Source organism: Cnephaeus nilssonii, assembly GCF_951640355.1.
Source record: "Cnephaeus nilssonii genome assembly, chromosome: X".
NCBI classification, from domain to species: domain Eukaryota; kingdom Metazoa; phylum Chordata; class Mammalia; order Chiroptera; family Vespertilionidae; genus Cnephaeus; species Cnephaeus nilssonii.
In genome coordinates, this window is record NC_137071.1 from 68,474,022 (window position 1) to 68,546,110 (window position 72,089).

Below are 72,089 nucleotides of genomic sequence, written 5' to 3' on the forward strand. Positions count from 1 at the left end.
AAGATCATACACCATGACCAAGTAGGATTTATCCTAGGAATGCAAGGATGGTACAATATCCGCAAATCAATAAATGTGATACATCACATAAACAAATTGAGAGATAAAAATCACATAGTCATATCAATTGATGCAGAAAAAGCATTTGACAAAATCCAACACCCTTTCTGGATAAAAACTCTCAACAAGGTGGGAAGAGAAAGATCATACCTCAACATAATAAAAGCTATATATGATAAACCCACAGCCAACAACATACTCAGTGGGCAAAAACTAAAACCATTTCCCCTAAGAACAGGAACAAATAGGGATGCCCACTCTCAGTACTCCTGTTTGACATGGTATTGGAAGTATTAGCCATTGCAATCAGACAAGAAGAAGAAATAAAAGGCATCCAAATTGGAAAAGAAGAAGTAAAGCTGTCCTTATTTGCAGATGACATGATATTGTACATAAAACCCCAAAGACTCCATCAAAAAACTAATAGACTCAATAAATGAATTTGGCAATGTAGCAGGATACAATATTAACGGGAAGAAATCTATGGCATTTCTATACACCTATAGTGAACTTACAGAAAGAGAGACTAAAAAAGCAATCCCATTTACCATCGCAACAAAAAAATTAGGATACCTAGGAATAAACTTAACTAAGGTGGTAAAAGACATATATGTGGAAAACTACAGGACACTGTAAAAAGAGAGGAAGATGTAAACAGATGGAAGAACATACCGTGTTCATGGATTGGTAGAATCAATATCATTAAAATGTCCATACTACCCAAAGCAATCTATAGATTCAATGCACTCCCCATTAAAATACCAACGGCATATTTCACAGACCTAGAAAGAACTCTCCAAAAATTCATCTGGAATTAAAAAAGACCCCAAATAGCCACATTTATCCTGAGAAAGAAGAATAAAGTAAGAGGGATCTCAATACCAGATTTCAAGCTGTATTACAAAGCCACTGTCCTCAAAACATCCTGGTATTAGCACAAAAACAGACATATAGATCAATGGAATAAAATAGAGAATCCAGATATCGACCCAAACCACTATTCTCAATTAATATTTGACAAAGAAGGCATGAACATACAATGGAGTCAAGACAGTCTCTTCAATAAATGGTGTTGGGATAATTGGACAGATACATGCAAAAAAAATGAAACTAGACCACCAACTTACACTATACACAAAAATAAACTCAAAATGGATACAGGACTTAAACATAAGACGGGAAACCATAAAAGTACTAGAGGAATCTACAGGCAGCAAAATCTCAGACATATGCCGAAAGAACTTCTTCACTGATACTGCTCCTAGGGCAATGGAAGCTAAAGAGAAAATAAACAAATGGGACTACATCAAAATAAAAAGCTTTTTCACAGCAAAAGAAACCATCAACAAAACAACAAGAAATCCCACTGTATGGGAGAACATATTTGCAAATGTTATCACTGATAAAGTTTTAATCTCCAACATCTACAGGCAGCTTATACAACTTAATTAAAGGAAGATGAATGATCCAATTAAAAAAAAATGGGCAATGGACCTAAATAGAATCTTTTCAAAAGAAGACAGAAGGAAGGCCAAGAGACACATGAAAACATGCTCCAAGTCACTAATTATCCGAGAGATGAAAATCAAAACGACAATTCGGTACCATCTCACACCTGTCAGAATAGCTATCATCAACAAATCAACAAACAACAAGTGTTGGCGAGGATGCAGAGAAAAAGGAACCCTAGTGCACTGCTGGTGGGAATGCAGACTGGTGCAGCCACTGTGGAGAACAGTATGGAGTTTCCTCAAAAAACTGAAAATGGAACTCCCATTTGACCCAGTAATCCCACTCCTGGGAATATATCCCAAGAAACTAGAAACACCAATCAGAAAGGATATATGCACCCCTATGTTCATAGCAGCACAATTTACAATAGCTAAGATTTGGAAACAGCCTAGGTGCCCGTCAGCAGATGACTGGATCAGAAAACTATGGTACATCTACACAATGGAATACTATGCTGCCATAAAAAAGAAGGACTTCTTACCATTTGTAGCAACCTGTATGGAATTGGAGAACATTATGCTAAGTGAAATAAGCCAGTCAATGAAAGAAAAATACCACATGATCTCATTCATTTGTGGATAATAAAGAACATTATAATCTGATGAACAAAAAGATAGATACAGAGGCAGGAAAGCATCAAACAGACTGTCAAATTACAGCGGGAAGGTTAGGGAGAGGTGGGGGAGATAAGAGATCAACCAAAGGACTTGAATGCATGCATATAAGAATAACCAATGGATGTAAAACATTGGGGGGTGAGGTCATGCATGGGAGTCGGGGGGCAATGGTAAAATATGTACACATATAATACCTTAATAAAAAAATAAATGATATATGTAAATTCCATTTATTTGGCAAATAATAGCTAAAATTCATGTCATTGAATTTCAGAAACGTGGACTGCCTCACGCTCACATATTATTGATATTAGTGAATCCAAATTACAAACAGAAGATGACATTGACCGTATAGTTAAGGCAGAAATTCCAGATGAAGACCAGTGTCCTCAACTTTTTCAAATTGTAAAATCAAATATGGTACATGGACCATGTGGAATAGAAAATCCAAATAGTCCATGTAGTCGGACATCCCCAAGGGGTCCCAGATTGGAGAGGGTGCAGTCTGGGCTGAGGGATACCCTCCCCATGCTTGAATTTCGTGCACCGGGCCATTAGTTGTATATATGTACCATCTTTTTATCTATTCCTCTTTTAATTGGAGCACTTAATTCATTTAAATTTAAAGTAGTTATTAATAAGTATGTACTTATTGCCATTTTACTGTTTTCTGATTGTTTTTATAGTTCTTCCCTGTTCCTTTAGTATTCTCTTGTTCTCTTCTCTTGTATGTTGATGACTTTCTGTAGTGTTGTTTTTAGATTCCTTTCTCTTTATTTCTTCTCTTTCTCGTAGATTTTTGGTTTGTGGTTACCATGTGCTTCATATATGCCAAGCAAACTATGTTTATAGCAGTCTATTTTAAGTTGATGGTCACTCAAGTTTGAACACATTTTAAAATCACTACCATTTTTACTCACTCTTCCATGTTTATGTTTTGTCATTATTTTTAACTTCTTTTGTGTGTGTTTGTGTGTACCATGTAATTTACTGTTGTAATTACAGTCTTCCTACTTTTGCCTTTTAAACTTTGTACTAGCTTTATACTTGTTTGATCCACTGTTTTTATTATCTGTTGGCCTTTGTAAGTGAGAATTCCTTTTCTTTGCAATATTTTCTTATTTTTTATCTTCTTAAAAATCTCTTTAACATTCCTTGTAATACTGATTTGGTGGTGATGAAATCCTTCAGCTTTTTCTTTTTTGGGAAACTCTGTACCTCTTCTTCAATTCTAAATGATAGCTTTGCTAGGTAGAGTAATCTCGGTTGTAGGTCCTTGCTTTTCATCACTTTGAATATTTTTTGCCACTCCCTTCTGGCCTGCAAAGTTTCTATTGAGAAATCAGCTGACAGTCTTATGAGAGTTCCTTTGTATGTAACTAACTGCTTTTCTCTTGCTGCTTTTAAGATTCACCTTTTGCATTTTAATTATGATGTGTCTTGGTGTGGGCCTCTTTGAGTTCATCTTATTTGGGACTCTCTGCATTTCCTGGACTTGTATTCTATTTCCTTCACAGGTTAGGAAAGTTTTCAGTAATTTCTTTAAATATGTTTTCAATTTCTTGCTCTCTCTCTTCTTGTTCTGGTATCCCAATGATGTGAATGTTGTTATGCTTGATAATTTTCCGAGGTGCCTTAAACTATCCTCATTTTTTAAATTATTTTTCTTTTTTGCTGATGTGATTGGGTGTTTTCCACTACCTTGTCTTCCAAATCAGATTCAATCCTCTGCTTCATCTAATCTGTTGTTGATCCCATTTTATGTATTCTTCATTTCAGTTATAGTAATATTCATTTCTGACTGCTTTATGTTCCCTATCTCCTTTTTCACTTTTTTTAAATCTCTTTGTTGAAGTGCTCACTCAGATCATCTATGCTTCCCCTAAGTTCATTGATCAGACTTATAACCAGTGTTTTGAACTCTATATCTGGTAGATTGCTGGCCTCCATTTGCTTAGTTCTTTTCGTGGAATATTGTTCTGTTCTCCCATTTGGGACAGGTTTCTTTGTCTTATTTGGCTGCCTTCCTGTGTTTGTGTCTATATATTAAGTAGATCTGCTACATCTCTTCCAGTCTTGGCAGGGTGGCCTTATGTAACACGTGTCTTGTGGGGTCTAGTATGCAGCCTCCCTTGTCACCTGAACTGTGTACATAGAGTGGGTTGTGTGTGCCCTCCTGTTATAGTTGAGCATGTTGGTGGGTGAGATTGATCCTCAGACTGACTGTCTGTGAGAACTGGCCATGACTACAGTGGACAAGCTGTTGTGCAGGGGCTGATCCCATGGAATGGGATTCACTTTCACTAGGCTATAGTGCCTGCTGAGTCTGCACTTTGAGTGTGTATGGCACTAATTGAGTGGTGCTCTGGTGTGGTCTGAAACTAGACACCAGGTGTGTTGGTTCTGGGGCCTCTTGGGAGGTGCTCCAGTGTAGGAGCAGGTCAGCCACTGCCTGTGCCCAGCCCAGGGACACCTGGTAGGAGCTACAAATTGATCTGTGGTTGGTAGCTGCCTGTGCTGGGCTTGGAGGTACCTGGGGGTGGTTATGCTGTGAACCAAGGTTGGCTGCCACTAGTGCCTGGCTTGAGGCTGCTTAGCAAGAGGTATAGAGCATGCCAAGGCCAGCTGCTGCTTTATTGGGGTTTGTGAACTTTTGAGAGATTTTAGGAAAGTCAGCAGTGTAGGCCTACGTCAGCAGCTTATATAGATTACCCTCTATTATTGTGATGTACTATTTCAATTCATCTTGTTATTGTCCCTAAATAAGTCATTACTATTGTTATTTTATATTGTCAATGTTTCTACATATATTTACTTTTTAAATTTTTATTAAATTTGTAGCTTATTGTGGTGGCATTGGTTAATAAATGATATAGGTTTCAAGTGTACAATTATATAATACATCATCTGTATATTGTATTGTGTATTCACCACCCAAACTCAAGTCTCCTTTCGTCACCATTTATCCACCCTTTACCCACTCCTACTTCTTCCCACCCCCCTTTCCCTCTGGTAATCATCATACTGTTGCCCGTGTGTGTGTGTGTGTGTGTGTGTGTGTGTGTGTGTTTGCTTAATCCTTTCACCTTTTTCACCCAGACTCCCCAAACCCCTCCACTCTGACAATTGTCAGTCTGTTCTTTTTATCTATGAGTCTGTTTATATTTTGTTCATTAGATTCCACATATGAGTGCAAGCATATGGTATTTGTCCTCTAACAGGCTTATTTCACTTGCATATATTTACTTTTTGAAGTAATATATTTTTCTGATTACAAATATTATGTAACATTACACCAAATTTAAATATTGTAAAATACTTAACACTGAAGATATCCCTAATAATCTCCCCTACCTCCCCAACTAGAGAACTGCTATAACGAGTTTGGAGCATTCTTTGCCAGCTCCCCTCACTATCATATTGTTGTTTTTATAAATGTGGGTCATTGTTAAAGTATGATTCTCTAAATGGTTGTTGTTTTTTCATTTCATACAAATAGAGTGAGCACGTGTCAAAGTTTAATTTTAACTCATGAAGGAGGAAACCAGCAGGGTGGCAAAATTAACTCAAAAGAGAATATGAGAACTGGTATTTTATAGTCAGTTAAAAAAAACAATGCTAAAATAATATTGCTAAGTTAAAATCAAAGCTGATTAATGTTGCATAAGGTAACAAGAACCGAAATTGTGGTGTCTTCTTTAGGTGAAAGAAAATAATATCGTTGCATCTTACAGTTTTACAGAATTGTAAAATGACTGGACCTTAAAGAATTGTGTTAAATTATAATTCTCTAAACCTAGAGAATCAGATGACACTTGTACAGGCCTGTTAGAAAATGTTCTTAATGGGACATTAAAGCATTAGGTAATCATCTATTCCCTTTGTATTAATTTCCCAGCACTGCTATAATAAATTTCCATATACTAGTTGGTTTTTAAAAAACATTTTCTTACAGTTCTGGAGGTCAGAAGTCCAAAATCAGTTTCACTGAGCCAAAAATCAAGGTATCAGTACTGTTTTGCTTATTTTGGAGGTTCTATGGGAGAATCTATTTCCTTGCTTTTTACGGCTTTCTAGAGCTGCATTTCTAGTTTGTGACCCCTTTCTCCATCTTTAAAGCCAACAGTGTAATATTTTAAAATATTTTCCGTCTATCTTTATATCACCTTCTCTCATATAAGGACCTTTATGGTTACATCTAGCACACCTGGATAATCCAGGGTAACTCCCCATTTCAAGGTCAACTAATTAGCAATCTCAATCCCTCCCTCAACTCTCCCTTAACATGTAACATATCCATAGGTTCTGAGGATCAGGGTGTGGGAGATATTTGGGAGAGTACATTATTCTTCCTGTCAAACCCTTGTTTCCAAATTTTGAGTAATTCTTCCTGACCTCACCCTAAATATTTTTTCTCTTGCTTTTTCCACCTCTCCTTTCACTTAGTAATGATGTACACATATACATCATTCTTCTTTTTTAAATATATAGTTTTATTGATTTCAGAGAGGGAGAGGGGGAGAGAGAACATCAATGATGACAGAGAATCATTGATCAGCCGCCTCCTGCACACCCCACACACTGGGGATTGAGCCCACAACCCGGGCATGTATCCAGACCAGGAATTTAACCATGACCTCCTGGTACATAGGTTGACCCTCAACTACTGACCACACTGTCTGGGCTACCCCATTCTTCTTAATGACTAAACAGCATTCTAATTTTAGAGTTGCCAGAATTGAATTATTTCCCTATAGTTGGAAATTTAAGTTGTTACCATCACAAAATGCTGCAATGAACATATATATATATATATATATATATATATATATATATATATATATATATATATATATCTTTGCACAGTGGTAGCTATGTTTCCAGAAGAAAAATTCTTAGAGGTTAAAATTCTAAGACAAAAAGTATACCCATTTTTTAAAATTGTGACAAATACTGACAAATTGCCTTCCAAAAATGTGTGTCAATACTTTACTCTTATACCAGTAATGAGAGTGCCTGTTTATCTCCAATGTCACTTATGCTCAATACTTGGTATTTCTTTTAAGTCTTTGAGTCTCTATAAAGCACTTTGAGATATTCACATAGGTTTTCCTGGCATAAAATAAGAATTTAATAATTGTTTGATGAATTGAAGGTTAGAACAATGCAAATCCACTTGTACAACTCAGAAGACTTATCCTAACAATGATATATCAGTAACAGAGCTAATATATGTAAATGTGCCCTTTAATATTATGCAGTGCTATTCAGCTATTACTTCCATACACAGAAATGTGTTTTCACCCTTAGTGCTCATCTCTCACTCAGGTGGGCCGTGCTACTTGCCAGTTTCACATGCTATATGTTTTGTTGCCAGGGCTCATGAAGTAACTTTCACTAGGAACCCCAGAGGCTCTAAGGTCCAAAATTTGTGACTGATGGTGCCAGTCCTTCAGGAGGAAAAGTGTAAGATAATGGGCATATGTTTCCCCCGAAGGTAGTAATAAAGCCCAATAGCAAAGACTTCAGAGAACGAGGATTCCCACTTTGAGGTAGGTAATATTTTGGAGGGTCCACTGATTTTGTAATAAAGGCTTTCTCAGAGACAAAGCCAATGGGTTCAGATGGAATGTCCTGGTGAGTACCTTACCCTATAGCTCCCCACTCAACCTTCACACTATGAAATAGCAATCAACTCTGTAATGCTAAGGATCATGACATTGTGAGGTGCAGGCTTGAGGGAGCTAGCTTAAAGAGCACTGAAGTTTGACCTAGGCTCTCAGGACTGTAATAGCTCAGGGGAAGGGTACTATTCTCTACCACTCACATTCTATGGTCTGCTCTAAGGACTAGAAGTCAGCTTCTCAGTGAGAGTAAGGGCAGTGTTGGCAAGAGGAAGTATAAAAGAATGGGTTTCAGCCTGGCTGGTGTTTGTTCAGTGGTTGAGCATTGACCCATGAACCAATAGGCCACTGGTTCCATTCCATGTCAGGGCACATGCCCGGGTTGTGGGCTTGATCCCTGGTGAGGGGGCATGCAGGAGACAGCGGATCAACGTTTCTTTCTCATCAATGTTTCTATCTCTTTACCCCTCCCTTTCTTCCCTCTAAAATAAATAAAGACATATTTTTTAATATTTTTATTGATTTCAGAGAAGAAGGGAGAGGGAGAGAGAGATAGAAACATCAATGATGAGAGAGAATCATTGATCGGTTGCTTCCTGCATGCCCCCCACTGGGGATCGAGCCTGCAACCCCAGCATGTGCCCCTGATTGGAATTGAACCTGGGACCCCACAGTCTGCAGGCTGATGCTCTATCCACTGAGCCAAATCAGCTAGAGCAAGACATATTTTTAAAATAAAAAATAAAAAATAAAAAAGAATGGGCTTCAGCACTGCCTGAGCTGATAGGTTGTTTCTGGAGGAAGAATTCATACAAACCTGAGTGAAAATTGCTCCCTCCATTTTTATTCCCACAACCAAGGTCTGGAAAATGTGTTTAAGAACATACAGGAGGCAAAATCTTGAAACTAGAAAGGAAATAGGTCCCTTTACCATACTCCTCCGAGCCATCCCCATTCCTGTACCAACCTACAAGTACATGTGAACACACACTCGGTTTTCATCCCAGGCCTTTTAAGTTTTGACTCCTCTCCCTAGAGTGAATTGAGTAGTGCCCCTTGATAAGGAGTGTTTGTGAGAAAGAATGTTTGATATGAATTCAGCCATAGCCCAGAAAATATTCCTGAAATCACTAACCTATTAAAATAATCTCACAAAGGACCTAGGAGGATTTAGAGGCCTGTATCATGATTAAGAACGTAAGCTCTGGAGCCTTAGTGTCTAAGACTGAATCCTGGCTCTGACACTAGCTGTGACCTTGGGCAGTTCACTTCACTGTTCTATGCCTTCGAATCTTCATCTGCAAAATGTGCGATAATATCAGTACTTACCACATAAGGGTTTTCTGAGGATTGAGTGAAATAATTAATGTATAGCACAATGCTAGACATATAGTAAGTGCTCATTAATATTAGCTATTATTTAATTCTCCTACAGTGCCTCACAGTTCTATGCCCATAGTATTTAAAGCATTTATGGAGCAAATAAAATTGACAACAATTAGTATTTATCAGTGATTTTCAACCTTTTTTTATCTCATGACACATATAAACTAATTACTAAAATTTTGTGGCACAACGATCTAATAAAAAATAGGTATAATTTTGATTCATTCACAATGGATAGCTATTTTTGTGTTGGCTGTTGTCATTTTTTCATTTGACAATCTAAGAGAAAAGAGGTCAGTGCCCCTGACTAAATAGTCAGGCATTGCATGTTTTAAAAATTATTGCAGCACAATGGTTGAAAAATCTATGGTTTATATAATACATTTCTTTACTATATTCATTTGCCCACACTTGGCCCACCAAATTTCCAATATGAGAAAAGCTGCTGTTATAAAAGCCTATCTCCTTTTTCCCAACTTCATGGTTCTGCCTTCCTCTTCCAAGACCAATTTTCTGGCCCAATCTCTGCCTCCTCTCCCACTCAGTTAGACTTGCCCCTACACTAGTACCCTGTGTTGCTTTATGATTTCAGAGGTAAAAAGAGAATAGTCCATTAAAGAAGTGTTTGCAGGTGAAAGGTGGCATTTCCCCTGCCCCACTATCATATTCCACAATTCCATCTTCTCTGTATCTAGAAGACTGCTGTAGAACAGAAAGGCTACCACCTATAGGAGATACTGAATATTCATTTACATAATGTATCACTAGAGTCTCTTCTCCTTGGGTAAAGGCAGCAGGTTTTTCAGGTCAGAAGTTGCTCCACACCCTTCACCCTAAACTTCCTGCATTCCCGGGATATTAAGTCACTGAGGCTAGGGAGGATACCTTGGGAAAATATTCTTGGTTCAGTGCCAAGACATGCTTTTCCACCCTGTGTATCGCCTCTCTAGCTCTAATTGGCCTGCCTAGCCCATTGTCTCTCTCTATGTTCCCATAGCACACACCCTTTAAGTAGTTGATTCACATGGCTTTTATGGACCAAATTATAGTTCCACAGTGCTTCTGCTTTTAATATAGGACATATTAACCACTGGGTAGAAATTCTTGTTAGAATTCCAAAAAGGCAGTATGTTCTTCTGTAGGGCTGATAGATTATTTCTTTCAAATTCACCTTGAATCACATAGAAGACAGCAGTGCGAGCTTTTTATGACCATCTAAGTCTCTTCTTCATCATGAAAGATGGACTGAGGGAGTTGGGTTGGAAAAGGAAATCTCCACTGCTCCAAAGCAAGTCACTTCAGCCCCCCCAAATTAAGTATTTTCCAATCCTTTTAGCTACCAACAGTGGTTGAAGATGTGAAAACCACACTAGATATTCCAGAAAATAGGACAATTCTGGCTAACAGCTCTGCTACTTACTTAGAAGAGGGAGCTCCTACAACATGTCCTGACTGAATAAGAGGAAGGGAAATGGTTAAAGATAAATTCTTAGCACAATTCCAAGAGTAAAATTGGATGGGAATGAGAAGTCTTAGGTTGGAATATTCATAGCTCCTCACAGCAATTGTGGTACTAGTACATGCTACTAGTGAGTTCTCACCTTCCTGATCTGTGAGGGGCAAGCATTAGTTAGGTAATTGCTGGGATTCTTGGTCCCAATAGGCAGTGGATATAGTAACCTCAATTCCTTCATTACCTTAGAGGCATCCAGGTGACATCCTCATAAAAATATCCAAATGATTTGAGATGTAAACATTGAGATACATGGGAAAGGGAGACCTGCATTAATCCATTAGGGGTATGGGAATGATAAACATATGCTCCAAATTAGAAAATAAAATCCCATGTCACATGATTTACTGTGATCTTATTTCCCTCCTCTGCCTTCACTCTACCTTAGAGTGTCAGCCACCATCTCAATCCCGAACAACATGAAGGTGATATCCAAGCTATTCTCTTTCCCTTAAAAAAACAAATCAACAAAATACTCAAGACAGTAGAAGACACAATGAAATATTCATTTCTTACACACATTAGAAACGTTTTTAATTACAGTTCACCTTCTCTGAAGTTCATATCAAGTAGTAAAATGCCAGAAGCACAGAAAAGACGGGTTGGAGGGAATCCCTGATAATGAGCTACAAAGTGAGAGATTTTACTCAACCACTCCACTTTACATACAAGCTGCAGGCCCATGCAGGTCCCTGAGAAAAAGAGTCATTCTGGCATATTCCCTGAAGGATTCCTACTCTCCACTCCCTCCTCAGAGTGTGCCTACAATAGGCCGCTGAAAAGAGAGGTCCTTGATGAATGATCATTAGTAAAATTCTAATGGAAAGCTAACTCATTAGGCGGGCAGCTCTTTGAATAGTAGAATTTTTTTCTTCTTAACCAGAGTTTCTCGTTGGAATTAAAGACCCCAGCCACACTTACATGTTCCACATTAGTCAGAATGTTTCCTGAAGGGTAAACATAGTAAGCAGTCACATCCTCTGATCAGTCAGGGTATATTCTAGTAGGATTCTGGGCTTTCAGCTTAGCCTCGGGAAAGCTTAGTAATGCACCTCAAACAAATGAGCAGATCTAGAAGGTCACAGAGAGCCTAAGGTGCATGGAGGTAAGTTATCCCATAGGGAGACGAGACAGCTGACCTGAGTGGGAGGAGTGTAAATGCTATCTCTGACCCTTATGAATATATGGTGGCTATCTTGGTGTCCAAACATAACAGTCGATCTTAAAGAAATAAAACCTATTTTACCATAACACTCAAGAAAACATTCTGGTGGGTATTCAGCTATGAGCCTCATCCTCTCCTTAAATTTCACAGTTGTTCTTGACCACCTTAAACCCGTCCCCAAATACCCAGGAGATAGAATTAGACAACACTTTGCCTTGCTTCAGCATCAAATGATGGCTCCAAGTTCTCAACCCTGCCCTGAGGGTGCCGGTGGCAACAGACACAGTGGAGGTAGTCCACTATGTTGTGGGTGAAGAGTGAGCGCAATGGATGCAAGTACTGAAAGAAAAGGAGCATGAAACCAATGGAAATCAGGTAAGCAATAATGAGCTGCAAGGCAATCAAGGAATGGCAGTAATTCAATAGCACTTTCACTCCAAAGAACTTAAAAACCAGGACCATGATCACATTCTCTACCAATCTCACACTATAGTGCAGGCCCATATGTCCCCAGTTCTGACCTTTTTCAACAAGGTCCCTGTCTGCCAACTTCAACTGCAACGCTGACCAGCAAGAGAAGTTGATGCCAGCATAGAGTACGGTAATGGAAATCAGTACCACAAGGGTGCCAACCTGGCTGAAATTTTTTTCAATGTTATTGGGCATCTGGGCACCACTCCTCCAGAATTTAACCCAAGGCTCAAAGAGGATAATCAGGAAGTTGAGCAATAAGAATGGTACAGCCTTCAATTTCAAAGTGGCTGAGAAGAGCACCAAAATCAGGAGGCGGGAAGTAATTTCCAATGTTCTCCAGATGGTGATGCAGAGAACTTCTAGTGGCCCGAGGCGAATCTTGTATTCATCGTACTTGATCTGGATAGCCAACATATTGCAGAGGGTAGCCCCATAGGTGACAGATATCAGGGAAAAGACCATTAGCACAACTGTAAGGAGAAAAAAAGAAACAAAAAATAGGCATTAAGTCAATGTTGATGAAGCTTATATTCTGACCAGAGGTCCAGAAAGATGATAAGGAGACTTGAAGGCCCCAGTTAAGAGCAAACTCATGTATGAGCATAGCTATGTAAACAAATAGCAAACCCAGAAAGAAAATGGAAAGAAATAAACTAATATATGTATTTTCATAATAAGGGTTACATCAGTTTTTATACTTTTTCTATGTTTCTCTACTTTCTAAATTTCCCATGATGAACATATGCTGTAATATTTTGATAAACATACAAAATGAACTTTTTAAAAACAATGGATCTCAAAACTAGCATTGAGAGGTCACTAACACAAGAGGAGCACATCTTACCTTATAATAGAGAAACAGGCAAATTGACCGCACCTCCGCTATGCCCACGATTGGGCCGGCAGGAGGCTGGGGGCGGGACTCCAGGTGGCATATCCGCCCTTGAGAAGATCAAGATGGCGGTGCCCAGTGGCTGGGCCCATGCCGCCGCTCCCCGGGGTGCCTGGGGCGATCGGCACCCTGGGGGGGCGTGGCTGGGCCCATCGGCACCCCGGGGGGGCGTGGCCGGACCCATGCCGCCGCTCCCGGGGGTGCCTGGGGTGATCGGCCACCTAGGGGGGCGTGTCCGGGCCCCTCCCACCCCTCCCGCCCCTCCCGGGAGGCGATGGGCCACCCGGGGGGGCGTGGCTGGCCCCTCCCGCCCCTCCCGGGGGTCCGGGGGGGGGGGGCGATCGGCCACCTTGGGGGGCGTGGCCCGGCCCCTCCTGCCGCTCCCAGGGGTCCCAGGGGCCGAGGCTTTCCGGGCCTTGGGCACCAGCGGGGAGCCTGCACCGATCGATCGCAGGAAACCACTGGGGGTTGGCTCCTGTGATCGGTAGCAGGGACGCTGGGTGCGGCGAGCCCAAGGCCAGGAAAGCCTGGGGCGGAGGCTTTCCCGGCCTTGGGCACCAGTGGGCAGCCTGCACGGATCGCAGGAAACCACTGGGGGTCGGCTCCTGCGATCCTTAGCAAGGATGTTGAGTGCCCCCGAGCCCAAGGCCACCGCCTGAGGCCAAGCCCTGACCCTGAAAAAGGCAGAAGGCGGTGGCCACAGCCAAGGCCTGGGTCCCTGGTGCTGGCAGAAAACTGGTGCAGGCAGCCAGGTGAATGAAGGTCTATTGCACGAATCTTCGTGCAAATGGGCTACTAGTATAAAGATAAAAGACAGCATCTACCTGATGAAACAGGCTTCTGAGCAAACAATGAAGGAGGCAGAAAGAGCTCTTATCTAAAAAATAATCCAGTCTTAAGAGATTTACAGAGAATGCCTTTGGTTATAGAAATTCTTTCCTTGGTGTGGTTCTGCTTCAAGGAATTAATCTTGTTTGTGAGTACTTCAAGAATGTGTCAAAATGTATACTGGAAATTCCATGAGGGAAGAAGGGACCATGTTTATTTTATTTACTGCGATATCCCCAGAGCCTAACACACTGCCCAGAATATAGTATGTGCTCAATAAATGTTTGTGGAACTAATGAAGAATTCTGAGTTTAGAGAGGCAGCTTAAAATACTTATGTTTAGAAGTCCTTGGTTCAGCTGTGGGGAAGCTTGTGAAAGTGACTGAGTAACTATGTACCTCAGTTCCACCAATTCACTGAGATACTCTAGAGTTACTTGTATTAATTACTATCAATGGCAATTTGCCACCCCAATGTTTTGGTATACCTTAGGAATTGCCAAACTTCCAGCAGAGTGGTTTAAAATATAAAAACTCCATTTCCTAGCCTATAACATCCATACCACTGTATGTTAGAGGGGCCTGAAGGATTAGAATACTTCCTAACCTGCTATACTAAATCTTAACTATAGACAACGCCATGGCCACCTTTCTTTTGTTCCTTTATAGCAAAGAATACTGATAACTAAGAAATATCTAGTTCTCACAAGGAGAATGAGAGGGTCTGAGGGGTACTTATCCAAAAACCAAAACTACTTGAGCTTTATGTTCCCATGAAAACACTGCATCCAGGGAACTAGAGCAGTGAGATAATCTGCAGGAAAAGTGACAACATCCCCATGGACATCCTAAAGGATTTGTTTTCTACATCTTTTTCAGCTCTAAGTAGAGTGTTGGAATCTCAAAGACTGGAATGAGAGACTTTCTTAAAAGCTCTATTCTTAGCTTTATTATTTTTATTTTTTCAATTTTTATTAAGATATAATTGATATATAACATTGTATTAGTTTAAGGTGTGCAACATAATTATGTGATATAGTCTTAGCTTTCTAAACCACTCTCAGTCCCATCCTTGAGACTTAATGCTCAAGAGTTGGGAATGTCAGAGTGTACATACATCTATCCAAGTGTGGTGATGCTTTCCCTTTCATTAGAATTCACTTATTCATAGTAGTGTAATAAAAGAAGGAAAGGCTGATGCTTCCAAATAAATGTAAAAACAGCTTCCATCTGCCTTCCTACAAATAGACTCATGCCTAAAGAGATCATAATACTGTGAATGAATTTGATCACCTATGCTAATGCAGATGCCTCCAAGAGAAAAGGGGATTAGAAAAGGGGTAGCAAGAAGAAGATAGGAGGAAAACTAAACCAAAAAGTTGTTTACAAAACTTTAAAAGAGATTGTATTGTCAGAAAGTTTTTTAAAAAGCTTCCTTTATATCCTTTGAATAGTAATATGTTAGAAACACAGGATCTAAAGGCAGACATCCTGAATTCCAATCCAGTCTTTGCTACCTTTTACTTATGGAACCTTGGGGAATTTGCTTAACCTCTCAGTGCTTCTATTTCCTCATTTAGAAGATGGGGATAATAACAATAATTATCTCATAGGATTGTTGTGAGGATTAAATGAAATAATTACATGTAAAGGGCTTAGAGAAATGCCTGGAACATAGTAAATGCTATCTGCTAGCTACTATCATCATCATCATCATCCCCTATTTCCAAAAGTGTAGTGGGTGCATTTACTTTGGCACTACCAGGACACTTTGGAAATCAAGCAGTTTTAAAACTGATAGAACGCCTAGAAATAAGCCTTATAAAATTTGAATGACCTGTAACAAGAAAACTATTCTTGCTATAGGACCTGCATACTTACAGCATAGATTGTAGTGAGATTTCATGGAGGTATACTTGTCTCCAAACTTATCAAGTTGTATACATTAAATAGATAGAGGTTTTCATTTATTAGTTGTACCTCAAACAGTGTTTTAAAAATATTTAATGAAATGGAGAAATATATCATCTTCTAATATGAAATTGATTGATCCTGTAAAAATATAAATTACTTCCAAAATAGCATAAATAATTTAATGTAATTCCAATAACAGAGTCAATGAACTGTTATTTCATTTACCATTGTTATTGTTTGCTTTGTTTTGTTTTTTGGTGGGGGAGTTGACAAATTGATGGAAAATCATCTATTTGGAAGATCAGGATAAATTGCTCTATCAGATATGAGTTGTGAAAAGCCTTTGTAAAAAAGCCACAATATCTAAAAGCAATAAAAAATTTAAATACATAAACATTTAACCCTTCAGAATTTCAGAAGATACAAGTATAGTGTTGATCTTACACTTGTGTTGCACATATGTGCTGCATGTTACATGTATGACCTGTATAATGCACATTTAAAATATATGTATATACACAAAAGACATATACATGTATACACATATACTTATCAACAGCAGATAAAAGATTAATAGCCAGAATATATAAATAGCTCTTATCTATATATATAAAAGGCTAATATCCAAAGTGTCCCCTTGGGAGTTTGACCGGGAGACCAGGAGTTCGATCACTTGCTATGACGTGTGCTGACCACCAGGGGGTGGCACAGAATGAAGGACGGCCCCAGCTGGCAGCTGGAAGGAAGGCCCTGGCTAGCAGCCAGAAGACCCCGATCGGCCCTGAGTGCCAGCCAGGTCTAGGGACCCTACCCATGCACAAATTTCATGCACCAGGCCTCTAGTAAATTAATAAAAAGACAAACCACTAGATAAAGTGACTAAAATATGTAAACAAGCAATTTAAAGAACATAATGACCAAACATGAAAAGATGTAGAGCTTCATTCATAACAAATAATGCAAATTATATCTTAAAATAAGTTATTTTATAATTATACAAGTAAATAATATTTAGTTTAAGATATGAAGAAACAGGCACATTCATATATTGTTGGTGAGAATATAAATGCATACAATCTTTTTTGGGGGGTGGTATTTGGCAATACTGATAAAATTCTAAACACGCATATCTTTTTACGCAGAAGTTCTACTGCTCAGGATTTATCATACAAAGTCTCATTCCAGTACACATATGTTCAGTGGAGCATAGTTTATAATTAGAAAAATATTTGGTATGAAAAATTAGAAACAAACTTCAATCCTACCAAAAGAAGACTGGGGAAATAAGAAAGAATGGTCCAATTCATATAAGAAAAATATATATTACATATTTATCATTATTATTATTATATGTGTATGTATAAATAATTGAAAAGAAAAACATACTGGCTCAATTTCAAAAAAGACGCTGCTTAACAGAATGTTTAATATAGTTCTTTTTGGCAAAAACATACATACATGTATATGTTGTATGTATGTTTATATTTACACTAGAGGCCCAATGCACGAAATTTGTGTAAGAGTAGGCCTTCCTTTCCCCAGCTGCCGGCACTGGCTTCCCTCTGGCACCCAGGACCCGGGATTCCCTCGCAGCCTCTGCTTCGTCCGGGAGGTCATCCAGAAGGACATCCAGTCTAATTAGCATATTATGCTTTTATTTTTATAGATAGTAAAATTAAGTCTGGAAGGATATATACTGAATGATTAACAGAGAGTACCTTTTGGAAGTGAGATTACATCTCCTCTATTATATATACTAGAGGCCTGGTGCACGAAATTCGTGCACGGCGGGGAAGGTGGGTAGTGGGAGGTGTTGTCCCTCAGCCCAGCCTGCAGTCTCTCCAATCTGGGACCCCTCAAGGGACCTTCATTTTTTCCTTCAAGAGTGTGGTGGAAAAACCCTAGATTACCTTCTTGGATTCTTATAACCCAAATTACCAAGAACACTGCAATTGGTGGCCTACAGGGAACTTAGCCAATGAGTTGTCAGAAAAGGTATTTACTCTCAAAATGGTTTGGCTCAGTGGATAGACCGTGGGCCTGCAGACTGAAGGGTCCCAGGTTTGATTCCTGTTAAGGGCATGTACCTTGGTTGGAGGCATATCCCCAGTGGGGAGTGTGCAGGAGGCAGCTAATGGATGTTTCTCTCTCATTGATATTTCTGACTGTCTATCCCTCTCCCCTCTTCTCTGTTAAAAAAAAAAAAATCAATAAAATTTTTTTTAAAAAAGGTGTATCCTCTGCAGCTCATGCAGCCCCTGGGTTGTGTCCACTGGGCTAGGGACGTGTCCCTGCCACCCAGTGGTGGCTGCCGGGGGTCTCCACACACCCCAGAGGCCAGCAGCCATCCCCCTGTGGAGGGCGCTAGGCTGGGGGCGTGGACACAATCTGCCACTTGGTGCTGGAGCTTGGAAAGCCTCTGGGGCGGGGTGGGAACATCCCCGTCTCCAAACGCCCCAAGGCCAGCAGCCAGCCCCACCATGGGCCCCAGGCTCGAGGCTTGCAGGGACCCTGGGCAGCACACAGCGGTGGCTGCTAGGGTCTCGGCAAACCCAGGAGGCCAGCAGCAGCCGCTGGTCCTGGGTGCCTGGCTGGGGGCGTGGCCCCAAACTGCCGCTTTGTGCAGGAGCCTTTGCAAGTGGCTTGGGGAGGCCAGCAGCCAGCCTGACCATGGGCCTCAAGCTCGGGGCTTGCAAGGACCCCGGGCAGCACACAGCAGTGGCCACCAGGGTCTCGGCACACCCCCGAGGCCAGCGGCAGCCCCCGGTCCTGGGCGCCTGGCTGGGGGCGTGGCCCCAAACCGCCGCTTTGTACAGGAGCCTTTGCAAGCCGCTGGGGGCGGGGAGGCACATCCCCGCATCGCTATAGCGACGCGGGGATGTTCCCGCCCGCCAGGTTGCTTGGCGCCTACACCCATAGGCTCTGAGTGGCCAGGGGGCGTTCTGGGACCCCTGACGCTCAGGACCTAAGCGCGGGCCTACAGGCTAGGAGCTGCCTGGGTCCGGAGGATGTTTCCTGGACCCAGGCCGCTCAGCGCCCACATATGCAAATTAACTGCCATCTTGTTCACTCTGATTGGCTGTGGGCATAGCAGAGGTGCGGTCAATTTGCATGTTTCTCTATTATAAGGTAGGATTCTGTATGGTTTTGAGTCTTTACCTTATCAGATTTTTATAATTAAAAAATAAGGATAAAAATAATATTACCTTTAAAAGTTTTTAAATAAGGACCCAAAATAATAAAACAAGATCATGATAACAATTTCAAACCATATAGAAGGGTATAAAGTAAAAAGTAAAAGTTGGCTGACTCATTTCCACTCCCCAGAGGTAAATTGTTTCTTGCATATCTTTCCATAAATTTTTCTTTGCATATACAATTACCTGTAGGTCAATTGATTTGTGTGTGTATTACTTCTGTAACATATACATATTTTGATTAGATGATTTGATAACCCTCAAAATTCTCAGGAATTTTATCATTATCATTTCTTTAAGAATTATCATTTCTTTCTCCTCCCACTATTGTCCATTCTAGATATGTGAAAAGCTCCAAGACTAATAGAACTTCGTGAACAATTCTTAATGGAGAAAAGTACAAAAGAGGGAAATTTTTCTCCTTACACTTATTTGAGACATGGGGCTTTGCCAAGCAGGGTCAGCACCAAATTGTACCCACAGCTGTAGCAGCTCCAGCCCAAGCAGATAAAGCTAATCTCAGGCTATTAAAAGTCATAAACAGTACTTTATCTCAACTTTGAAAACACTGATTCACATTTCATCCTCTGCCAAAGTTCTTACTCATCTCAGGATCTCTCTTTTACAAATGGGGAATTAAGACAGGGATCTCTTTGGTAACTTCCTCCAAAGATCACAGAGAAGGTCAGAAATGGGATCAGGTGTGACTCTCAGCAGTATTCACCCCACACCCCATTTCTTTCTCCCCACTGGAGTTGGGAGAAGTAATTCAATCAATGGCTTCCAAATATGGCTGATCAGACTCAATTAGCTACATTAAAAAATACAGATTCCTATCTTCCCCACACTCAGATTGATTCAGGAATGAGTAGAAAATGTAACTGTAAAAAGGAACTTCATGATCAGTAACATTTGGGCACCTCTTATTTAAATATGGTCATCCCTAAAGAAACCAACCAAACAAACAAACAAAAAATCATCAGTATAATTTAAACACTCTAGGCTAGAGAAAATGTCCTACTGACTGCTGGGATTACTAGCTTCTTCTGAGACATTTATTACTAGCCCAGAGAGGGTTTATCTGTGGCATTTTTAGTCTAAATAGCTTACCTCAATCTAAGAAATGTGGCAGGCCTGAGATGTCTGGATTCCCAAGTTCTTTGACTATCTACCAGTGCTATCCAGAACTTTCTACAATGATGGAAATGTTCTGTAACATATGTGCTGTCCAATAAGTGACCACTAGCCACACATAGCTATTGAACAATTGAAATGTAGCTAGTATGTCTGAGAAAGTAAATTTTTTATGTAATTTTTCATTTTCATAGCCACAGGAAGCTGTTGGCCAGTGTATTAGACAGCTCAGCTCTAGATTTCTGAGACCCTTGATTTAAGTGGAGCCCTCCCCAATCCTGACTCTACTCACCTCTACCCAGGGGGACCTCTGCAGAGATCAGGGTCACATAGAGCTGATAGGTCAGCTGGGGCACTGAACCCAGGAAGGCTTGGATCTGTGACATACGCTTGTAGGCATTGCGGTGCATAGCCAGGGTCCGGATGGAGTGGCCCACCTCCCATTCTATCAGCACCTCCTCGTCATTTATTAGCATCTTCTTTCGGGTGAGGCTGACATAGGGCTCCTCCTGCCCCTCTTTCTTCCACAGTGTGAGGTACTTAATCATGGCCTCCAAACATCTGCAGAGGTAAAGCATCATGGGAACTTAACTAAAGCTGTCCTGGAAAGGGAGGTATTTTTTTTTGGGGGGGAGGGGCGGAGTAACTCAGAGAAGTAGTGCTACTTTTTGCCATTCCTTCTTTCCCATTCTACACATTTCTTGTGAGTCAAAGAGTTGGTGGTGCCTTCTGCAAGTTACTTGAATCTAAATCCTTTCTTTTCTTTTTCAGTCAGTTACCCACCAACCTAAGAACACCATTTCAGAAGTGTCTCTTTGAGGAATTAAGGAATTTCTTTGCCACCTTAAGAATAAGCCTACAGGCAGGAAAGTGCCTTAAACATTAAGATATTAAGTAAACAATGTGTTGAGAGAGAATAATGATGTTCCAAAAGGTCTTGGTTGTCATAACACCTCAAGTTCCTAAGGTCAAGTGTTCCTTATTCAAAGCATTCAGCCCCATAATTGGGGCTTTTGAGTTCTGCTTTTTCAAGACAAAACTCACAACTATGAGTGTCTCAGCCAAACAAGTTTTGACTGGGATCTAGAGAAAACCTCTCACATACATGGGAAAGCCATTTAGCAACAAAGGTACTTAAAAGACTGACAACTCAGAACCTAATGTACTATATACCTAGGGCAGTGATGGGCAACCTTTTGAGCTTGGTGTGTCAAACTTCCCCAAAAAACTGAGCATAACTCGGGTAGTGTGTCACTTTGAGGAAAAAACATTATTTCGCGATATTTATAGTTTAAATAACATAAATGTATAATTGTTATATATAATTGTATTTAATAAACCAGCGGCCGCGTGTCATCAGAAATGGCTACGCGTGTCAGTGCTGACACGCGTGTCATAGGTTCGCCATCACAGACCTAGGGCATCTCAAAAGATTTCTCTACGGGTTGCTTTTGGGGCCTATGGACCTGTTTGGGAACAGCAGCCTTATAAATTCCATTATCTCTTTACAAAGAGGGAAACATACTAATGAGAGCCTGCTGCCCTTGAAAGTAAGACCACATTTCCTACTGTACCCCTCCTATCTCCCCCATATAAAGAAGAAGTCACTCGTAGTTCTGATGTAATGAATAGAAGACTAGCAACTAGATCATCTTGTTTTTAAACACCTGAATTACCACTTCCTCTTATTCACCCTGAAATGAATGGAAACTGTGGACTATTTATTATAAGTAAGAGCAGTTGTGAAAATTAAGCCATCTTTTCTGATAGGCTGAGGGTGGGAGGGGGTATATTTATCTTGCCCACCACCCTTATCACATAGTGGATAATTGATAAATGGGTATTTGCTGAATAAGTGAAAGAGTGAGAAAAAAAGTAAAGAAAACAAGGTGAGAAATAACGAGAGGAGAGTATAATAATAGCAGCATAATTTAATAAAAAAAAAATAGACCACAGACAAGCAGAGATGTATACAGTATGCTCCCTAGGCCTTTGGCTCCCAAGAGGAACATGTGCTAGCTGCCATTCTCCACAGGATCCCTTTGAGATTGGTGCTTGTATGACAGCCTGAAGCATGTAGTTCAAAACACCCACTTTCTAGGGACAAACTCTAAAACCCAGGAGAGAAAAAGATAGGAGAGAACAGAGAAGAAAAAAGCAACATTCTCTTCCTATTCAGGGAAAATGCCTAAGTGTATTTCTAACAAAAGGTTTTAGATTTTAACTCAAGCCTATCAATGTTATTGCTGAATAAAATTTTGAGGGTGGCAGTTGCATAAAGCATTCTCTTTAATGCTTCTAGTCTTAAGGATATTTACTAGTACTGGTTTAAGTAAGGGTGTTTGCCTTGCTTATAAGCTTCAGTAAATTAGAGTACATTTTCATTTCCAGAAGTTATCTTTGCATTTATATAAAGGAACCCAGCCCTGGCCAGTGTGGCTCAGTTGGATGAGCACTGTCCCATGCACCGAGAGGTCAAAAGTTTGATTCCCAGACAGGGCACATGCTCGATGGCCAGTAGGGGTTGTGCAGGAGGCAGCCAATCAATGTTTCTCTCTCACATTCTCTCACATCAATGTCTCTCTCTCTCTCTCTCTCTCTCTCTCTCTCTCTCTCTCTCTCTCTCTCCTTCCCCTCTTTCTAAAATCAATAAAAATATTTTTTAAAGGGAGCTAGGTCCTCCAAATAACTTCATTTGTCTAATAGCACTAATCAAGTTCCTATCTACCTAAAAAGTTATTTGTCTTGAAAATAATCATATCGAGGATATAATTTATGAGCTTTTAATTGTGTGTTTTTTCCATGCTGTGGGGCTAACTGACTGATATTATAAATGCTTTCCAGTCATTTCTAGTGGAAGCTAAATGACAAAAATAAAATATAGTATTCAACACTCCATATGGTGGCGTCCAAATCAAAGATGGCTTGGGAGGCCACAAAGCAAAAAGGGGAAGTCAGAACTGGGGGCTGGTATGAACTTGCTGACATTTGCATCTTGAGAGTACTTGATCTATTAACTAAATATCTTGCATTTGAAAAGGGAGAGAAGAATGGATTCCATGCTCCTCTAGTGACATCTCTAAATTTCTTGCTTCTAAGTTGACAAGGTCTTCCTTTTACAGCTTAACTTCAAAGATTTAGAACTGAAAAGGACCTTTTTAGATTACCTAGTCCAGTGGTCAGCAAACTCATTAATCTACAGAGCCAAATATCAACAGTACAACAATTGAAATTTCTTTTGAGAGCCAAATTTTTTAAACTTAAACTATATAGGTAGGTACATTGTTATTAACTTAATTAGGGTACGTGGTATTTTGTGGAAGAGCCACACTCAAGGGGCCAAAGAGCCGCATGTGGCTCGCGAGCCTCGGTTTGCCAACCACTGACCTAGTCCAAAGGTTAGGTATAGACCAGCTAAGTCACATCTGATCAATAGCTGTGATTTGTTTGGCATATACCATGTTTTTATTTTATTAGTCATGTGCCAAAATTTAAAATCATAGTATTTCATATCAAATTCTATTTTGGGAGCTTCTCCTGAAAAGTTGGGGGATCTGTCAATATGGGTCTGAATTTCAACAGGGAAACAATGGGCAGGAGCTCTAGAGTCTGCTTCAAAGGAGGCAGATCATGTGGACTCCAGATTGCCACAGTCATCACTACTCTCCATAATTTAACATGGAACTTTCTTTTCATTTATCATTACACATGAAGCTACTGTTTTTCTCATACATGGCCCATTTTATTAATTTATGATGCCTGCCTGGCCTCTGTAAGCATTTGAGAACCATGATCTAGCCCATACAACCCACTTATTTTACAGATGAAGAAACTGTAGGCCAAGGCATTTTGAAAGATTTTTATCAAGGCCATGCAACTAGTCAGTGACAGTTAGGGCTAACTAACAGGTCTCCTGAATTCCAGGCCACTGTTTCTGTTTATATCTCATATTTGCTCTGATGGAGCCTAATCAATTCTTCCCTGTTTAAACATATATTTTTAAATTTTTAAAGTGGAAGTTCCATCCTTAATCAGTTTTGGACTGTGTTTATTTCCACAAGGATAAGATATCTTCCCATTGAAATTACAACATCAGCACTCTGACCTATATTCCTCAGCTGACTGTAGGTTTCTGACTCTCTTGCAATCAAGACAAACTTGGTCCATTCCTTTCTCCTGACTTCATAAGTTTTGCAACATCTCCCTATCTGGATAATCCCATAGTGTCCAGATGAGACTGCTGACATAGATGCCTGTCTCCCTGGGATACGGCACATTCTTGTATCTTCAAGGCAATCGAATGGAAATACTTGATGCTACTACATTGTGCTACAGCATCCAGATGGACAAATGGACCATCTTTCTTTGCCCTTTTCTAACCATGTACCTTTACTTCAAAAAGATACAAAGAGATAAACAAGAATCGTAAGAGCTGGCAGAGAAAAATGAATTACAGTGAATTGGGGTACCAGATGACCACAGATGGCTTAAAATATCCAGCCCAAAAACTTCAGGATAAAGAAACTGAATGTGAGATGAGGTGTAGGGGTTAGGAACTTTCATTCAATTTATAGAGCATCTAAAAGGCAGAGTCAAAATAACACACTCTTCAGTTAAGTATGGCCTATGTGCACAAGGTGACCACATCAGTTGGTCCCTGCCAATTTTCCCAACCCAAATCCAGATAGCAAATTTTGTCTAATCTAGGTGTATCAATGGTACCATACATAGTTTTGGAACATAGGTACATGTCACATGTTCATCTTGGTGGCATTTAAGACTTCAGATAATATTTTTTGGATGGTAGGCAGGGAAGCCAAGGGTGGGAGGAAATGAGAGAATCAATTGGAGGCACAGTATCAGTCTCGTAAATATTAACTTCATCTTTCTCTGGACAAATTTGGGGTAGTGGTGGGGGGAAGGGGAAGAGGGGAGGTGGGAAGAGATTAAAAGGTTACTCACCTGATAACAGGTCCCAAAAGTATTAGATGCATAAACAATGATAGCGGCTTGTCTTTGGCCAGATCTCTGTGGACAAAAATGAGTGTCAACTGGACCATAATGGATGAAAACATAAAGAAGGAAAAGGTGTATGCCATCCAGTAGGTTTCACTATTCTTTCGATAGATTCTAACCATGTACAAGGCAGATGCAGCCTCCCCACAGTACAGAAAGGTGGAGAAAAGGATGCCAAATGGAAAGGTAAATCGGGGGTTGGCCCCACGGATGACATCTTCCTCCAGAGATGAAATTGGATCCACATTTGGCTCCTCAGGCATTTCATAAACTCGGTCCATTGTCAAGGTTCTGAGCGTTTTGGTCTGGTCTTCAGAGAGAACCCTTCCCAAATCCCCTAAGAGAACCCTGAAGCCACTGCAGTCCAAGTATTGGTAAGAAGAGCTGTCAAGTCCAATTCCAGAACGGAGATCTAATAGAACAGGAGACCCCTTTCTTCTAGTCTCAAATTAGACTTGTTGAGGTCTGGGATGGAGAGCCCAGGAGTACCACTTTGAACTTGATTCTCGATTGGCTCAGGATTCCAATTGTCAACATACGTGCTCTGAAACTTGGACAAGGCAAAAGCAAGCATTTTTGTGCCCGGTCCAAAATCCAGTTCCAGGCAGTTGAAGGGCCATGGGGACAGCTGTTTCCGTGTGGGCTCCTCCTTTCTCAGCCACCCCCCCCCCCGCCCCCAGGCAGGAGGATAGCCGCCCAGTTGAGCACTAACACTCAGCAGCTCCTCTCAAGGAGTCCTGACCAGTGTGCCCTCTCAAATCAGCCAAGAACTGAGCCAGGGTAGTAGAGGGAGCGCAGCCTGAGTGGCTCTTAGCTTGCCTTCTCGCCCGGTTCTCTCTCAGGACCCACGCTTAGTCGAAGGTTCTCAGGATGGCTTCTCAGATTCCACAAGCTCCGCCCCCAAGGCAGCCGGGCCTTGGATCGAGGCCACAACCCTGTCACTGAGCGCAGTCTTCGGGAAGAGAAGCTGAGAGCGCGCGCGCGCGCTACAGGATTAAGAGAAAGCTGGAGGGGCTTCTTTCCCACGAAAAAAAGTTTGCTTGCGTGAAGCACGACGTGCGGGGCGCCAACCTGGCCGGGCAGATGTCGCCAAACTTGAGTGCCATCTGCTGCCGGATGCTGCAGGGGTCCTAGTTCAGCAGTGAGAGGACGGTGGCTTCGGGAACTAAGGCACTGATGACTGGGGCTGGCTAAAAGGGAGGAACAACTGGGGCCAAACAAAGCCGGCTTGAGAGTTCCAGGGCAGGATGCTCAGTGTGGAGAGGCACGACAAAAAGGGGCTTGGATCAATCTTCAGAAGCACTTCAATCTTCAGAAGCACTTCTCGCCAGGACTCCGGACCCCAAAGGGAGCCACAGCTATTGTCTTCCCCAAAGCAGCAGACGCCTGCTTCTACTCCGCCCTCCCTAACTAGCTTGCTCCCACACTCGCTCAACCCACGCTTGGGCAGGTGTGTCTCTCTCAGGGTTGAACTTCCCTAGGTCCTATTGCCCTCCAGATAATACCACCGTGCGGTTGAGGGAAGACCTGGGAGGCAATTGGGCCATAGCGTTTCCTTTCTAGGCAAGACTCTATGCAGCAGAGAGAAGATAGAAAATGATAGGGGAAGGTCAAGACTCCAGGTTAGCCCACAGACACAGAAAGCTCATATTATATGCCTCGATTTCTCCACTTGCAAAATGAGGCCAGTATAGGAACTTTAGAATGAACTTACAGGTCTTGGGCTGGAAGGTTCTGAAGAGGTGCCAAAATCTAAATAAACTGGAGAGGAGCCAAGAGAGCTGTTAATAAAAACTAAGAGGCGTGTCGTAAAAAAACCCTGAAAATAGCCCGGATTCTTAAGAGCAATACTTCCCCACCTCACTGAGCTTTTGTTTTCATGCCTTCCTTTGCATAATTCTAAACCAGAGAAACATCTGCATCCTGGTAGTAATATAAATGTAGCAGTGCCTGTGCCAATCTCATTTTGCTGCAGGAAGTTAGTAAAAAGAATCTATGTGAGGAGTGGCCAAGTAGCAGCCACCAAAATAATGAAAGACTTAGTCTTGTTTTCGTGTTGGTTTTTAAAATCCCTACAATTGCTGCCTCCTTCTCCAAGGGCTGATTCAGAGACAGATCAACTGATAAAGTGTGTTGCCTTTGAAACATTTGCCCCATCTTGGTCTGCACCTGTGCCACCAGCTGGGCTAGCAGGCTGATCTTTCCTCTTTTCTGTTTCACAAGGTGGCTTAACACTATCTGAGAACACCTCACACATAGTGTTGATTGTTTGGGACTTTCCAACTGGCATAGGTTCTCCACCAACAGTATATGATGCAGAACTTCTTGGGGGCTTTTTAGAAACCTATTCTCAAGATGGAATTCAAGTAAGGTGACAAACTCATCTCAAGTCTGTTGAGATAGGATGAGTTAGTCACTCTACCACTGAAGACTGAAGCTAGGAAAAATGTGGAATCCCAGTATTTTTCCTTTAGCCTGTTCTCCTTCCCTATGCCTTCATCACTCCCCAAATATATAAATCTTCAAGGCCTTCCTCCTTTGTTCCAAAACAACTCCTTTTGTCTGCCATTCAAGACTCTTTATAATCACCACACTAGTACTTCCCTCTCCAACTTTATTACCCACTTTACCCTACCACACACCCTTTGCTCCAGTCCAGTAGGTTGTATCACTTAATCATACCTACCTTGTTCACTCCCACCTCTGTGCCTTATTAAGGTCATTTACACACCCCTTCACTCTTTTTTCTATAGTCCAAAGCCGACCCTTCCTTTAAGGGTCAGCTCAAGTACAGGCATACTTTGTTTTGTTGTCCTTCACTTTATTGTGCTTGAAGGCAAGACCCTCCACTGACAAAAATATTACAAGTCACTTTACTGCAGTGGTCTGGAACTGAACCCACAAAATCTCCAAGATATGCCTGTACTACCTCCTCCAGTGGAAGCCTTCTCTCACTTCCCCAACCTTCACTTTTCCCTCTGTCTTTTTGCTACTGGCACATGCTATCTTGTACTAGTCCTTCAACAATTTCTGTGTTTTCCCTGCCCCTCCAACAAATATGTATACTCAGGGAGCGATGCTCAATTAACGTTTACTATAGTTCTTGTTGATAACAATAGTGATTGACAAATGGTGATGATAATGAAACTTCCTCCCCCATGCTTCCTCCAGGAAACCATGCTAGACTCAGGCATACTCATCTCTAAAAGATGTAGCCACTGTAGCCAGGGCATAACATCCCTTCATACACACACTTGCCTAAGCCAGCCATTCAGCTCACAGAGGATGCCAACCTACATGATCTGTCCTTCTCAAAGTTCCTACAGTGCTTTTTTTTGTCGATACCACAGTTTAGCACCAAATTACAAATTATTTCAAATGTATTAATTTTTACTCCACAACTAAATTATCATATGCTCCTTGAAGGCAGAGCCCCTGCTGTTACACTTTTTCTGGGTTCCCCCATGGCTGGTATAGATCTGTAAATTCCCTACCATCTGATCCCCCTCACCCACCTGCTTCTCTATTTTCAACCCCAGGACTCTCTGGCACTTTAGGTCACTAAATCCTCTGGTCTCTTATTTCCCTGTTCCATTGCTCTGCTGGGAGAAACTGAAATTTGCCGCATCTGTCCAACTCTCTTTCCTCTTTCTAGCAATCTCCAGACTTCAGCCCTTTACTCTTCATAGGACTAAAGACTGGAAATGTTGACAGTCAGGAGACTGCTGAGGCCCTGTGAACCCCGTCCCCATTAAAAGTACTGATCTTCCAAGGACTGGTCACCCCCCTAGGCTACCTGTCCCCTGACTGCTAAGTAGTGTTTAAGGGTCAATTTCCTCTTCTTCATGCAGAACCAAAGTTCTGTAGGAAAGGGTTACCCAAATTTGACTCCTCACCCACCCCTATCTCCAACTCTCAACTCAGCAGGAGCAAAAAATTGGTCTAAAAGCTCTTGACATCTTTATCAGGATTCAGAACCCCTCTGAATCATATAAGGCTTGGGGATAGGTTTGAGCTTTCAAAGTCACTGCAACCAGAGCTGATTTATAAGAGGTAGCTGGCATTCCCAAGGGGAGAGGACGGCGAGAGATGTGCAGCAAGTGGCTAATAGTCCAGTCACAGAACACTAGTTGGTGGGAAGTGATGTGCAAGGCCTGAAGAATCAGTAGCTAGGATGGAAGAATGGATTTCTTCTGTAGAATGATGAGTTTGGACTGTTAGAATCTTTAAAAGATACCCAATGCAAAATCATTCATGTATGTTCTGGGCCTTCTCTTTTCCCTGTAAGCTCCCTGAGGACAAAGACTTTTGCCTATCCTGTTCTAAGCCACTCCCTCATCAGTATCCTCCATAGGTGGAATCTGGGCCTGGAGTCAAAACACAAGGGAGTTCCCTGAAGCCCTCACCCCTAGCATTTTTATTTTTAAAAATATGCTAAAATGATCATCTCAGTTAGCATTGAAGGCAAAGAAATACTACCACAAACTGTAGCATGGAATTTGGGGGTGAAGGTTTTTTCCAGGCAGTTCTGAGGGAGGGAAGGGTTAGGAGGAGGGGTTATTTATTTAAGAGAAATGATTTATTCTTTAAATAATGACTGTATTGTGATATAATTTACAGACCACACTATTTGCTCATTTAAAGTATACAATTCAGTGGTTTTAGTACAATGTTGTACAGCCATTACCACTACCTAGTTCCAGAATATTTTCATCACCCCAAAAAGAAACCCAATACCCATTAAGTTTTCACTCGCCATTACTCCTTCCCCGCCCCCACCTCCCAGCCTAGAAAAATCACTAATCCACTTTCTATCTCTATGGATTTTTTCTATTCTGGACAGTCCATATAAATGTGATAATATAATATATGGCCTTTTGTGTGTCTGGCTTCTTTCACTTATCATAATGTTATCAAAGTTCATCCATGCTGTAGCATGTCAGTACTTCATTTCTTTTTATGGTGAATAATATACCATTGCATGGATATACCACATTTTATTTATATATTAATTTGTTGGTGGAATAAGGGTTTGTATTAGCCAGGGTTTTTCAGAGAAACAGAATGGGGAGGGGAAAGGAGAGAGAGAGATTTAAGGAATTGGTTCACACAATTATGGGGCCTGGTTTGTAGACATGCCAGCAGGCTATAAATTCAGGAAAGAGGTGATGTTGCAGTCTTGAGTACAAAAGCTGGAAACAGGCAGAATTTCTATGTTGCAGCCTGGAAGCAGAATTCCTTCTTCTTCAGGGGGCCTCAGTCTTTGCTCCTAATCTGTTTTATTCAACATCTACTAATTTAAATGTCAATCATATCTAAAAAAATACCTCCATAACACATCTAGACTGCATTTGACCAAACAACTGGGCACCATAGCCTATCCAAGTTGACACATAAAATTAACCATCATAGAGTTGTTTCTACTTTTTGGCTTTTATGAATAATGCAGCTAGGAATATTTGTGTACATGTTTTTGCATAAACATGTTTTCAATTCACTTGTATATATGCCTACAAGTAAAAAGTTGGATCATGTGTCAACTACATGTAAAATTTTGAGGGATTTCCAGACTTTTCCAAAGTGGCTGCACCATTTTATAATTCCATCAGCAGTGTATTTCTCCATATCCTTGACAACGCTTGTTATCTGTCTTTTTATTATAGCCACACAGTGGTTTTTGATTTGTATTTCTGTGATGGCTAAAGTGATTGATTGATTCTCTCTCTCTCTCTCTCTCTCTCTCTCTCTCTCTCTCTGTGTGTGTGTGTGTGTGTGTGTAAGTCATTTGAATACCAGCTGGCCACATTCTTTCAATTACTTCAATAAACATTTATTTGTAAATATTTATAATAGCAACAAGCAAGGCAAAGATCTCTGCTCTCGGGGAGTATAGAATACATTTGTCCTTTGAGGGTGTTGCTGTCCAGCATTTGAACCCCTTTATTTGGGGGAGAGAATATAGGAATCTTGATAGGAAGCAGGTCCCCTTTACAGTCGGGGCATAGGCATGTAACTTAGGCTCACTCAATTCAAGGATCCATCCCTTGAATTGGGAGCCAGTGACCCACAGAAGTGGACAATCTTCTCCAATTGAGACAGTCATGAAAATGTGCCTCTTGGTTCTTCCAATGTGGAGAGTGTAATTGACCTTTGCCCCAGCAGCTGTGCTCTCAATTCACTCCAATATTTGCTGCTTTGCTCTGAGGCTACACTGCTCCCAGCCAATGACTAAGCACTGGGATACTAAGTCAGGCCAATTTCTGGGAGACACAGGACTATGTGACCTGTGACTTTGGCAACAGGACATTCCATCAGCCTCACTAAACTTTATTAACACTGCACTTCAGTCTATGACTCTTCCTATCCAACCTTCTTTCCTTCCCTCACCCATAAGGTCAGATTTACACCAGTCAGACAGCTCTCCCAGTTTCCTCCAGCTTGCTCACTATTTTCTCTCACAAGCATTTTCCCCAAGAAATCTCTTCCAAGTCTAATCCCAGCTTGGTATCTGCTCCGCCAAGGACCTGAGCTAACACACTAACAGTGCTAGCAGTGGCAGTGGTAGTAACTATGGCAGCTGTGTAGCCCTGAGTCTGGTTTTCCAATCAAAGGTGTGATTTGTGAGCTATTCAATTTGCTTTCAAGACAAACATTTTCTGCTTAAATTAGCCAGTAAATTTCTTTTGCTCTAACTAAGAACCCTCTAGATCAGTGATGGGCAACCTTTTGAGCTTGGTGTGTCAAACTTCGCCAAAAAACTGAGCATAACTCGGGTAGTGTGTCACTTTGAGGAAAAAACATTATTTCGCAAATGTTTCATCCTCAGGAGCAGCAAATGTTTCATCCTCGGCATGCGGCCGCCTCAGCGGCTGCGTGTCATCAGAAATGGCTACGCGTGTCAGTGCTGACACGCGTGTCATAGGTTCGCCATCACTGCTCTAGATTATACAAGGAAGGGACAAAACATCCAATTATGACACAGCATGGTAAGGGTTATGATAGATTCACATGGTCTGTGGGAGGACATAGGGAGCACCTCATTCAGTCTTTATGAAATCTCAAATGAAATAACTGGAATTGCTAGTCAGCTCTTGTCACTAATTTTATAGGCCACCCCAAATTCAAATCTAATGATCATCTTCTCAATTTACCATTCCTTGGGCAGTAGTTCTTATAGTTAAATTCCCAGAATAATCATTTGGGGAGGAGGACTACTTGCAGATTTCAGGGTCTCATCCTTTGAGCAATGCAGGTGCTCAGAGAATCATACTTTAAGAAAAACTATCCTAGGGATAGTTCTACAATCTGTCCCTAGAATGATGTTTATCTGTTATCATAGTGTGCATTTCATAAATATTGGTATATTTATGGGCCAGAGCTAAGACAGACTTAAGAGTCATTTCATACACAAGGGACTGTCCCTGACACCAAAACCCTTGATTTCCTAAGGCTGCCCACAACAAATACACCTGTAGTTTTCTCCCTAGTAAAATTCAGTAAGAATTAAACTATCTGCACAACTTTCATATTCTTTCTTATGGGTCAAATTATGTACTTGTTGACATATGTACATATGACATGCTCAACCTATGACCAGGGGAAGGAGATATTCTATCAGTGCCAAGAAGAGACAGGGACTGCCCTGTCTGGGCTGCATGCTGGCTCAATGGATAAGCTAAGAGTAAAAATCAATAGGCAAGATCGTGAATCATGTGGTATTACCAGATCAAATCCCCAGCATGCCTGCCTCTCCTACTTGGCTTTACTATTAATGGGTCCCAAATCATAAAAGATTTTACCTCTAATTTTTAAAAGATGGAGTTATTATTAGTGGGAAAAGTCAGAACAGCCAGGAAAGTAGGTTAAATTAGGTTGGCAAAGTCAGACTCTAGAAAGAGAAATCAGGTAAAGACAGGGTAGGGAGATCACAGCAAACCAGTTGATGCACAGTCTTCTCAGTTGAGACAGAGATCAGGCCATGATGAAGAGTTTTGTTATAGACTGCAGTAAGAAAACAAACAAAACAAAAAAAAAAAACAACCACTGTGGGTTTTGATCTTGGATAGCTTCTAAATCTCTGTGTGATTTTAGCCCTTTCTGGGATCTCTAAGATCTCTTGGAGCTTTATATCCTGTGACATCTGTGTGGTTAGGCATGTCTAGGCATCCTAGAATCTGATTCCACATGTAGTACTGTGGTTTTATAACCATCAAGGAACCAAACAAGCCAATGATAGAAGTGTATTAAAGGATTTCTCCTAGAGATATATTCTCACATGTGAAACATAACATTACAAATCATAAGCATGATTTGTAATAGACAAATATGGACATCCACCAACAAAGACTGCTTAAATAAATTCTGGTACATCTCCAATAATTACGAATACTGTGCAGCCATGTAGCCATAAAGAAGCTTTGTATAGCCGAGCACAGGTGGAAGATGCAGCCGAAGAGAGAGAGAGGAATAGAAACATCAATTACAAGAATGATCAGCTGCCTCCTGCATGCCCCACTATTGGGGGTCAAGCCTGCAACCCGAGCATGTGCCCTGATCGGAGTTGAACCCTTGGTTCATAGAATTTCTTAGTATATTAGTGACATACACTCCTTTAAATCATCACCCGAGTCAGAAGAGAAACAGTCCAGAGATGGAAGACACTGACGATGCCTTGCCATACTAGCAGTCAGCAGATATGCGTCACTGCAGATTGCCCAGGACCAAACCAGAGAGGGTCGGACCTGCAATACCACCATTTGTCCACCATCCAGAACTGAAATATCATTGCTGTTATGAACACATTAACAACTGTTGGACATAGAAACCGGGACTCAAAAGAACTGTTGGCCCAGAAAGAAACTCACTATAGACTGATTCATTTGCCTCTCAGCATAACTATTATTGCTTGTCTCATTTTCGGTTCCTATAAGTGTATTCCTAGTATCACATGAGCTCACTCATCTAGGGGAAAAGATGAACAACATAGACTGAAGAACAAGAACAGCATTGATCAGACTGTCAGACCTCAGAGGGAAGGTAGGGGAGGGTGGGGACAAGGGAGATAAGATCAACCAAAGGACTTGTGTGCTTGCATATGAGCCTAACCAGTGATCACAGACAACAGGGGGAGGGGGGCTTGCGTGTGGGGGGGTTTGGGAAGGGAACGGGGGGAGGGGGTTGATGACAAATATGTGATACCTTAATCAATAAAGTAATTAAAAAAAGAAGCTTTGTATATACTGTTATGAAACATTATTCTATATATTAATTGAAACAAAGCAAGTTTTAGACTAGCATTTATGGTATGTTATAATTTATATAAAATGGAAGGGTGTATATATACAAGTATGAATATAATATTTCTGGGGGGATACATAAGAAACTGGTAACAGTGATGAATCCAGGGAAGGGAAAGGAGCAACTAGGGAGATGGTAGGGAAAGTATTAATCTGTTCAAAACATTTTAAAAAAAAACTTTAACCAACCATATCACAGACCCATCTTTTTAAACCATGTAACAGAACAAGTGAACAAGTTAGGAGTACCTTTGTTACTGAAAACAGAAAGAAGAGTTAAAGGCAAGTTCTTGGTTTAGCATGTCTCAGAAGTGTCTAGGTGGCTAGCTTGTTTCCTTCCCTGTCTGTCCTCAAGACTGGAAGGTACATCTTGAGTAAAGCCTCATGAAGCTGACTGTCAAAGGAAACTGAAGAGGCCAAGGGAAGCTTTTGTTCAGGTGAGACCAGCATGAAGAGAGAAGCAGCAGCCACGGAGTTAACAAACTACATACCAAGTTAGACACTGTGGACCCTGAGAAAGAACATACCTACTAAGAGGGCTTCTGGTGGCTAACTGGGCTCCATTAAAAAACAAAACAAAACAAAACAGAGCCTAGCAGCCATTTCTATGCAGGGGACTCTCACAAAAACTGCACTTCAGGGAGAAGCCTGTACTGAATTACCTGCCTCTGCACTGAACTGCCTATCTGCTCTGTGTTTCTGCCATCTGAGCCAGCCCTTATAAAGGAGTTTCTGGAATGCTATTTTAAGAAAGGATGGAGGCTTTCCCCATCCAGTCAGAGCTGTGCAGTATCCCCATTACATCATCACCAACCAATAAAGCAGCTCATTTCTGACCAATCAGGACAGTGCCTTTTGGACCAATCAAACTGCAACGATTTGAGTCCTCATTTGCATGAGGATGAACCAATCAGGGACTAGGGGTGGGGACTTTTGTCTATATAAGCCAGCTCCCCACTGGCTCAGGCCCTGAACTTACCATGTACATTGAAGATTGCATTTTTCTGGCTGAACTGAAACACCAAAGATATCTTGCCAGAGCAGGCAGGCATGGGAGCAGAGCTGTTTATTTTAAAACTAGAGGCCCGGTGCACGAAATTCGTGCAGGGGTGTGTGTGTCCCTCAGCCCAGCCTGCACCCTCTCCAATCTGGGACCCCTCGAGGGATGTCCGACTACCCATTTAGGCCCGATCCCGGTAGGCTCCCAACTGCTGCCTCCCAACTGCTTGCCTGCCTGCCTTCCTGATTGCCTCTAACCGCTTCTGTCTGCCAGCCTGATAACCCCTTAACCACTCCCCTGCCAACCAGATTGATGCTTAACCGCTCCCCTGCAAGTCTGTTTGCCCATAACTGCCCTCCCCTGCAGGCCTGGTCACCCCCAACTGCCCTCCTTTGCAGGCCTGGTCCCTCCCAACTACCCTCCCCTGCTGGTCTGATCGCCCATAACTGCCCTCCCTTGCAGACCTGGTCCCTCCCAACTGCCCTCCCCTGCTGGCCATCTTGTGGTGGACATCTTGTGTCCACATGGGGGCAGCCATCTTGTCTGTTGGAGTGATGGTCAATTTGCATATTACTCTTTTATTAGATAGGATTTTATTGAACTTATGGGGGTGACATTGGATAATAAAACTACCATATTTTCTGGCGTATAAGACGACTGGGCGTATAAGATTTTCCTGGGTTAAAAAGTCATCTTATACTCTGGAAAATACGGTAATAGTAAATAGTAAATAGCTTTTCGCCCAAGTCTCTCTCATGAATAGAGTGTCAGGTACCGTATTTTCCGGCGTATAAGATGACTTTTTAACCCAGGAAAACCTTATACGCCCAGTAGTCTTATATGCCCGAAAATACGGTATACAGGTTTCAGGTATACAATTCTACAACACATCATCTGTATACTGTATTGTGTGTTTACCACCCCAAGTCAAGTCTGCTTCCATCACCATTTATCCCACCTTTACTTTTCTTCTACCTCTTCCCAACCCACCTTCCCTCTGGCAATCACCATACTGTTGTTTGCCTCCATGAGTCTTTCTTTTATTTTCTTTGCTTAATATCTTCAACCTTCTCACCCAACACTTAAACACCTCCCCTCTGACAGCTGTTAGTCGGTCCTCTGTATCCATGAATCTATCTCCACTTTGTTAGTTTATTTTTTTCATTAAATTCCACATATAAGTAAAATCATATGGCATTTGTCCCTCTGCCTGGCTTATTTCATTTAGTATGATACTCTCTGAGTCCATCCATGCTGTCACAAAAGGTTAAGATTTTCTCCTTTTTTTTTACATCTGAGTAGTATTCCATGGTATAAATGTACCATGGATTTTTTTTCTTTCCTTCCTTCCTTCCTTCCTTCCTTCCTTCCTTCCTTCCTTCCTTCCTTCCTTCCTTCCTTTCTTCTTTTTTTTTATTAAGGTAATAGAGGCCTGGTGCATGAAATTCGTGCATGGAGGGGGGTTGTCCCTCAGCCCAGCCTGTACCCTCTCCAATCTGGGACCCCTCGAGGGATGTCCGACTGCCCATTTAGGCCCGATCCCTCTCACAATCCAGGACTGCTGGCTCCCAACTGCTTGCCTGCCTGCCTTCCTGATTGCCCCTAACCGCTTCTGCCTGCCAGCCTGATCACCCCCTAACCACTCTGCCAGCCTGTTTGCCCCCAACTTCCCTCCTCTGCCGGCCTGGTCACTCCTAACTGCCCTCTCCTTCAGGGCTGATCACCTCCAACTGCCCTCCCTTGCAGGCCTGGTCCCTCTCAACTGCCCTCACTTGCAGGCCGGGTGCCTCCCAACTGCCCTCTCCTGTTGGCCATCTGCGGTGGCCATCTTGTGTCCACATGGGGGCAGGATCTTTGACTACATGGGGGCAGCTATATTGTGTGTTGCAGTGATGATCAATCTGCATATTACTCTTTTATTAGATAGGATAGAGGCCTGGTACAGGGGTGGGGGCCAGCTGGTTTGCCCTGAAGGGCATCCTGGATCAGGTGGGGGTTCCCATGGGGTGTGGGGTGGCCTGAGCGAGGGGCCTGTGGTGGTTTGCAGGCTGGCCACGCCCTCTGGCAACCCAAGGGGAGGCCCTGGTATCTGGAATTTATTTTCCTTCTACAATTGAAACTTTGTAGCCTGGAGCGGAGCCAAGCCTGGGGCTCCCTCCGATGCCGGCAGCCATTTGTGTTGGGGTTATAATTGAAACTTTGTTGCCTTAAGCGGGTGAGTCCGGCCAGGGTGTGCGGAAAGTTTTGCTTCCCCTGTTGCCGGCGGCAACCCTGGCCTGCTCTCTCAAGCTCCATTCTGCCGCCATTTGTTTGAATTTGTTTACCTTCTATAATTGAAACTTTGTAGCTTGAGTGGAGGCTTAGGCCTGGCAAGGTCAGGCGGAAAGCTTGGCTTCCTTTGTTACCTGTGAAACCTTGCTCTCTGTGGCTGTAGCCATCTTGGTTTGGGTTGATTTGCATACTCGCTCTGATTGGATGGTGGGCGTGGCTTGTGGGTGTGCCGGAGGTATGGTCAATTTGCATATTTGTCTACTATTAGATAGGATTATATGTGTACATATCTTACCATTGCCCCCCCCACCCCACTCCCATACATGCCCTCACCCCCCAGTGTTTTGCATCCGTTGGTTATTCTTATATGCATGCATATAAGTCCTTTGGTTGATCTCTTATCTCCCCCACCTCTCTCTAACCTTCCCGCTGTAATTTGACAGTCTGTTTGATGCTTTCCTGCCTCTGTATCTATCTTTTTGTTCATCAGTTTATAATGGTTTTTTATTATCCACAAATGAGTGAGATCATGTGGTATTTTTCTTTCATTGACTGGCTTATTTCACTTAGCATAATGTTCTCCAATTCCATACAGGTTGCTGCAAATGGTAAGAAGTCCTTCTTTTTTATGGAAGCATAGTATTCCATTGTGTAGATGTACCACAGTTTTCTGATCCAGTCATCTGCTGACGGGCACCTAGGCTGTTTCCAAATCTTAGCTATTGTAAATTGTGCTGCTATGAACATAGGGGTGCATATATCCTTTCTGATTGGTGTTTCTAGTTTCTTAGGATATATTCCTAGGAGTGGGATTACTGGGTCAAATGGGAGTTCCATTTTCAGTTTTTTGAGGAAACTCCATACTGTTCTCTACAGTGGCTGCACCAGTCTGCATTCCCACCAGCAGTGCACAAGTGTTCCTTTTTCTCTGCATCCTCGCCAACACTTGTTGTTTGTTGATTTGTTGATGATAGCCATTCTGACAGGTGTGAGATGGTACCGCATTGTCGTTTTGATTTTCATCTCTCTGTACCATGGATTTTTTTTATCTATTCATTTACTGATGGGCACTTGGGTTGCTTCCAAATCTTGGCTATTACAAATAACACTGCAATGAACATAGGGGTGCATATATTCTTTTGAATTAGTGTTTAATGTTTCTTTGGATATATTCTCATAAGTGGAATTGCTGGGTTATGAGGAAGTTTCATTTTTAAATTTTTTTAAATAGATGTAGATGTTCCATCATCCACATTGATTTTTTCTTTTTTCTTTTTTTTTTTTCTTAAAGAGAAACATCGATGTGAGAGAGACACATTGATTGGTTGCCTCCCACATGCATCCTGATCAGGGCTGGGGATTGAACCTGCAACTCAGACTCAGGTATGTGCCTTTGACCTTGAATAAAATCCATGACCCTTCAGTGTCAGGGCACTAACCATTTACCTACACCCGCCAGGGCTTTATTTGGTGTGTGTGTGTGTGTGTGTGTGTATGTGTGTGAATCCTAATCCAAAGACATTCTAACCACTGAGCAATACCAACCAGGGCCCATTTTTAATTTTTGAGGTAACTCCATACTGCTTTACACAGTGGCTATATTTATGTCAATGTGCATTCCCACCAACAGTGCACAAGGGTTCCCTTTTCTCCACATCCCTGCCAAAACTTGTTTGTTGATTTATTGATGACAGCCATTCTAGCAGATGTGAGGTGATATCACATTGTGGTTTTAATGATCATTTCTGTGATTATTAGTGGTGATGAGAATCCTTTCAATTGTCTACTGACCACCAGTATAACCTCTTTGGAGAAGATATTTAGGTCCTTTGCCCATTTCTTAATTGCATTGTTTGTTTTTTGGTGTTGAGTTTTATAAGTTCTTTATAAATTTTGGATGTTAACCCCTTATCAGATGTTTCAGCAAATATGTTCTCCCATTTAGTGGGCTGTCTTCTCATTTTGTTAATGGTTTCCTTTGCTGTGCAAAATCTTTTCAGTTTGATGTAGCTTCATTTGTTTATTTTTCTTTTGTCTCCCTTGCCCTAGAAGCTATATCAGAAAAAATATTGCTATGAGAAATGTCTGAGACTTAACTGCCTATGATTTCTTCTAGGATTTTTATGGTTTTGAGTCTAACATTTAAGTCTTTAATCCATATTGAGTTTATTCTTGTGTACGATGTAGTTTCTTTCTTCTTTTTTTTCGTGTATCTGTCCAACTTTCCCAGCAGCATTTATTGAATTGTCTACCTTTACCCCATTGTATGTTTTTGCCTCTTTTGTCAAATATTAATTGCCTATAAAGGTGTGGGTTTATTTATGAGCTCTCTAGTCTGTTCCTTGATCTATATCTCTGTTTTTAATGGCAGTACCATTCTCTTTTGGTTACTATGTCCTTGTAGTATAGTTTGACATCAGGTAGCATGATTCCTCCTACTTTGTTCTTCTTTCTCAAGATTGCTGTGGCTATTCAGGGTCTTTTGTGTTTCCATATAAATTTTTGGAATATTTGTTCATGTTTTGTGAAATATGCCATTGATAGAAATTGCATTAACTCTATAGGTTGCTTGGGATAGTATGGGCATTTTAATATAATTCTTCCTATCCAGTGAATATAGTATATGTTTCCACTTGTATATTCTTCAATGTCTTATAATTTTCTAGTATAGGTCCTTTTACACCCTAGGTTAAATTTATTCCTAGGTTAGTTTTTTGTTATTTTTTGAAGCAATTATGAATGCAATTGTTTACTTAGTTTCTCTTTCTGATAGTTCATTATTGGTGTATAAAAATGCAACTGATTTCTGGGTATTTGTTTTCTATCTTGCTACTTTATTGAATTCATTTATCAGTTTTATTCGTGTGTGGTTTGTTTTTTTGTTTGTTTGTTTGTTTTTTTGGTGGAATCTGTATTGTTCCAATTTGAATGCGTTTTATTTTCCTTCTTGTATGATTGCTGTAGTTAGGACTTCCAGTACTATGTTGAATATAAATGGTGAAAGTGGACATCCCTGTATTGTTCCTGATCTTAAGGGAAATGCGTGTAGTTTTTGCCCATTGAGTATGATGTTGGCTGTGGGTTTGTCATATATGGTCTTTATTACATTGAGGTATGTTTCCTCTATTCCCACTTTGCTGAGAGTGTTTATCATAAACTAGTGGCCCAGTGCATGGATTTGTGCACAATGAAAGGAAATTAATTCAAAGAAATACTTTAAGATCACTATTCGCCCTTTCTCTATAATAGAAGTATCAACCAAATTCATGATCAACAATGACAGATGGAAACACACATGTGCGATTGGCACCAGCGATATATATATATATATATATATATATATATATATATATATATATACTTGCTTAATTAGTCCTGCTTTCTGATTTAGCTAAACTTTTTCCAGCCCAGTGAAGCACCCCAACTGCACTTTCAGGTAATTGTCAGCAACACAGCAGTAAATATCAACATGAAGCAGATTATTATTGTAAATCACACAGGGAAAACAAAGGGTAAAGTATTTACCTGCAGCAGTTTGACTATATTCTGCGCAGTGAGAAAACCTGAAGTCATTTTTCAAGGTTCACCATTTCTTACTTCTTTTCAGTCAGGTCAAGTTTCTAAGCTTTCTAAATCTCTGTTTTCCAGCTAATGAAAAGAAAACAGGATTCCGCCAAGTTTCCTATCCACCTACTCCAGGACTTCTGTGAGGATCAAATGAGATGAGGCACTGGGAAAACACTTCACAAACATTTGGTTAGAGTGTAAAATGTTTCCACCTGGCTAAAAAGCAAGCCGTGTTCCTGGGCTGAAGAAACTGCAAGGAGGCTAGTCACTAGGGAGAGGAAGCCAGGCATTGCTACGTGACATCATTGCCCGGCGCCCACAGTGACTGTTTCTGGGCTGGGCTGTGGGCCACATTTTGTGCCATGGGGTCTCAGCAGTGTTAGCTGCAATTTGGTGGGCTGTTTCTCTGGGGTGGTGGCAGGGCCTGTGTCCCAATTGGGGGAAGCTTAGTGTTGCTTTGTGGGTGCCAGGTCCGTGGTGCCATTTCTCTGTAAATGGCCAGTGCACGTCATGGCAGCTCCTGTGTTCAGCGTCTGCCCCCTGGTAGTCAGTGTGTCATAGCAACCAGTTGGATGGTCAGACACTTAGCATATTAGCCTTTTATATAGAGAGACTAGAAGCCCAATGCACGAAGATTCGTGCAAGAATGGGCTTTCCTTTCCCTGGCTGCTGGCACTGCCTTTCCACTCTGGCCCAGCCCCTTTCCACTCAGGCCCCAGAGCTGCCTTTTTCCACTCTGGGAGACTCCTCTTTCCACTCCAGCCCCGCCTTCCCATGCTGCCCAGAGGCCCTGAGAGACTAGTGGTGGGGCAGAACGCCTGCGTCCTCACCATGACGCAAGCGTTCCATCCACCCCCTTCACACGGCAACTGTGTATGCAAATTAACCGCCATTTTTGTTTGGTTCATTTGCATATCACTCCTGATTGGCTGGTGGTGTAGCGGAGGTACGGTCAATTTACATGTTTGTCTATTATTAGGTAAGATGGGTGCTGGATTTTATTAGATGCTTTTTCTGTATCTATTGATATGATCATGTGGATTTTATCCTTCATTTTGTTTATGTGATGTTTCATGTTTATTAATTTGCAGATATTACACTAACCTTACATCCCTATAATAAATCTCACTTAATCATGGTGTATGACCTTCTTAATGTATTGATGGATTTGGTTTGCTAATATTTTGTTTAGCTTCTATGTTAATCAGAGATATTGGCCCATAATTTTCTCTGTTTGTAGTGTCTTTATCTGGTTTTGGAATTAGGATAATGCTGGCTTCGTAAAATGAGCATGGGAGTCTTCCCTCCTCTTAAAATTTTTGGAATAGTTTGAGAAGGATAGATGTTAGTTCTTCTTTGATAGTTTGGTAAAATTCGCCTATGAAGCCATTGGGTCCAGGACTTTTGTTTGCTGGGAGTTTTTAATTACTTCTTCAATTTCACTAGTTGTCATCTATCTATTCAGATTCTCTGATTCTTCCTGATTCAGTTTTGGAAGATTGTACGTTTCTAGGATATTATTCATTTCTTCCAGCTTGTCCAATTTGTTGGCATATATTTGTTCATAATATTTTCTGACAATCCTTTGTATTTCTGTGATGTCAGTTGTTACTTCTCATCTTTCATTTCTGATTGTATTTTTGTGGGGAGTTCTCTCTTTTTTTTCTTGAGAAAAAAAAACAAAGGCTAAAGTAAGAGACAAAGAAGGACACTACATAATGATATAGGGAGCAATCCAACAAGAGAACATAACCTTATAAACATTTATGCACCCAACGTAAGAGGACTTAAATATGTAAAAGTTACAATGTAAGAGGACTTAAATATGTAAAAGTTAAAGTTTTGTCAGTCTTGTTTATCTTTTCAAAGAACTAACTCTTGGTTTCATTGACCCTTTGCATTGTTTTTATAGACTATGTCATTTATTTCTGCTCTGATTCTGCTCTTCCTTGTTCTCACTTTGGGCTTTGTTAGTTGTTCTTTTTTCAGTTCCTTTAAGTGTAAAGTTAGATTATTCACTTGAGATTTTTCTTGCTTCTTGAGGTGGGCCTCAAGAACTTCCCTCTTGGTACTGTTTTCCCTGTGACCCACAGATTTTGGGTTGTTCTCATTTTCATTTGTTTCAAAGTATCTTTTTATTTCTTCCTTGGTCTCATTGTAACCAATCCATTGTTTAGGAAAATGTTATTTAGCCTCCATGTCTTTGTGTGTTTTTCAGTTTTTGTCTTGTGATTGATTTCTAGTTTCATACCATTATAGTTAGAGAAGATGCTTAATATGATTTCAATCTTCTTAAATTTATTGAAATTTGTTTTGTGTCACCTAACATGTGGTCTACCATAAAAAATGTTCCATGTGCACCTGAAAACAATGTATATTCAGCTGCTTTGGGGTTAAATGCTATGAAGGTATCTATTAAGTCCATCTGATCTAGCATGTCATTAGAGGTCACCATTTCCTTGTTGATTTTCTGTCTGAAAAACTTATCCATTGATGTCAATGAGATGTTAAAATCCCCTACTATGACTGTATTACTTTCGATCTCTCCCTTTATGTCCATCAACATTTGCTTTACATATTTAGGCCCTCTTAAGTTGGGTACATAAATGTTTACAAGGGTTATGTTCTCCTGTTGGATTGCTCCCTGTATCATTATGTAGTGTCCTTCTTTGGCTCTTACTCTAGCCTTTGTTTTAAAGTCTATATTTTCATATATGTGTTGCTATACCAGCTTTTTTTCATTTACATTTGCATGAAATATCTTTTTTCAAACCTTTACTTTTACTCTGTATGTATCTTTTGTTCTGAGGTGGGTCTCTTGTAGTCAGCATATATATGGGTCTTTCTTATCCATTCAGCTACCCTATGTCTTTTGACTGGAGCATTTAAGCCATTCATATTTAAAGTGATTATTGATAGGCACATATTTATTGCCATTTTTATTCTTTATGCCTATGTTCCTCCCTCATTCTCTATTTCTCTTCTTCCAGCAGTCCCTTTGACATTTATTGCAATGCTGGTTTGGTGGTAATACACTTCTTTAGCCTTTTCAGTCTTGGAAACTCTTTATTTCACTTTCAATTTTAAATTACAGCCCTGCTGGATAGAGTAGTCTTGGCTTCAAATCCTTGCTTCTAATTACTTTGAATACTTGATGCCAATCCCTTCTGGCCTGAAATATTTTATTGAGTAATCAGCTGATAGTCTATTGGAGCTCCCTTGTAGGTCGTGAACTACTTTGTAAGTAACAGTTTGCCTTTCTTTTGCTGCTTTTAAGATTCCCTTTTGTCTTTTATCTTTGCCATTTAAATTATGATGGGTCTTTGTGCAGACCTCTTTGGGCTCATCTTGTTTGGGACTCTCTGTGCTTTCTGGACTTGTGTGTCTTTTTCCTTCACCAGGTTAAGAAAGTTTTCAGTCATTATTTCTTCAAATAGATTCTCAATCCTTTGCTCGCTCACTCTTCTTTTTCTGGTACCCCTATGATTTGGATGTTGTTATGCTTCATGTTGTCTCAAAGGTCCTTTAAACCTAATTCTTTTCCACTCATTTTTCTTTTAGCTGCTCTGATTCGGTGGGGTTTTTTTTTCTACCTTTTCTTCCAAATTGCTAATTCAATCCTATGCTTCATCCAACCTACTTTTTATTCTTTCCAGTGTATTCTTTATTTCAGATATTGTATTCTTCATTTCTGACTAGTCTTTTTTTTTGTTGTTTCTATGTCCTCTTTCATGCTATTGAGCATCCTTGTAACCATTACTTTGAATTCTGTATCTGATAAATTGCTTGCCTCCATTTAATTAATTTATTTTAAAGTAATTGTTATTATTAGTAGCAGTCACTTTTTTTGAAATATGTTTTTATTGCTTTTTAGGTAGGGACAAAGGGAGAGCAAGAGAGAGAGAAATATCGATGAGAGAGAAACATCAATAGGTTGCCTCTTGCACACCATCTACCAGGGATCGAGCCTGCAAATCAGGCATGTGCCCTGACTGGGAATTGACCCAGTGACCTCTTGGTGCATGGAACGATGCTCAATCCACTGAGCCATACCATCTGGGTTTGCATCCCTTTAATTTAGATATTTTTCTGGAGAATTTTCCTATTTCATTTGGGGCCTGTTTCTTTGTCTCACCATTTTGGCTGCCTCTTTGTGTTTGTTTCTATGTATTAGATAGATTTGCTGTGATTTCCAGTCTTCAAGGGGTGGCCTTATGTAATAGGTGTCCTGTGGGGCTCAATGACACAGTCTCCTTGATACCTGAGCTGGGTGCTCTAGAAGTGTCCCTTGTGTGCATTATCTGTGCCTTCATGTTGTAATTGAGTCTTTATTGCTGTTGGCCCATCTGTGCATGGGATGGACCCTCAGGCTGGATGACTGTGAGGCTCAACCCTGACCATAGCATGAGAGCTGCCGTGCAGGTGCTGACCACATGAAGCAGAATTGCCTCAGCAAGCTTTAGTGCCTGCTGAGATCTCCCTTTGGCTATGCTGTTTGTGAAGCTTATTGGATCCTACTCTGATGTTGTCTGAAGCTAGTCACTGGGTATGTTGGTTCTGGGCCTCTTGGGAGAGACTCTAGTGCAGGCCAATATCAGACACTGTCTGTGCATGACCCTGGGCAACCTATTTGGAGCTACAAGCGATCCACAGTTTATGGCTGCCTCCACTGGGCTTGGGTGTGCATGGGGAGGACCAAGCTGTACACTAAGTCTGGCTTTTACCAACACCAGGCCAGAGGGCAGGTCAGCAAAAGTCCCAAAACACCCCATGATCCGCCTCCACCTGCCTCTGCCTGCTGGCTGCCCATTAGGCTTAGTCACTGAAAGAGCCTCTGATGGAATCAAGATGACAAGGATAGTGGATCCCTCATGAGGTGTCTTTTAGGCTTCAGGTAAGGTGGTGGATGTGGTTCCCCACCTGAGTCACACAACTCTGTCTGTCCCAAATTTTTGCACTGAATTCAGTAGGGCAGAGCCAAATACTTTGTTCTAGTATTCAAGGCCGTCCATGGTCGGCTCAAACCCACCTAATTCCTAACATGAATGTTCTATTCTAGAATTGACTTTTTTTTTCTTCAAAATTCTCATACAGGAGGTATTTATAACTCTAAATCTTTTCTTACCCCCTCCAGCCCATTTAGAATGACCTTACTGCCTTGTCTCCTATGCAGACACTGCACATCCTTCAAGGTCACACCCAAGTTTCATCTGTTCTCTGTAAGTTCTACAGCCCATAAGGGTATTCTCTTTTTCTGAACAAAGTCTCTACTGTCTTACCCCAATCCATTTTGTATTTAACTGGTTTCAAGAGGATATGCCTTGCTTCCTCAATTAGACTGCTGGTTGACACTTCCCACACATGGCTCTTTAAATTTAAACTAATTATGATTAAATATAATTAAAATTTCAGTTCCTTTGTCACAGTAGCCACATTTTAAGTGCTCAGTAGCCACATGTGTATTGGTCAGTGCAGATAGAAGACATTTCCACATTACAGAAAGTTCTAATGGACAGCTTGTCAGGAGTCTGCTATGCTGTCACAGCTCTAGCTACCTTCTTACACACTCTCCCTATAACCATAGCTTGCTTCAAAGTTAAAGTAAAAATGTATCCTGACCACAAAAAATGAGAGATTTTCTCTTTTTTATTTATAATATCATTTTTTTTTTATTTGGGTGCTTTGTAGACAACATAGAATTGAGTTCATTTTAGAGAAATTATTTGTAGTGATTATTTTTTCAAGTTTTTAAATTGAATTTATTGGGGTTACATTGGTTAATAAAATTATATAGGTTTAAGGTATACAATTCTGTACTACACCATCTGTATATTGTATTGTGTGTTCATCACCCCAAGTCATATCTCTTTCTGTCAGCGTTTATCCCACTTTGAACTCTGATTCCCATTTCTAGTAATAATAAGTAGCTCAGAAGAGAAATCTCAGATATAAATAACACTCAGAATTTCTAAGTAAGCCTTAAAACCTGTGCCTTTTCTCAATTGTCATCCTCCTTATTACATTTGGCATTATATAGAGTAGATTTCCCTCTCCTACTCAAAATGCTCTCCTTTGCTTCCAAGATACTGTAACAATAGGAATGAGCATCACTAACTTATTGAGCTCTTATCACATGATAGACACTGTGCTAAGTGCTTTATATACCTCAACAACCATATTAGGTAAATACCATTATCACTATTTTATATATGAAGTATCTAAAGTTCAAAGAGGTTAATTGATTTGTTTAAGGTCACAGAGATGGTTAGTGGTGATGCTGAGTATATAAACCTCTTTTAAGGCTCCTTCTTGAGTCACTACTAGGTCAGATGTCCAAAATAGGCGGGGCAGACCATCAATTCCAACATCAAAGAACAACAACAAAAAATCATTCAAGACAGTCTCCTCTTTTCTTCCTTTTTTTTCCTGCCCTTCTAAAACTTTACTTTATTCTCCCTATCTTACATACCCCTCTGATAGATTTTCAAGGTCTTAACAGCCTGGGGAATTTAAAGCCAGTTAATAATTGAGAAAAGGTAACCACAGTAGGTCAGGGAGAGCAGGGACCGTGTACTGTCTTCCATTTTCAAGAATTCTGTTTTCTCCTAAATACCTTGTAGGTCAACATTAAAACCTGTGTTGCTCAAAACTTAGAATTTTGATTCAAGCACTCTGCCAATAGTCCGTTTTAATTACACTGAAGACCATTTATAGCTTTTATATTCTGTGACCAGAAACTGCAGCCAGAGCTAATCAGAGAAGTACTGAAGGAGTTCGGCTTTAGGTTGGAGCAGTGACCTGCTTACTAGTGTTTCACATTACCCTGTTTACTGATACTCTTAAGCAGGTCAAACTCAGTATTCCTGGCCAGTAGACAGAGAGTGAGGATGTAGGAAAAAAAGCTTACAGCAACCTTGCCCCCTACTTTGTGTAAAAGAATTAGTTAACCCTGTTGATCCCCCAAACTCACCAGGCTCCCAAAATGTGTTCTGAGTTGCACAAAGCCTAGCTATTGGAAACAGGGAGCTAAGATAATGATTGTGCAGACCCTTTGGAATTTGAAGCCTCCGTTACTTAGGTTAAAGAAAAATATGGAATATGGAAAATCTCTGTCCCCCTTATTTTGCTGTGAACTTTAAACTGCTCTACAAGATAAAGTCAGGTGGAGGAGGAGGAGAAGGAGAAGAAATAGGAATACTGGCTTTTCGTCTAGCTCTGCAACTAACTGGATTTGTCTGTGTGTTTGTATAAATATTTAGTAAGAACTTCTTTCATTTATTATCTACTAGAGGCCCGGAGCACAAAATTCGTGTGTGTGTGTGTGTGTGTGTGTGTGTGTGTGTGTCCCTCAGCCCAGCCTGCACCCTCTCCAAACTGGGACCCCTCGAGGGCAGTTGGACATTCCCCTCAAATCCAGGACTGCTGGCTCCCAACCGTTCGCCTGCCTGCCTGCCGGATTGCCCAAACTGCTTCTGCCTGCCAGCCTGATCACCCCCTAACCACTCCCCTGCCAGCCTGATCAATGCCTAACTGCTCCCCTGCCGGCCTGATTGCCCCTAACTGCCCTCCCCTGCCAGCCTGGTCACCCCTAACCGTGCTCCCCTGCCAGGCGGGTCACCCGTAACGGTCCTCCCCTACAGGCCAGGTCGCCCCAAACTGCTATCCCCTGCTGGCCCGGAAAACCGAAACTGCCTTCCCTTGCCAGCCTGGTCACCCCTAACTGCCTTCACCTGCTGGCCTGGTCACCCCAAATTGCCCTCCCCTGCAGGCCTGGTCACCCCTAACTGACCTCCCCTACAGGCCTGGTCACCCCCAACGGCCCTCCACCACAGACCTGGTCACTCTAAACTGCACTCCCGTGCAGGCCTGGTCACCACCAACAATCCTCCCCTGCAGTCCTAATCACCCCCAACTGCCCTCACTGGCAGGCCTGGTCCATCCCAACTTCCCTCCGATGCTGGTCAGGGAACCTCCAACTGCCCTTCACTGCAGGCCTGGTCACCTTAACTGCCCTCCCCTGCAGGTCTCGTCGCTCCCAGCTGCCTTTCCCTGCAGGCCTGGTTCCCGCCAACTGCCCTCACCTGCAGGCCTGGGTCCCGCCCAATTGTCCTCCCCGGCAGACCTGATCACCACCAAGCGCCCTCCCCTACAGGCCTGGTCGCCCCTAACTGCCCTCCCCTGTTGGCCTGGTGACCCCTAACTTTCCTCCCCTGCAGGCCTGGTAACACCCAACTGGCCTCCACTGCAGGCCTGGTCACCCCCAACTGACGTCCCCTGCAGGCCTAGTTCCCCCCAACGGCCCTCTCCTGGAGGCCCGGGTCTGGCCCAATTGTCCTCCCCTGCAGGCCTAGTCACCGCAAACAGCCCTCCGCTGCAGGCCTGATCCCTCCTAACTACCTTCCCCTGCAGGCCTGGTCACCCCAAACTGCCCTCCCCTGCAAGCCTGGTCACACTAACTGCCCTCCCCTGCGGGCCTGGTCGCCAGCAACTTCCCTCCTCTGCTGGCCTGGTCACCCATAACTGCCCTCCCATGCAGGCCTGGGTCCCGCCCAACTGTACTCCCCTGCAGGCCTGGTCACCCCAACAGACCTCCCCTGCAGACCTGGTCACCCCTAATTGCCTTCCCCTGTAGGCCTGGTCAGCCCCAACAGCCCTCCCCTGCAGACCTGGTGCTCACCCAACTGTCCTCGACTGCAGGCCAGGTCACCCCCAACAGCCCTCCCCTGCAGAGCTGTTTCCACCCAACTGCCATCCCATATACACCTGGTCACCCCTAACTGTCTTCCACAGCAGGACTGGTCAGCCCAAACTGCCCTCCACTGCAGGCCTGGTCACCCCTAACTGCCTTCTCCTGGAGGCGTGATCACCCCCAAATGCCCTCCCTTGCAGGCATGGTCCCTCCCAACTACCCTCCGCTACTGGTCTGCTAACCCCCAACTGCCCTGACCTTCAGGCCTAGTAATCCCCAACTGCCGTCCCCTGCAGGCCTGATGCCCCCAACTGCCCTCATCTGCAGGCCTGGTCACCCGCAACTGCCCTCCCCTGCAGGCCTAGTCAACCCTAATTATCTTCCCCTGCAGGACTGGTCACTCACAAAAGCCCTCCCCTGTCGGCCTGGTCACCTCCAACTGCCCTCCCTTGCAGGCCTGGTCACCCCCAACTGCCCTCTCCTGGAGGCCTGATCACCCCAACTGCCCTCCCTTGCAGGCATGGACCCTCCCAAATGCCCTCAGCTACTGGTCTGCTAACCCCCAACTGCCCTCACCTGCAGGCCAGGTAACCCCCAACTTCCATCCCCTACATGCCTGATCCCCCCAACTGCCCTCTGCTGCTGGTCTGGTAACCACCAACTGCCCTCTCCTACAGGCTTGATCCTCCCAACTTCCCTCCCCGGCAGGCCTATTTACCCCCAACTGCCCTCTCCTGCAGGCCTGGTCCCTCCCAACTGCCTTCTCCTACAGTCTTTGTCGCCCCCAACTAGCCTCTCCTGCAGGGCTGGTCGCCCCCAACTAGCCTCCCCTGCAGGCCTGGTCACCTACAACAGCCCTCCCCTGCAGGCCTGGTCACCCCAAACTGCCCTCCCCTGCAGGCCTGGTCACCCCCAACTTTCCTCCCCTGCAGGCCTGATCACTCCCAAAAGCCCTCCCTTGCAGGCCTGGTACCTCCCAACTGCCCTCTGCTGCTGGTCTGGTAACCCCCAACTGTTCTCTCATGCAGGCCTGATCCCCCCAACTGCCTTCGACAGCAGCCCTATTCACACCCAAATTCCCTCTCCTGCAGGCCTGTTGACCCCTAACTGCCCTAACCTGCAGGCCTAGTCACCCTAACTGCCCTCCCCTGCAAGCCAGGTCTCCAACAACTTCCCTTGTCTGCTGGCCCAGTCACTCAACATTGCCCTCCCCTGCAGGCCTGGACGCCACCAACTGCCCTCCCCTGCTGGCCTGATTGCCACCAAATTCCCTCCGCTGCTGGCCTGGTCAACCCCAACTGTCCTCCCCTGCAGACCTAGTCACCCCCAACTGCCCTCCCCTGCAGACCTGGTCACCCCTTAATTGCCTTCCCCCGCAGGCCTGGTCACCCCCAACAGCCCTTCCCTGCAGGCCTGGAGCCCACCCAACTGTCCTCCCCTGCAGGCCTGGTCACCCCTAACTGCTCTCTACTTGAGGCCTGATTACCCCCAACTGCCCTCCCCTACAGGCCTGGTTCCCCCCAACTGCCCTCCCCTGCAGGACTGGATCCCACCCAACTGTCCTCCCCTGCAGGCCTGGTCACCCCTAACTGCCCTCTCCGTGTGGCCTGATCACCCCCAACTGCCCTCCCTTGCAGGCATGGTCTGTCCCAACTGCCGTCCGCTGCTTGTCTGCTAACCCCCAACGGCCCTCACCTGCAGGCCTGGTAACCCCCAACTGCCCTCCCCGGCAGGCCTGTTTACCCCGAACTGCCTTCTCCTGCTGGCCTGGTACCTCCCAACTGCCTTCTCCTGCAGTCTTGGTCGCCCCCAACTGCCCTCCCGTCCAGGCCTGGTCACCCCAACAGCCCTCCCCTGCAGACCTCGTCACCCTTTAATTGCCTTCCGCCGCAGGCCTGGTCACCCCCAACAGCCCTTCCATGCATGCCTGGTGCCCATCCACCTGTCCTCCCCTGCAGGGCAGTTGGGGTGACCAGGCCTGCAGGGTCGGGCTGTTGGTCACCACCAACAGCTCTCCCATGCAGAGTTGGCTCCGCCCAACTGCCCTCCCATGCACACCTGGTCACCCCCAACTGTCCTCCCCTGCAGGCCTGGTCACCACCAATAGCCCTCCCCTGCAGACCTGGTCACCCCTTAATTGCCTTCCCCTGCAGGCCTGGTCACCCCCAACAGCCCTTCCCTGCAGGCCTGGTGCCCACCCAATTGTCCTGCCCTGCAGGCCTGGTCACCACCAACAGCCCTCCCATGCAGAGCTGGCTCCGCACAACTGCCCTCCCATGCACGCCTGGTTACCCATAACTGTCCTCTCCAAGAGGCCTGGTCTCCCCCAACTGACCTCCCCTACAGGCCTGGTTCCCCCAACTGCCCTCCCCTGCAGGCCTGGGTCCCACCCAACTGACCTCCCCTGCAGGCCTGGTCACCCCTAATTGCCCTCTCCTTGAGGCCTGATCACCCCCAACTGCCCTCCCTTGCAGGCATGGTCCCTCCCAACTGCCCTCCGCTGTTGGTCTGCTAACCCCCCACGGCCCTCACCTGCAGGCCTGGTAACCCCCAACTGCCCTCCCTGGGAGGACTGTTCACACCCACCTGCCCTCTCCTGCAGGCCTGGTCCCTCCCAACTGCCTTCTCCTACAGTCTTTGTCGCCCCCATCTAGCCTCCCATGCAGGCCTGGTCGCCCCCAACTGCCCTTCCCTGCAGGCCTGGTCGTCACCAACTTCCCTCCTCTGCTGGCCCGGTCAACCCAAACAGCCCTCTCCTGCAAGCCTGGTTGACCCCAACTTCCCTCCCCTGTAGGCCTGGTCCTTCCCAAATGCCCTCCCTTGCACGCCTGGTCAGCCTAACTGCCCATCCCGGCAGGCCTGGTCGTCACCAACTTCCCTCCTCTGCTGGCCCGGCCACCCCAAACAGCTCTCTTCTGCAAGCCTGGTTGCCCCCAACAGCCCTCGCCTGAAGGCCTTGTCCTTCCGAAATGCCCTCCCTTGCACGCTTGGTCAGTGTAACTGCCCTCCCCAGCTGGCCTGGTCGCGACCAATTTCCGTGCTCTGCTGGCCCAGTCACCCCAAACTGCCCTCCCCTGCAGGCCTGGTCACCCTAACTGCCCTCACCTGCTGGCCTGATTGCCCCCAAATTCCCTCCTCTACTGGCCTGGTTACCCCTAACTGGCTTCCCCTGCAGGCCTGGTCGTCCAAAACTGTCCTCCCCTACAGGACTGGTCGCCCCCAACTGCCCTAACCTGCAGGCCTGCTCACCTCAAACTGTCTTCCCCTGCAGGACTGGTCACCTACAACAGCCTGAACCTGCAGGCCTGATCACCCGCAACTGCCCTCCCTGGCAGGCCTGTTTACCCCCAACTGCCCTCACCTGCAGGCCGGGTCCCTCCCAACTTCCTTGTCCTGCAGTCATGGTCACCCCCAACTGCCTCCCCTGCAGGCGTGGTCGCTCCCAACTGCCCTTCCATGCAGGCCTGGTCGTCACCAACTTCCCTCCTCTGCTGGCCTCGTCACCCCAAACTGCCCTCTCCTGCAAACATGGATGCCCCCAACTGCCCTCCCCTGCAAGCCTGGTCCTCCCAAATGCCCTCCCCTACACGCCTGGTCACCCTAACTGCCCTCCCCTGTTGGCCTGATCGCCACCAACTTTTCTCCTCTGCTGGCTTCATCACCCCCAACTGTCCTCCCCTGCAGGCCTGGATGTGCCCAACTGCCCTCCCCTGTAGGCCTGGTCCCTCCCAACTGCCCTCCCCTGCAGGCCTGGTCACCCTAACTGCCCTCCGCTGCTGTCCTGATTGCCACCAAATTCCCTCCTCTGCTGGCCTGGTCACCCCTAACTGCCCTCCCCTATAGGCCTAGTTGCCCAAAACTGTCCTCCCCTACAGGACTGGTCGCCCCCAACTGTCCTCCCCTGCAGCCCTGGTCACCCCCAACAGCCCTCCCCTGCAGACCTCGTCACCCTTTAATTGCCTTCCCCCGCAGGCCTGGTCACCCCCAACAGCCCTTCCCTGCAGGCCTGGTGCCCACCCAACTGTCCTCCCCTGCAGGCCTGGTCACCACCAATAGCCCTCCCCTGCAGAGTTGGCTCCGCACAACTGCCCTCCCATGCACACCTGGTCACCCCCAACTGCCCTCCCCTGCAGGCCTGGTCACCCATAACTGTCCTCTCCAAGAGGCCTGCTCTCCCCAGACTGCCCTCCCCTGCAGGCCTGGTTCCCCCAACTGCCCTCCCTGCAGGCCTGGGTCCCACCCAGCTGTCCTCCCTTGCAGGCCTGGTCACCCCTAAATGCTCTCCCTTGCAGGCACGGTCCCTCCCAACTGCCCTCCGCTGCTTGTCTGATAACCCCCAACTGCACTCTCTGGGAGGATTCTTCACGCCCAATTGCCCTCTCCTGCAGGCCTGATCCCTCCCAACTGCCTTCTCCTACAGTCTTTGTCGCCCCCAACTAGCCTCCCATGAAGGCCTGATAACCCCTAACTGCCCTTCCCTGCAGGCCTGGTCTCACCAACTTCCCTCCTCTGCTGGCCCGGTCACCCCAAACAGCCCTCTCCTGCAAGCCTGGTTGACCCCAACTGCCCTCCCCTGTAGGCCTGGTCCTTCCCAAATGCCCTCCCTTGCACGCTTGCTCAGTGTAACTGCCCTCCCCTGCTGGCCTGGTCGCCAACAATTTCCGTCCTCTGCTGGCCCAGTCACCCCAAACTGCCCTCCCCTGCAGGCCTGATCACCCTAACTGCCCTCCCCTGCTGGCCTTATTGCCCCCAAATTCCCTCCTCTACTGGCCTGGTCACCCCTAACTGCCTTCTCCTGCAGGCCTGGTCACCCCTAACTGTCTTCCCCTGCAGGACTGGTCACCTACAACAGCCTGACCCTGCAGGCCTGGTCACCCCCAACTGCCCTCCCCTGCAGGCCTGGTCACCATAACTGTCCTCCCCTGCTGGCCTGATTGCCACCAAATTCCCTCCTTTGCTGGCCTGGTCACCCCTAACTGACTTCCCCTGCAGGCCTGGTCGCCCAAAAATGTCCATCCCCTGCAGGACTGGTCACCCCAACTGCCCTCCCCTGCAGGCGTGGTTGCTCCCAACTGCCCTTCCCTGCAGGCCTGGTCGTCACCAACTTCCCTCCTCTGCTGGCCTCGTCACCCCAAACTGCCCTCTCCTGCAAACATGGATGCCCCCAACTGCCCTCCCCTGCAAGCCTGGTCCTCCCAAATGCCCTCCCCTGCACGCCTGGTCACCCTAACTGCCCTCCCCTGTTGGCCTGATCGCCACCAACTTTTCTCCTCTGATGGCCTCATCACCCCCAACTGTCCTCCCCTGCAGGCCTGGATGTGCCCAACTGCCCTCCCCTGTAGGCCTGGTCCCTCCCAACTGCCCTCCCCTGCAGGCCTGGTCACCCTAACTGCCCTCCGCTGCTGTCCTGATTGCCACCAAATTCCCTCCTCTGCTGGCCTGGTCACCCCTAACTGCCCTCCCCTACAGGCCTAGTTGCCCAAAACTGTCCTCCCCTACAGGACTGGTCGCCCCCAACTGTCCTCCCCTGCAGCCCTGGTCACCCCCAACAGCCCTCCCCTGCAGACCTCGTCACCCTTTAATTGCCTTCCCCCGCAGGCCTGGTCACCCCCAACAGCCCTTCCCTGCAGGCCTGGTGCCCACCCAACTGTCCTCCCCTGCAGGCCTGGTCACCACCAACAGCCCTCCCCTGCAGAGTTGGCTCCGCACAACTGCCCTCCCATGCACACCTGGTCACCCCCAACTGCCCTCCCCTGCAGGCCTGGTCACCCTAACTGTCCTCCGCTGCTGTCCTGATTGCCACCAAATTCTCTCCTCTGCTGGCCTGGTCACCCCTAACAGTCCTCCCCTGCAGGCCTGGTCACCACCAATAGCCCTCCCCTGCAGACCTGGTCACCCCTTAATTGCCTTCCCCTGCAGGCCTGGTCACCCCCAACAGCCCTTCCCTGCAGGCCTGGTGCCCACCCAATTGTCCTGCCCTGCAGGCCTGGTCACCACCAACAGCCCTCCCCTGCAGAGCTGGCTCCGCACAACTGCCCTCCCATTCACGCCTGGTTATCCCCAACTGCCCTCCCCTGAAGGCCTGGTCACCTGTAACTGCCCTCTCCAAGAGGCCTGGTCTCTCCCAACTGCTCTCCCCTGCAGGCCTGGTTCCCCCCAACTGCCCTCCCCTGCAGGCCTGGGTCCCACCCAACTGTCCTCCCCTGCAGGCCTGGTCACCCCTAACTGCCCTCTCCTTGAGGCCGGATCACCCTCAACTGCCCTCCCTTTAAGGCATGGTCCCTCCCAACTGCCCTGTGCTGCTTGTCTGCTAACCCCCAACGGCCCTAACCTGCAGGCCTGGTAACCCCCAACTGCCCTTTCTGGCAGGACTGTTCACCCCCAACTGCCCTCTCCTGCAGGCCTGGTCTCTCCCAACTGCCTTCTCCTACAGTGTTGGTCACCCCCAACTAGCCTTCCCTGCAAGCCTGGTTGCCCCCAACTCCCCTCCCCTGCAGGCCTGGTCCTTCCCAAATGCCCTCCCCTGCATGCCTGGTCACCCTAACTGTCCCCCCCTGCTGGCATGGTCGCCACCAATTTCTGTCCTCGGCTGCCCCAGTTACCCCAAACTGCCCTCCCCTACAGGCCTGGACTCCCCCAACTGCCCTCCCCTGCAGGCCTGGTCACCCTAACTGCCCTCCCCTGCAGGCCTGGACTCCCCCAACTGCCCTCCCCTGCAGGCCTGGTCACCCTAACTGCCCTCCCCTGCAGGCCTGGTCCCAACAACTTCCCTCGTCTGCTGGCCCAGTCACCCAAAACTTCCCTCCTCTGCAGGCCTGGTCACCCCAAACTGCCCTTTCATGCAGGCCTGGTCACCCCCAACTGTCCTCCCCTGCAGGCCTGATCACTTCCAAAAGCCCTCCCTTGCAGGCCTGGTACCTCCCAACTGCCCTCTGCTGCTAGTCTGGTAACCCCCAAATGCCCTACCCAGCAGGCCTGATCCCCCCAACTACCCTCCACAGCAGCCCTAATCACCCCCAACTGCCCTCTCCTGCAGGCCTGTTCACCCCTACCTACCCTAACCTGCAGGTCTGGTCTCCAACAACTTCCCTCGTCTTCTGGCCCAGTCACCCAAAACTGCCCTCCCCTGCAAGCCTGGACGCCACCAACTGCCCTCCCCTGCTGGCCTGGTCCCTCCCACCTGCCCTCCCCTGCAGGCCTGGTCACCCTAACTGCCCTCCCCTGCTGGCCTGATTGCCACTAAATTCCCTCTGCTGCTGGCCTGGTCAACCCCAACTGTCCTCCCCTGATGGCCTGGTCACCCCCAACAGCCCTCCCCTGCAGACCTTGTCACTCCTAATTGCCTTCCCCTGCAGGCCTGGTCACCCCAAACTGCCCTCCCCTGAAGGCCTGGTCAACCCCAACTGCCCTCCCCTCCAGGCCTGCTTCCCCCCAACTGCCCTTCCCTGTAGGCCTTATTCCTGCCCAACTGTCCTCCCCTGCAGACCTGTTCACCCCCAACAGTCCTCTCCTGTAGGCCTGATCACTCCCAAAAGCCCTCCCTTGCAGACCTGGTACCTCCCAACTGCCCTCTGCTGCTGGTCTGGTAACCCCCAACTGCCCTCCCCTGCAGGTCTGATCCCCCCAAGTGCCCTCCACAGCAGCCCTATTCACCCCACTGCCCTCTCCTGCAGGCCTGTTGACCCCTAACTGCCCTAACCTGCAGGCCTGGTCACCACCAACAGACCTCCTCTGCAGAGCTGGTTTTGCACAACTGCCCTCCCATGCACGCCTGATCACTCCCAACTGCACACCCCTGTAGGCCTGGTCACCCTAAACTGCCCTCTCCAAGAGGCCTGGTCTCCCCCAACTGCCCTGCCCTGCAGGCCTGGGTCCCACCCAACTGTCCTCCCCTTCAGGCCTGGTCACCCCTAACTGCCCTCTCCATGTGGCCTGATCACCCCCAACTGCCCTCTTTTGCAGGCATGGTCCCTCCCAACTGCCCTCCGCTGCTTGTCTGCTAACCCCCAAAGGCCCTCACCTGCAGGCCTGGTAACCCCCAACTGCCCTCCCCGGCAGGCCTGGTAACCCCCAACTGCCCTCCCTGGCAGGCCTGTTCACCCCCAACTGCCCTCTTCTGCAGGCCTGGTCCTTCCTAACTGCCTTCTCCTACAGTCTTTGTCGCCCCCAACTAGCCTCCCCTGCAGGCCCGGTCACCCCAAACAGCCCTCTCCTGCAAGCCTGGTTGACCCCAACTGCCCTCCCCTGTAGGCCTGGTCCTTCCCAAATGCCCTCCCTTGCAAGCTTGCTCAGCGTAACTGCCCTCCCCTGCTGGCCTGGTCACTACCAATTTCCATTCTCTGCTGGCCCAGTCACCCCAAACTGCCTTCCCCTGCAGGCCTGTTCACCCTAACTTCCTCCCCTGCTGGCCTGATTGCCCCCAAAATCCCTCCTCTACTGGCCTGGTTACCCCTAACTGCCTTCCCCTGCAGGCCTGGTCGCCCAAAAATGTCCTCCCCTATAGGACTGGTCGCCCCCAACTGCCCTAACCTGCAGGCCTGGTCACCCCAAACTGCCCTCCCCTGCAGGCCTGCTCACCTCGAACTGTCTTCCCCTGCAGGACTGGTCACCTACAACAGCCCGACCCTGCAGGCCTGATCACCCCCAACTGCCCTCCCCTGCAGGCCTGGTTCCCACCAACTGCCGTCCCCTGCAGGCCTGGTCACCCTTAACTGCCCTCTCCTTGAGGCCTGATCACCCACAACTGCCATCCCTTGCACGCATGGTCTGTCCCAACTGCCATCCGCTGCTTGTCTGCTAACCCCCAATGGCCCTCACCTGCAGGCCTGGTAACCCCCAACTGCCCTCCCCGACAGGCCTGTTAACCCCCAACTGCCCTGTTCTGTAGGCCTGGTCCCTCCCAACTGCCTTGTCCTGCAGTCCTGGTCACCTCCAACTGCCCTCCCCTGCAGGCGTGGTCGCTCCCAACTGCCCTTCCCTGCAGGCCTGGTCGTCACCAACTTCCCTCCTCTGCTGGCCCGGTCACCCCAAACAGCCCTCTCCTGCAGACCTGGTCCTTCCCAAATGCCCTCCCTTGCACGCTTGCTCAGTGTAACTGCCCTCCCCTGCTGGCCTGGTCGTCACCAACTTCCCTCCTCTGCTGGCCCGGTCACCCCAAACAGCCCTCCCCTGCAGACCTGGTCCTTCCCAAATGCCCTCCCTTGCACGCTTGCTCAGTGTAACTGCCCTCCCCTGCTGGCCTGGTCGTCACCAATTTCCGTCCTCTGCTGGCCCAGTCACCCCAAACTGCCCTCCCCTGCAGGCCTGATCACCCTAACTGCCCTCCCCTGCTGGCCTTATTGCCCCCAAATTCCCTCCTCTACTGGCCTGGTCACCCCTAACTGCCTTCTCCTGCAGGCCTGGTCACCCCTAACTGTCTTCCCCTGCAGGACTGGTCACCTACAACAGCCTGACCCTGCAGGCCTGGTCACCCCCAACTGCCCTCCCCTGCAGGCCTGGTCACCATAACTGTCCTCCCCTGCTGGCCTGATTGCCACCAAATTCCCTCCTTTGCTGGCCTGGTCACCCCTAACTGACTTCCCCTGCAGGCCTGGTCGCCCAAAAATGTCCATCCCCTGCAGGACTGGTCACCCCAACTGCCCTCCCCTGCAGGCGTGGTTGCTCCCAACTGCCCTTCCCTGCAGGCCTGGTCGTCACCAACTTCCCTCCTCTGCTGGCCTCGTCACCCCAAACTGCCCTCTCCTGCAAACATGGATGCCCCCAACTGCCCTCCCCTGCAAGCCTGGTCCTCCCAAATGCCCTCCCCTGCACGCCTGGTCACCCTAACTGCCCTCCCCTGTTGGCCTGATCGCCACCAACTTTTCTCCTCTGATGGCCTCATCACCCCCAACTGTCCTCCCCTGCAGGCCTGGATGTGCCCAACTGCCCTCCCCTGTAGGCCTGGTCCCTCCCAACTGCCCTCCCCTGCAGGCCTGGTCACCCTAACTGCCCTCCGCTGCTGTCCTGATTGCCACCAAATTCCCTCCTCTGCTGGCCTGGTCACCCCTAACTGCCCTCCCCTACAGGCCTAGTTGCCCAAAACTGTCCTCCCCTACAGGACTGGTCGCCCCCAACTGTCCTCCCCTGCAGCCCTGGTCACCCCCAACAGCCCTCCCCTGCAGACCTCGTCACCCTTTAATTGCCTTCCCCCGCAGGCCTGGTCACCCCCAACAGCCCTTCCCTGCAGGCCTGGTGCCCACCCAACTGTCCTCCCCTGCAGGCCTGGTCACCACCAACAGCCCTCCCCTGCAGAGTTGGCTCCGCACAACTGCCCTCCCATGCACACCTGGTCACCCCCAACTGCCCTCCCCTGCAGGCCTGGTCACCCTAACTGTCCTCCGCTGCTGTCCTGATTGCCACCAAATTCTCTCCTCTGCTGGCCTGGTCACCCCTAACAGTCCTCCCCTGCAGGCCTGGTCACCACCAATAGCCCTCCCCTGCAGACCTGGTCACCCCTTAATTGCCTTCCCCTGCAGGCCTGGTCACCCCCAACAGCCCTTCCCTGCAGGCCTGGTGCCCACCCAATTGTCCTGCCCTGCAGGCCTGGTCACCACCAACAGCCCTCCCCTGCAGAGCTGGCTCCGCACAACTGCCCTCCCATTCACGCCTGGTTATCCCCAACTGCCCTCCCCTGAAGGCCTGGTCACCTGTAACTGCCCTCTCCAAGAGGCCTGGTCTCTCCCAACTGCTCTCCCCTGCAGGCCTGGTTCCCCCCAACTGCCCTCCCCTGCAGGCCTGGGTCCCACCCAACTGTCCTCCCCTGCAGGCCTGGTCACCCCTAACTGCCCTCTCCTTGAGGCCGGATCACCCTCAACTGCCCTCCCTTTAAGGCATGGTCCCTCCCAACTGCCCTGTGCTGCTTGTCTGCTAACCCCCAACGGCCCTAACCTGCAGGCCTGGTAACCCCCAACTGCCCTTTCTGGCAGGACTGTTCACCCCCAACTGCCCTCTCCTGCAGGCCTGGTCTCTCCCAACTGCCTTCTCCTACAGTGTTGGTCACCCCCAACTAGCCTTCCCTGCAAGCCTGGTTGCCCCCAACTCCCCTCCCCTGCAGGCCTGGTCCTTCCCAAATGCCCTCCCCTGCATGCCTGGTCACCCTAACTGTCCCCCCCTGCTGGCATGGTCGCCACCAATTTCTGTCCTCGGCTGCCCCAGTTACCCCAAACTGCCCTCCCCTACAGGCCTGGACTCCCCCAACTGCCCTCCCCTGCAGGCCTGGTCACCCTAACTGCCCTCCCCTGCAGGCCTGGACTCCCCCAACTGCCCTCCCCTGCAGGCCTGGTCACCCTAACTGCCCTCCCCTGCAGGCCTGGTCCCAACAACTTCCCTCGTCTGCTGGCCCAGTCACCCAAAACTTCCCTCCTCTGCAGGCCTGGTCACCCCAAACTGCCCTTTCATGCAGGCCTGGTCACCCCCAACTGTCCTCCCCTGCAGGCCTGATCACTTCCAAAAGCCCTCCCTTGCAGGCCTGGTACCTCCCAACTGCCCTCTGCTGCTAGTCTGGTAACCCCCAAATGCCCTACCCAGCAGGCCTGATCCCCCCAACTACCCTCCACAGCAGCCCTAATCACCCCCAACTGCCCTCTCCTGCAGGCCTGTTCACCCCTACCTACCCTAACCTGCAGGTCTGGTCTCCAACAACTTCCCTCGTCTTCTGGCCCAGTCACCCAAAACTGCCCTCCCCTGCAAGCCTGGACGCCACCAACTGCCCTCCCCTGCTGGCCTGGTCCCTCCCACCTGCCCTCCCCTGCAGGCCTGGTCACCCTAACTGCCCTCCCCTGCTGGCCTGATTGCCACTAAATTCCCTCTGCTGCTGGCCTGGTCAACCCCAACTGTCCTCCCCTGATGGCCTGGTCACCCCCAACAGCCCTCCCCTGCAGACCTTGTCACTCCTAATTGCCTTCCCCTGCAGGCCTGGTCACCCCAAACTGCCCTCCCCTGAAGGCCTGGTCAACCCCAACTGCCCTCCCCTCCAGGCCTGCTTCCCCCCAACTGCCCTTCCCTGTAGGCCTTATTCCTGCCCAACTGTCCTCCCCTGCAGACCTGTTCACCCCCAACAGTCCTCTCCTGTAGGCCTGATCACTCCCAAAAGCCCTCCCTTGCAGACCTGGTACCTCCCAACTGCCCTCTGCTGCTGGTCTGGTAACCCCCAACTGCCCTCCCCTGCAGGTCTGATCCCCCCAAGTGCCCTCCACAGCAGCCCTATTCACCCCACTGCCCTCTCCTGCAGGCCTGTTGACCCCTAACTGCCCTAACCTGCAGGCCTGGTCACCACCAACAGACCTCCTCTGCAGAGCTGGTTTTGCACAACTGCCCTCCCATGCACGCCTGATCACTCCCAACTGCACACCCCTGTAGGCCTGGTCACCCTAAACTGCCCTCTCCAAGAGGCCTGGTCTCCCCCAACTGCCCTGCCCTGCAGGCCTGGGTCCCACCCAACTGTCCTCCCCTTCAGGCCTGGTCACCCCTAACTGCCCTCTCCATGTGGCCTGATCACCCCCAACTGCCCTCTTTTGCAGGCATGGTCCCTCCCAACTGCCCTCCGCTGCTTGTCTGCTAACCCCCAAAGGCCCTCACCTGCAGGCCTGGTAACCCCCAACTGCCCTCCCCGGCAGGCCTGGTAACCCCCAACTGCCCTCCCTGGCAGGCCTGTTCACCCCCAACTGCCCTCTTCTGCAGGCCTGGTCCTTCCTAACTGCCTTCTCCTACAGTCTTTGTCGCCCCCAACTAGCCTCCCCTGCAGGCCCGGTCACCCCAAACAGCCCTCTCCTGCAAGCCTGGTTGACCCCAACTGCCCTCCCCTGTAGGCCTGGTCCTTCCCAAATGCCCTCCCTTGCAAGCTTGCTCAGCGTAACTGCCCTCCCCTGCTGGCCTGGTCACTACCAATTTCCATTCTCTGCTGGCCCAGTCACCCCAAACTGCCTTCCCCTGCAGGCCTGTTCACCCTAACTTCCTCCCCTGCTGGCCTGATTGCCCCCAAAATCCCTCCTCTACTGGCCTGGTTACCCCTAACTGCCTTCCCCTGCAGGCCTGGTCGCCCAAAAATGTCCTCCCCTATAGGACTGGTCGCCCCCAACTGCCCTAACCTGCAGGCCTGGTCACCCCAAACTGCCCTCCCCTGCAGGCCTGCTCACCTCGAACTGTCTTCCCCTGCAGGACTGGTCACCTACAACAGCCCGACCCTGCAGGCCTGATCACCCCCAACTGCCCTCCCCTGCAGGCCTGGTTCCCACCAACTGCCGTCCCCTGCAGGCCTGGTCACCCTTAACTGCCCTCTCCTTGAGGCCTGATCACCCACAACTGCCATCCCTTGCACGCATGGTCTGTCCCAACTGCCATCCGCTGCTTGTCTGCTAACCCCCAATGGCCCTCACCTGCAGGCCTGGTAACCCCCAACTGCCCTCCCCGACAGGCCTGTTAACCCCCAACTGCCCTGTTCTGTAGGCCTGGTCCCTCCCAACTGCCTTGTCCTGCAGTCCTGGTCACCTCCAACTGCCCTCCCCTGCAGGCGTGGTCGCTCCCAACTGCCCTTCCCTGCAGGCCTGGTCGTCACCAACTTCCCTCCTCTGCTGGCCCGGTCACCCCAAACAGCCCTCTCCTGCAGACCTGGTCCTTCCCAAATGCCCTCCCTTGCACGCTTGCTCAGTGTAACTGCCCTCCCCTGCTGGCCTGGTCGTCACCAACTTCCCTCCTCTGCTGGCCCGGTCACCCCAAACAGCCCTCCCCTGCAGACCTGGTCCTTCCCAAATGCCCTCCCTTGCACGCTTGCTCAGTGTAACTGCCCTCCCCTGCTGGCCTGGTCGTCACCAATTTCCGTCCTCTGCTGGCCCAGTCACCCCAAACTGCCCTCCCCTGCAGGCCTGATCACCCTAACTGCCCTCCCCTGCTGGCCTTATTGCCCCCAAATTCCCTCCTCTACTGGCCTGGTCACCCCTAACTGCCTTCTCCTGCAGGCCTGGTCACCCCTAACTGTCTTCCCCTGCAGGACTGGTCACCTACAACAGCCTGACCCTGCAGGCCTGGTCACCCCCAACTGCCCTCCCCTGCAGGCCTGGTCACCATAACTGTCCTCCCCTGCTGGCCTGATTGCCACCAAATTCCCTCCTTTGCTGGCCTGGTCACCCCTAACTGACTTCCCCTGCAGGCCTGGTCGCCCAAAAATGTCCATCCCCTGCAGGACTGGTCACCCCAACTGCCCTCCCCTGCAGGCGTGGTTGCTCCCAACTGCCCTTCCCTGCAGGCCTGGTCGTCACCAACTTCCCTCCTCTGCTGGCCTCGTCACCCCAAACTGCCCTCTCCTGCAAACATGGATGCCCCCAACTGCCCTCCCCTGCAAGCCTGGTCCTCCCAAATGCCCTCCCCTGCACGCCTGGTCACCCTAACTGCCCTCCCCTGTTGGCCTGATCGCCACCAACTTTTCTCCTCTGATGGCCTCATCACCCCCAACTGTCCTCCCCTGCAGGCCTGGATGTGCCCAACTGCCCTCCCCTGTAGGCCTGGTCCCTCCCAACTGCCCTCCCCTGCAGGCCTGGTCACCCTAACTGCCCTCCGCTGCTGTCCTGATTGCCACCAAATTCCCTCCTCTGCTGGCCTGGTCACCCCTAACTGCCCTCCCCTACAGGCCTAGTTGCCCAAAACTGTCCTCCCCTACAGGACTGGTCGCCCCCAACTGTCCTCCCCTGCAGCCCTGGTCACCCCCAACAGCCCTCCCCTGCAGACCTCGTCACCCTTTAATTGCCTTCCCCCGCAGGCCTGGTCACCCCCAACAGCCCTTCCCTGCAGGCCTGGTGCCCACCCAACTGTCCTCCCCTGCAGGCCTGGTCACCACCAACAGCCCTCCCCTGCAGAGTTGGCTCCGCACAACTGCCCTCCCATGCACACCTGGTCACCCCCAACTGCCCTCCCCTGCAGGCCTGGTCACCCTAACTGTCCTCCGCTGCTGTCCTGATTGCCACCAAATTCTCTCCTCTGCTGGCCTGGTCACCCCTAACAGTCCTCCCCTGCAGGCCTGGTCACCACCAATAGCCCTCCCCTGCAGACCTGGTCACCCCTTAATTGCCTTCCCCTGCAGGCCTGGTCACCCCCAACAGCCCTTCCCTGCAGGCCTGGTGCCCACCCAATTGTCCTGCCCTGCAGGCCTGGTCACCACCAACAGCCCTCCCCTGCAGAGCTGGCTCCGCACAACTGCCCTCCCATTCACGCCTGGTTATCCCCAACTGCCCTCCCCTGAAGGCCTGGTCACCTGTAACTGCCCTCTCCAAGAGGCCTGGTCTCTCCCAACTGCTCTCCCCTGCAGGCCTGGTTCCCCCCAACTGCCCTCCCCTGCAGGCCTGGGTCCCACCCAACTGTCCTCCCCTGCAGGCCTGGTCACCCCTAACTGCCCTCTCCTTGAGGCCGGATCACCCTCAACTGCCCTCCCTTTAAGGCATGGTCCCTCCCAACTGCCCTGTGCTGCTTGTCTGCTAACCCCCAACGGCCCTAACCTGCAGGCCTGGTAACCCCCAACTGCCCTTTCTGGCAGGACTGTTCACCCCCAACTGCCCTCTCCTGCAGGCCTGGTCTCTCCCAACTGCCTTCTCCTACAGTGTTGGTCACCCCCAACTAGCCTTCCCTGCAAGCCTGGTTGCCCCCAACTCCCCTCCCCTGCAGGCCTGGTCCTTCCCAAATGCCCTCCCCTGCATGCCTGGTCACCCTAACTGTCCCCCCCTGCTGGCATGGTCGCCACCAATTTCTGTCCTCGGCTGCCCCAGTTACCCCAAACTGCCCTCCCCTACAGGCCTGGACTCCCCCAACTGCCCTCCCCTGCAGGCCTGGTCACCCTAACTGCCCTCCCCTGCAGGCCTGGACTCCCCCAACTGCCCTCCCCTGCAGGCCTGGTCACCCTAACTGCCCTCCCCTGCAGGCCTGGTCCCAACAACTTCCCTCGTCTGCTGGCCCAGTCACCCAAAACTTCCCTCCTCTGCAGGCCTGGTCACCCCAAACTGCCCTTTCATGCAGGCCTGGTCACCCCCAACTGTCCTCCCCTGCAGGCCTGATCACTTCCAAAAGCCCTCCCTTGCAGGCCTGGTACCTCCCAACTGCCCTCTGCTGCTAGTCTGGTAACCCCCAAATGCCCTACCCAGCAGGCCTGATCCCCCCAACTACCCTCCACAGCAGCCCTAATCACCCCCAACTGCCCTCTCCTGCAGGCCTGTTCACCCCTACCTACCCTAACCTGCAGGTCTGGTCTCCAACAACTTCCCTCGTCTTCTGGCCCAGTCACCCAAAACTGCCCTCCCCTGCAAGCCTGGACGCCACCAACTGCCCTCCCCTGCTGGCCTGGTCCCTCCCACCTGCCCTCCCCTGCAGGCCTGGTCACCCTAACTGCCCTCCCCTGCTGGCCTGATTGCCACTAAATTCCCTCTGCTGCTGGCCTGGTCAACCCCAACTGTCCTCCCCTGATGGCCTGGTCACCCCCAACAGCCCTCCCCTGCAGACCTTGTCACTCCTAATTGCCTTCCCCTGCAGGCCTGGTCACCCCAAACTGCCCTCCCCTGAAGGCCTGGTCAACCCCAACTGCCCTCCCCTCCAGGCCTGCTTCCCCCCAACTGCCCTTCCCTGTAGGCCTTATTCCTGCCCAACTGTCCTCCCCTGCAGACCTGTTCACCCCCAACAGTCCTCTCCTGTAGGCCTGATCACTCCCAAAAGCCCTCCCTTGCAGACCTGGTACCTCCCAACTGCCCTCTGCTGCTGGTCTGGTAACCCCCAACTGCCCTCCCCTGCAGGTCTGATCCCCCCAAGTGCCCTCCACAGCAGCCCTATTCACCCCACTGCCCTCTCCTGCAGGCCTGTTGACCCCTAACTGCCCTAACCTGCAGGCCTGGTCACCACCAACAGACCTCCTCTGCAGAGCTGGTTTTGCACAACTGCCCTCCCATGCACGCCTGATCACTCCCAACTGCACACCCCTGTAGGCCTGGTCACCCTAAACTGCCCTCTCCAAGAGGCCTGGTCTCCCCCAACTGCCCTGCCCTGCAGGCCTGGGTCCCACCCAACTGTCCTCCCCTTCAGGCCTGGTCACCCCTAACTGCCCTCTCCATGTGGCCTGATCACCCCCAACTGCCCTCTTTTGCAGGCATGGTCCCTCCCAACTGCCCTCCGCTGCTTGTCTGCTAACCCCCAAAGGCCCTCACCTGCAGGCCTGGTAACCCCCAACTGCCCTCCCCGGCAGGCCTGGTAACCCCCAACTGCCCTCCCTGGCAGGCCTGTTCACCCCCAACTGCCCTCTTCTGCAGGCCTGGTCCTTCCTAACTGCCTTCTCCTACAGTCTTTGTCGCCCCCAACTAGCCTCCCCTGCAGGCCTGGTCACCCCCAACTGCCCTTCCCTGCAGGCCTGGTCGTCACCAACTTCCCTTCTCTGCTGGCCCGGTCACCCCAAACAGCCCTCTCCTGCAAGCCTGGTTGCCCCCAACTGCCCTCCCCTGCAGGCCTGGTCCTTCCCAAATGCCCTCCTCTGCACGCCTGGTCACCCTAACTGCCCTCCCCTGCTGGCCTGGTTGCCACCAATTTCTGTCCTCTGCTGGCCCAATGACCCCAAACTGCCCTCCCCTGCCGGCCTGTTCACCCCCAACTGCCCTCTCCTGCAGGACTGGTCCCTCCCAACTGCCTTCTCCTACAGTCTTTGTCGCCCCCAACTAGCCTCCCCTGCAGGCCTGGTCACCCCCAACTGCCCTTCCCTGCAGGCCTGGTTGTCACCACTTCCCTCCTCTGCTGGCCCGGTCACCCCAAACAGCCCTCTCCTGCAAGCCTGGTTGCCCCCAACTGCCCTCCCCTGCAGGCCTGGTCCTTCCCAAATGCCCTCGCTTGCATGCCTGGTCAGCCTAACTGCCCTCCCCTGCTGGCCTGGTTGCCACCAATTTCCGTCCTCTGCTGGCCCAGTCACCCCAATCTGCCCTCCCCTGCAGGCCTGGTCACCCTAACTTCCCTCCCCTGCAGGCCTGGTCTCCCAACAACTTTTCTCGTCTGCTAGCCCAGTCACCCCAACTGCCCTCCCCTGCAGTCCTGGTCACCCCCAACTGCCCTTCCCTGCAGGCCCGCTCGCCATCAACTTCCCTCCTTTGCTGGCCCAGTCACCCCAAACTGCCCTCCCCTGCAGGCCTGGTCACCCCTAACAGCCCTACCCCCCCCCAACTGCCCTCCCCTGCAAGCCTGGTCGCCCCCAACTCCCCTCCCCTGCAGGCCTGGTTCCTCCCAACTTCCCTCCCCTGCAGGCCTGATCCCGCCCAACTGCCCTCCCCTGTAGGCCTGGTCACCACCAACAGCCCTCCCCTGCAGGCCTGATCTGCCCAACTGCCCTCCCCTGCAGGCCTGGTCCCTCCCAACTGCCATCCTCTACAGGCCTGGTCACCCTATCTGCCCTCCTCTGTTGGCCTGGTCGCCACCAACTTCCCTCCTCTGCTTACCCGGTCACTCCTATCTGCCTTCCCCTGCCGGCCTGATTTCCCCCAACTGCCCCTCCTTGCAGGCCTGGTCCCCCCAACTCCCCTCCCCTGCAGGTTGTTCGCCCCCAACTGCCCTCCTCTGCCAGCCTGATCACCCCTAACTGCCCTCCCCTGCCAGCCATCTTGTGTCCACATGGGGCAACCATCTTTGACCACATGGGGGCGGCCATCTTGTGTGTTGGAGTGACAGTCAATTTTCATATTACTCTTTTATTAGATAAGATGCTTTTACAATAAACATTATAGGATATTTTACATACATGTATTTATACAGAATTTTATGCGACTTTTTAACTCAGCGAGGTTTTGATACATTTTACTCTAGTTCTTTGTTGCTACATGTAATTATCATTCATTTTAAGTGCTTTATGGAATTCCATCAAATGAATACACCATAATTTATATATTCACGCTGTTGTGGTCATTTGTTTTCCAGTTTTTACTATCACAAAGAGAACTCTTCCATGGACATTTGTTCATGCATGTGTATCCTTTTGTATACATGTGAGAGTTTCTATTGATTAAAAATCCATGAGTGGAATTATTTGGTCATAGGGTGTATATAAGTTCAGCTTCAGTAGATATTGTGAAATAACTTTCCAAAGAAGTTGTACAAATTTACACTACTACTGAGAGTTGATGAAAATTCCAATTGATTCATGTCTTTATCAATACACGGTATTTGTGTTTTTGTTTTGTTTTGTTTTGTTTTTAGCCACTCTGATGGGTATGTAATAGTATGTTGTGTTTTTAGTTTGAATTTCCCTGTTGACTAGTGAGCTGGAGCACATTTCATAGATTTGTCTTCTGATATGCTTTCTTAAAGCAGATATTGACAGGGATAAGAAATAAGTGAGAGGAAGTACATAGTGGGGAGTAGGACTGTAAAAAAATTAATAAAAATGAAACCACATTAAAATGGAGTTGGTGCCGAAACCGGTTTGGCTCAGTGGATAGAGCATCAGTCTGTGGACTGAAAGGTCCCAGGTTCGATTCTGGTCAAGGGCATGTACATTGGTTACGGGCACATCCCCGGTGGGGGGGGTGCAGGAGGCGGTTGGTCGATGTTTCTCTCTCATTGATGTTTCTAGCTCTCTATCCCTCTCCCTTCCTCTCTGTAAAAAAATCAATAAAATATATATTTTTTTAAAAATGGAGTTGGTGCTGCCATCCCAGAGGAACTGCCATGTATGTATTCTGCCTCAAACCTGTGGAATGTTAAAACAGGGCAAAATAACCTTGGAGTAGGCATAAACAGCATTGTGTCCCAAAGAACTGATGCAAAGATAACAAGAAAGCATATATTATGACTACTACACTGAAAATTTAAAACACTGTTTAGAATTAGTGTCACTATGTTAGCTTATCTGCACCACTTGAAATGCCTTCCTTCTATTAAAGTAATTGTTCCCCTTTACTTTCTCATAAATACTAATTGCATTTGTCTCCAAATTGGAAGACCATTTGGGCTTCTGCCTGAATCAGTGCTTTCTGAATAGCTTTTTTATTTTATTTTATTTTATTTTTTTTTGGGGGGGGGGTTTCAGAAAATTTACATTTTATTGTGTTCACTGATATGATTATTTTTAAATCTATCTTGCTATTTGATTTTTACTTATCCTATCTCTCCTTTTTTTAAAAAATTTCTTTATTGATTAAGGTGTCACATATTTGTCCTCATCCCCCCATTCCCATCCCACACCCCTCCCCACGGATGCCCCCACCCCCCTGTTGTCCTTAACCATTGGTTAGGCTCGTATGCATGCACACAAGTCCTTTGGTTGATCTCTCCCTCCTACCCCCACCTCCCCCACCCTCCCTCTGAGGCCCGACAGTCCAATCGATGCCTCCTTGTTTCTGGGTCTGTTCTTGTTCATCAGTCTATGTTGTTCATCATTTCCCCTAGATGAGTGAGATCATGTGTTACTAGAAATATACTTATAAGAACCGAATGTGAGACTAGCAATAATAGTTATGCTGACAGACAAATGAATCAGTCTGTAGTGAGTTTCTTTCTGGACCAACAGTTCTTTTGAGACCCAATTTCAATGTCCACCAGTTCCTTATGTGTACATGTCGACACTGACTTTTCAGCTCTGGATGGTGGACAAATGGTGGTAATGCAGGTCCGAATCCCTCTGGTTTGGTCTCGCCCGGACCCAGGGGCACGGCTTCACCCGGACTCAAGGGCGCGCGACCTCACCCGGACCTGGGACCCAACATCACCCAGGCCCCGGGGCGTGTGGCCTCACCCGGACCCAGGGGCGCGGCCTCACCCGGACCTGGGACCCAGCCTCACCTGGACCCAGGGGCGCGCGGCCTCACCCGGACCCAGGGGCGTGCGGCCTCACCCGGACCCACGGGTGCGCGGCCTCACCCGGGCCTGGGACAGCTTTTTTATTTTAATCCCAAGTGCTTGTAGCCTTTCATTTTGGCTTTTTATTTTTAGATTAACATGCCTAAGAAATTGGGATAGAAAGCAAACACTGTAGAAAGGAAAGCCTAAGGGCATTAAATCAAAATTTCTGAGCAGACCAGTTTTTCTGCAGACTAGCTAGGTATACACAGATTCAGGAGTGTCTTAAGTGCAGCAGCTACAGGTGCCATAAAGGTGCATGTAAAAGTGCACATAAAATATGTTTGAAGTCCAATAATAAAACACTCCTGGCAGCAACCTGGTCCAAGCTCTCCTTTCTACATCAGCAGCAGCTCCAATTGCTTCCTGGGATCTCTCATCAGTTTAGGTTCCCAACTGGCTATTAATGCCCCTGTCTCAAAAATGATAGCACTGGCTTTGCAGATTCCAGCTAGAAGGCCATATGATGTCAATGTTAAAGAGCACAGAAGGTTAAATATTCTTTCTCCCCAGCTTTATTGAAGTATAATGACAAAATACAATTATATATATTTAAGGTGTACAATGTGATGTTTTAATATTAAAATAGTGAAATGATTCCTACAATCAAGATAATTAACATATTTATCACTTCACATAGTCACTTTTGTTGGTACGTGCTCTTTCTACCTAGCACTAATCAAACAACTTTCCACAGCTCAGTGGTGGTCTTAAGGTAGCAACCTGTATTCGCAGTGTGTAATCCTGGACACTGGTTCCAAAGAGGGCAGAGCAGAACTTATTCACAAATTATTGTGTAGGTATGTTCTAACCTGTCTGGGGGCTACCTAAAGGACTGATACAAGCTTCTGGTCTCTGTTTTGTCTAACTCAGAACTCATTCAGGGGGAAAAAGTGATGGGCATTGCTTGAAAATATTGTAAGGCAAACAAAACCCTGCAGCTGCCTGGGGTAAAGATTATGTTGAGCAATGCAATATACAAAAGCCTGGGAGGAAAAGAGGGAGAAAATTCCTTTGAGAAATTAGAACATTCAAAAGTGTGTGTGTATACTGGGGAATTT

At 47.2% G+C, this 72,089-nt stretch overlaps 1 protein-coding gene across 1 annotated transcript; it reads right to left on the minus strand.

Annotated features, from left to right (window-relative positions):
• Nucleotides 1–11,168: 11,168 nt before the first annotated feature.
• XKRX (XK related X-linked) lies at nt 11,169–25,921 on the minus strand. The gene is made up of 3 exons (XM_079766038.1): nt 25,278–25,921; nt 20,608–20,876; nt 11,169–12,821 (listed from the first exon to the last, which is right to left on the minus strand). The coding sequence occupies exons 1-3, from the start codon at nt 25,610–25,612 to the stop codon at nt 12,076–12,078; spliced, it is 1,350 nt and encodes a 449-aa protein (XP_079622164.1). The 5' UTR covers nt 25,613–25,921; the 3' UTR covers nt 11,169–12,075.
• Nucleotides 25,922–72,089: the final 46,168 nt, after the last annotated feature.

Excerpts from the sequence above, each read along its gene's own strand:
- XKRX (XM_079766038.1), bottom strand. The coding sequence starts at position 25,612 with ATGGACCGAGTTTATGAAATGCCTGAGGAGCCAAATGTGGATCCAATT. Across the intron at positions 20,877-25,277 it reads CTTTTGGGACCTGTTATCAG|ATGTTTGGAGGCCATGATTA; the intron begins GTGAGTAACCTT and ends TTACCTCTGCAG. Across the intron at positions 12,822-20,607 it reads AGAGGTCCCCCTGGGTAGAG|TTGTGCTAATGGTCTTTTCC; the intron begins GTGAGTAGAGTC and ends TTCTCCTTACAG.